Source organism: Puma concolor, chromosome E4, assembly GCF_028749965.1.
Source record: "Puma concolor isolate L17-30 chromosome E4, mPumCon1.1.hap2, whole genome shotgun sequence".
Classification (NCBI taxonomy): Eukaryota; Metazoa; Chordata; class Mammalia; order Carnivora; family Felidae; genus Puma; species Puma concolor.
Genome location: NC_141683.1, coordinates 3,204,500 through 3,262,172, shown reverse-complemented (window position 1 = coordinate 3,262,172; position 57,673 = coordinate 3,204,500). Strand labels below are relative to the sequence as shown.

Here is a 57,673-nt window from a genome sequence, read left to right as displayed (position 1 = left end):
GAATACTTTATCTAGCAAGGCTGTGGTTCAGAATAGAAGGAGACATAAAGAGTTTCCCAGACAAACAAAGACTCAAAGATTCATGATCACTAAACCAGCCCTGCTAGAAATACTAAAGGAGACACTTAGAGTGGGGTGAAAGAGCAAGCAACAAAGACTAGAAAGGAACAGAGAACATCATCAGAAACACCAACTTTATAGATAACACAATGGCACTAAATTCATACCTATCAATAATTACTATGAATGTAAATAGAATAATGTTCCAATCAAAAGACATAGGTTATCAGAATGGATACAAAACAAGACCCATTTATATGCTGCCTATAAGAGACTCATTTAAGACCTAAAGACACCTGCAGATTTGTCGCAGACTTTGAGTCTGGAGTTCTCTCTTGTCCAGCAGGAGAGCAGATACAGATTTGAATATGAGAGAGGCTAATGTCCAGGAGGAGAAAAGAGCCCCAAGTAAGGGTCCTTGCTCCATAGTTAGTAGGATCAGAAGACTTACATACATCATGGATGTGCAGAAAGAGACAATAAAACACTGATCATTAACTCATGTGTGTGAGAGAAAGGGGGTCTCAAAGCTATGCAGTGTTAGGGGTTAGGGTCAATACAAATCAAAGTCCCAGCGCCAAGCACATAGCCATTTACCGCAGGCACCAGACACTGTGTCTACTTATCTTAACTTTTCTAAGGGCGAAGACATATAGAGCATGCTACCTCAGGTTTAACAAGGCATTTTTCTTGCTAACTGGTTCTGGGTGTTTTTGCCCTGCTGCGGTGGCTTTCTGCCTCTACCTGCTCTCGGTCACTTTTGTCCTGTGGAGGGGCTTTCCTCTCTATGCTTTGTTCTACACTAGGGTGCTTTTGCCCTGTGGCAGCTTTCTGCCTAAGCACATTAATGGAAAAAAGGATAAGAACCATACAACCATCTCAATAGATGCAGTAAAAGCATTTGACAAATTGCAACATCCATTCATGATAACAACCTTCAAAAAAGTAGTGATAGAGGGAACATACCTCAACATCATAAAGGCCGTATATCAAAGACCCATAGCTAATATCATCCACAGTGGGGGAAAACTAAGAGCTTTTCCTCTACGGTCAGGTTCAAGATAGGGATATCCACCCTCACCATTACAATTTAATCTAGTAGTGGAAGTCTTATCCTCAGCAATCAGACAACAACAAAAAAATAATAATAAAAGGCATCTAAATCATCCAGAAAAAAGTCCAACTGTCACTATTTGCAGACTACATGATACTCTATGTAAAAAAAAAAAAAAAAAAAAAACCAAAGACTCCACCAAAAATTTGCTAGAACTGATACATGAATTCAGCAAAGTTCCAGGATATAAAGTCAATGTACAGAAATATGATGCATTTCTATATTCCAATAACAAAGCACAGAAATAGAAATCAAGGAATTGATCCCATTTACAATTGCACCAAAACCCATAAGATACCTAAGAATAAACCTAACAAAAGAGGTAAACAATCTGTTCTCTAAAAACAATAGAACACTTATAAAAGATATTGAACAGGGCACAAATAAATAGGAAAATATTTCATACTCATGCATTAGAAGAACATTTTTTAAATGTCTATACCACCCAAAGCAATCTACATATTTCATGCAATCCCTATCAAAATACCACCAGCATTTTTCACAGAGATAGAACAATCAATCTTAACATGTGTGTGGAACCACAAAAGACCCTGAATAGCCAAAATACTTTTGAAAAAGAAAAGCAAACTGGAGGCATCATGACACTGAACTTCAAACTATATTTACAAATCTGTAGTCATCAAGACAGGAAGCTACTGGCACGAAAACAGACACATAGATCAATGGAACAATTAGAAAACCCACAACTATACGGTCAACTAAAGTTCAACAGAGCAAGAAGGAATATCCAATGGAAAAATGTCTCTTCAACACACACTGTTGGGAAAACAGGACAGCAACATGTAGAACAATGATACTGAACCACTTTCTTACACCATACATAAAAATAAATTTGAAATGGATGAAACACCCAAATTTAGGAGAAGAAACTATCACATACTAGAGGAGAACACAGGCAGCAACCTCTTTGACATTGGTTATAGCAACTTCTTACTAGACATGTTGCTGGAGGCAAGGGAAACAAAAGCTAACATAAACTATTGGGACTTGATCAAGATAAGAAGTTTCTGTACACTCAAGGAAACTATCAACTAAAACTGAGAGCAGCCTAAGGAATGGTGCTGAGGTCCAGCCCCAGCAGGTCCAGGGGTTCCCGAAGGATGAACTGCATTGGCAAAAATAACAAATGGACACAGACAACAGCAGTGTGTTAGACTGGCCACTTTATTGTGGCAAACGTGGCATCATATTTGTTAGCAATTTCCTTGTAGCGTGCGTCATCTGTGTTTCTCGACATTACCTAATTCTAAAAGTGTTCCTTTTTTTTCAACGTTTATTTATTTTTGGGACAGAGAGAGACAGAGCATGAACGGGCGAGGGGCAGAGAGAGAGAGGGAGACACAGAACTGGAAACAGGCTCCAGGCTCTGAGCCATCAGCCCAGAGCCCGACACGGGGCTCGAACTCACGGACCGCGAGATCGTGACCTGGCTGAAGTCGGACGCTTAACCGACTGCGCCACCCAGGCGCCCCCTAAAAGTGTTCCTTTATATAATCACCCATTAAGGGATAACGTAGTTATTTTCTTGAAACATTCCCTCCCGCCCTTTGCTTATTGATTGATTTCTTCATACTACTTTCATTATGTATCTATGTTTATTTATAGTTTATAAAGCATTTGCTTCGCTATTTTCATGAAAGGTCATCTAGCTCTCAACACCTCAAGTGGAACATTTACAGGGACATGACTTCTTAATTGTTCCTTTGAACCATTTGCGGTACAAGGAACAAAAGTATTCGCTTTGGTCTGGGGTGCCGGAGGAAACCAAGAGGGCCCTGGGAACCCACATTTCATGTGCTCCCAGAGAGACAATGTATATCTAGGAACTAATGAACCATTCTGTACCTTAACCCACCAGGTCCAGTTATGCTCTGGAATGCCTCCGGGGGGCCAAGTGGGCCTAGGGGTTGGAGTAACTTGTATCCATAGATACATTCCTTTGTTGCCAGATTGGGGTTTCAAACCCATTTGCCCCCCTCCTTGGCTGGGAAATATATGGCTCTATCCTTCCTTTAGATAGGGGACGGGCAGGGGGGGTGGCACTGACTGGATATAAGGTTTCATTATCCATTTTCGGATTCTCATGGTTTTTCCCTCATCCCCAGAAAATATCCCCGAGTTTGCCCCCAAGGCTTTATTTTGAATCATCAATGCCAATTGGACCATGGGGATGGCCATGATGAGTAACAGGAGGGATACCAGTAGCTTCCCGTTTGGAGGGTCGCTGTGCATTGCCCTTCCACCAACCACCCGGGTTGTGCCATCAGGAAAGCTGGATGGGTTGGCTCGTGGCAGAATGGGAGAAGATATTTGCAAATGACATAACTGATAAAGGGTTAGTATCCAAAATCTATAAAGAACTTATCAAACTAAACACCCAAGAAACAAATAATTCAGTTAAGAAATGGAAAAGGCATGAATAGTCATTTTTCCAAAGAAGACATCCAGATATCTAACAGACACATGAAAAGGTGCTCAAAGTCACTCATCATCAGGGAAATATGAATCAAAATACCTCACAGCTATCAGAATGACCAAAATTAATAACACAGGAAACAACAGATGTTGGCAAGGATGAAGAGAAAGGGGAACCCTCTGACACTGTTGATGGGAACGCAAACTGGCCCACACTATGGAAAACAGTGTGGAGGTTTCTCAAAAAGTTAACAATGGAACTATGCTATGATCCAGCAATTGTGCAACTAGGTATTTACCCAAAGGATACAAAAATACAGATTCAAAGGGGTACATGCACCCCGATATTTATAGCAGCATTTTCAACAATAGCCAAACTGAGGAAAGAGCCCAAATGTCCATTGACTGATGAATGGATAAAGAAGACGTGGTGTGTGTGTGTGTGTGTGTGTGTGTGTGTGTGTGTGTGTGTGTGATGGAGTATTACTCAGCCATCAAAAAGAATGAAATTTTGCCATTTACAGTGACATGGGTGGAGCTAGGGCGTATTATGCTAAGCGAATAAGTCAGGCAGAGAAAGACAAATACCATCTGATTTCACTCATATGTGGAATGTAGGAAACAAAACAGAATAACTTATGGGAGGGAGACAAAGGAGAGAGAGAAGGAGGCAAACCGTAAGAGCCTCTTAACAAGAGAACAAACTGAGGGATGGTGGAGGGCGGTGGATGGGGGGATGGGCTAAATGGGTGATGAGTATTAAGGAGGGCACTTGTTGTGATGAGCACTGGGTATTGTGTATAAGGATGCATCACTAAATTCTACTACTGAAACCAATGTGACACCATATGTTAACTACAATTTAAATAAAAATTTGGAGAAAAAAATAAAGAAATAAAATCTCTATCAGGCATATCATTTCTCTCCTTTTCACTTACCGCTCTTGCTGTTATGTTGTACTGTTCTTTCATTTGGGGACATATACCTCTGTCCCCTCATTTTCTCCAAGTCCCTGGGTCTGTCTCTGTGTGATAGGAAAGTTAACTATGTCTCCTGCTCCTGAAAGGAGTGGCCTTATGAAGAAAAGTTCCTGTCATGACCCGCAGCATAGTGTCCCTGTTCACCAGGACCTGGTACTTCAGGGGTGTCTCTCTCGTGTGTGTGCGTGTGCCCTGTTGTGGTGGATGATCTATTTGTCCTTCAGTCAGTCATCTGCAATGACTGTCCTTGCCTGTTGTGGGCAGGGTTTGGTCCCTGTGTTGTTAGCCATTCTGGGGCTGCCTTGGGCTCATGTGGCGCATGCAGCATTTTGGAAGGAAAATGCAGAATTGATCAAGAACACATGAATTGAAACAGATTATGAAAATTAATATTTTATTTACATTGATCCATGTTTAAATACTTTTAATTGTTGTCCAATATATTCTGGGTTTTTTTTAATGTTTATTATTTTTGAGAGAGAGGGACAGAGCGTGAGAGGAAGAGGACCAGAGAGAGAGGGAGACACAGAATATGAAGCAGGCTCCAGGCAATGAGTGAGGTCAGCACAGAGTCCAATGCAGGGTTCAAACCCACAAACCATGAGATCATGACCTGAGCCAAAGTCCAATATGCAACTGACTGAGCCACCCAGGCGTCCCGCTCCGTTTCTTTTAAAAACATAAAATGAAGTACCATTTGATGTTCGGTGTGTGTGTTCATGATGACATGAGGCCCACAATCCCACTAGTTAGCACAGCCACCACCTCATGTCTGGATCCTCTGCTCTTTCTATTCTTTTCTTTTTCACTCTTGTGTTGAGAACACTTTAGATCCTACTTTCCAGGAAAATTTCATGTATACAATTTCTCTGCCTTCTTGCATGAAGGTGTTATCCTCAGCCTTTCTTCTCGTATGCTGAAAAATGGATCATAGTTTCACACTTCATACCCCAACCTTCTTATCCAGGACAAGAGAGACCATCTCATTGCCTGCCATTGACCACAAGAATCAGAACACCTGTAACCTGAGCCACCTGGAGCCAGTGCCCATCACTCTGGGCAAGGATAAGTGGCTTCTGTCTGATGATTGGCCAAACTGGAAGTTACATGTCCATCTTTCATCCCATCACATTGTCAAGGATGCTTTCTCCTGATGGACTCGGGCTGATAAGAGTCCAGGGCTACACATGAGAGTGGAGTCAACCAACCAAAAGCCACAAGGTGGCCATGAGAGGGTGACAAAGTAGACTGGACCCTAGAGAAGTAGGCCAACAGTCCAATCTAGAAGAGAAGTTTGGAGAAGTCCCATGATTTTCTCTCTCCCTACCGATGTTTTTCACCTTTGCCACCTCTCCCATCTTAACATTATTATTCCAGAAATGTCCACATGTGCAACAGTGGGAGCCTGCACTTGGGTCCCTCTGAATGTTCTTCTGCCCTGAGCCTCTCCTCTCAGACCCTGAACAAATTGCAGCTAAGTCCCTTTCCCCTAATTAAACCCAGAAAATTCCTGTACTAAGAAACTATTTAGAAACAACAATTAAAATCTTAAAAAATCAAGAAAGAAAAATTTTCAAACCCCAAAGACTATAATGACCTTTTCCTCCCCACTACCTTATACTCCAAATGTCCCTGCTGCATGGGCAGGGCTTGAGAAAGGTTTATTGAGTAAATTAATGAAATCTACAGTAACTGAAGTCTGTCCATGGATGTTTCCACTGCCTTTGGGGTCATAAGTCACAAAGAGTCCATGTTCATTATTCACGGAGTCTGTCTGTGCAGATTGGTCTTCCTACTGGCATTGATTGGTAACCCCAGACACATGTGCTCATTGATGTTCATGGACACACAGAGTGGCCGACATGTGTCACACACCCCACATGTTCCCCGGTGAGGATGAACCAGGTACCGCTCTGCCTTCCTGTGTGAATTCCCACACTGCAAACACGTGCCCTATTCATGATCCATTTGGTGCCACACTTTCCTCACTTACATGCTCTTTCTTGGTGATTTTGTATTTAAAATGACCCTGAAGCCAAGGAGCATGGGTGGTCCTAAGCACAGAAGGCGGGATGGGCCTCACAGACAAAAACACCTGTGCGGGTAAGGCTCGCTCAGGCTCACAAGGCAGAGTTGTGGGCCATGAGGTCAGTGGCAATGAATCAACAATGCAAAAATCCAGGAAAATGAACAGGAAATTTGTGACGTCCATGTGGAGCCACTCCAGAAATTGCTAAAGTCATATTTAGGACACGATGATGACATAACAGTAAAGGAGCTATATTCATGGAGGCATGAGATGGTGACCATTTCTTGTTTCTAAGAGGATCATGGGCAGCAGAGCTGTGAGACTGAAAGCCAAAGACACTGGTGACCACAGTACCCAAGGCTGGAAATGTGAAACACTTCTGAGCTGGCATTTCAGTATAGGTAAATAAAGCATAAATATATATATGCTGTCCTTAAACAAAAACAACAAAAACACACATGAAACAAGGCTGTGTATTCATCAAGGGGCAAAAGCTCCAAGATCTGTAACCCTGTATTTCCCCCAGGAATAACAGCTCATGTGGCTGACTCCGTGCCCTCAGCGACTGTAACACAGCAGCCACGAATGTGAGGATGCTCTGTATGCCCTCTCCCTGCCAGAACCCCGTTCTTTTCTGAGCACAACACTCTTGTTCTCTTTTCTGGACCCACTCGTTTCCCTCCAAGGACACACTCACAGCGCTACCTCTCGGGCATCGTATTTTATGCACCTGTAAATCCCCTGCTGATTTTCTTAAAAAGAAAATTGTGATGCAGTGAGCCCCAAGCCCCTATATTGCCAACAAACCCCAAGGTGACGTCTCTGCTGCTGTCCTGAGGGCCTCAAACACCCAGGAACTGCATCTGCCCTCCTCCTTTCATCCACAACAGGTCCACTCCAACAGGTGTCTGGTTTAAATAATAGAAATATCCACAGACAAAACTATGTTCTCCTCAGGGGTTCAGAGATGTTACCAAGGAACCATGAAGGTATCAAGTCTCGAGGAAAAATGAGAAGACCTTTCACAAAAAGAGCATCAAACATCTCAACTACCACAAACATGACAGGAATCACGAGAAAAAGAAAAAAGTATAAAATTGGCATAAATTCAACACAGGTATTTGTTGAGGACATATTGCATGCAGGTGAGACTCTTTGCCAAGGATACAAATATTAAAAAGACATGGACTTTGCTCACAAAATGTCTACGAATTAGAAGGGAAAATGGACCTAACTGCATGGTCACAAAGGATGGGAAGGGAGGCATACATTTCCAAAAAGAAACTAAAGGTGGTGTGAAACTCTCACAAAGCACAGACTCCTTCCACTTGTGAATCGGGGAGGGCTCCCAGGAGGAAATGACATCTGTTGCCTGTGACCCAGGGAGGTACTCAGACTTCATTTTACTTTGAGAGAATTTTGAGATTTAAGTCCCAGAAAGAGGTGAGAACAACACATCCCACTAAATGACACTCAGCTGATATTGACAACTGATCATTGAGCAGAAAGGAAAGACAAAAGTTGCACACAGAGACTTGCAAATCCGTCACCACTGAGCTGGGTTTAGGTAAGTGCTGGAACCGGGGCTGCAGGGATCTTACTCCAAAGGAAGGCCAGTGCACTGATGTCTCCAGTGTGATTTCCTGGGAGGAACAGATTGGAAATGATCTGCAGCAGGTGGAGGTGAGGACTCCAGGGGGAGGGGCATGGATTTGGAGGAGGGCTGAGGACAGACAGGAAGGTGGGGACACAGTTGGGAAAGAGCAGGAAGGTGGTTCCAGACTTACCAGCACTTCCAGAGCCAGAACGCAAGACCTGCCAGAAGCACCAGGGGCACGACCACCGCCAGGAAGACCAAGCCCACGGGGCGGTGCTGCTCTGTGGGTTCGGTGCACAGAGGGTGTCATTTCCCATCCACCCTGGGTTGACCTGCACCTACCTGGTCCTTTTTGCTCCCGTCACCCTCTGCCTCACCAACCACCCTTCCTCTTTCTCCTCTCCCATCCCTGCTCACAGATGGACCCTTCAACCCACCCTCTGCTTCCTGCTACATCTACAGGACCCTCACACCCAGCTCTCCATTTCTTAGGTCACTAAATTTTAGTCCTTTATGATCTGGAGTCCCTAGAATCCCAACTTTGTATCTATCTCTCCTGCACTGCTGGAGGACCACCCTTTCCCAGCTGGGCACCAGCCTTTTTCTCACCCCAGTAGAGGATAATATCCTGGCCTCCTAGACTGCTGTGTCTCACTCGGCAAGACAGGCCGGCTGCCTCCCTGGCTTCCACATCCAAGGACGTCTGAAGATACCATGTCCCATCAGCATGGGGCAAGACGTCGCCTCGTCGGGTGCCCTGGTGGTCCTGGTCACCCCGCATCCACGTCACCCACACTGGCTTTGGGTAGAAACCAGAGACGTGGCACACAAGGAGCAGATGGCCAGGACCAGGACTTGGGCCAGTGGACAGCCAGGCCTCGGGCCTCACTGCAGAGACAGGACAGGAATTCTCAGACTGAGAGGGAAGATCTTCACGGCAGTTGAGATACATACATCACTCCACCTCTAGAAACCTGTCAGCATCATCCCCTCTCCTTGGCACCTTCTCACCCTGAATTTGAGGAAATGTGGCAAATTCCTGAGTGCAGAGAGAGAATGGTTGGAGAGAGGGAGCAGGACTGACCTTGTCGCTGCAGATCTGTCTTTCCTGCGTCAAGAAGACCCAAGAGGAAATGGGGGCAGATGTCATCGATTTGTGCCTGTGTTCTTACATTGACCACATGGTACTGATTGAAGACTGTGCAGACTTGCTGAGCCCTCCTTCCTCCCTTTGGAGATGGCCACCATGACGTGTTCTGGAAGCTCGTGAGATCTGATCCTTGATATGCAACCCTCACAAATCCTACTGATGCTTCTCCAAGGTGCAGCTCACAGCCTCCTTCCAGCTGGACCTGAAAGGGATCTGGGGAAAGGGGGTATGAGATACAAAAAAGGGGGAGATGTGGTAAATGGAAGCCAGGGACAGTGGAAGCAGAAAGAGAAACTGAGGGTATTAGAAGGAACGGGAGAGTTTGGTTTGAGTGAAGGCTTAGAGAGAGGGGAAATGGTGGTCGCTGGAGACAGAGGAAAAGGTGAATGAGGAAGGAACAAATGTTGGAAGAGAGATGGGAAGGTGTGGGCAGAGGACAGGGAGGGGGTAGCTCTTCCTCAGAAGAGCTGGGGTAAAACCGTCTGGGTTGAAAGGAGGGCAGGGGGTACTGAAACACACAGACAGAGGTCACTGAGGGGATTGAATGGAGAAAAAAGCACACTTCAAGGATCAGTAACAGAGTAAGGGAGAGGAGGATGTCTGGCTGCAGGCCAGGGAATGGGGTGGTCACTGCAGACATTACTGGAGGCCTCAGAGCACAGCCTGAGGTCAACGAGAGGAGGGGAAGGAGCAGAAGACATAAAGCTTTTCGAGAATCAGGGTCTGGCTTCTGCCCCGTGAACAGAGGGGTGTGATTCAGTTTTACGATGGGGAGTCGAGAGGTTCAGTAGCCAGTGGAGGGTCTACCCAGGAGGAAGAAGGAACTCAAGGTTACACACACACCGACCACCTCCATCCCACCTGCCCTGAGGGACCTGAACTCACATTCAAGCTGCCATTGACTGACATGGTCCTGAAATACCTGAAGAAATCTAATGGAGTATGAATGGAATAACTTTTCCAGTTCAATGAGCCTCTCTTTGCTGAAGTTGCCCCTGGACCAAGGCCGCAGGAAAATGAAAGCTCCGGTCTTGCTGTCCCAGCCATGAGTCTGCAGCTGTCCCAGCCAAGCTGAACCCTGATTTTGTGTCCGGGCACGGTTGTAAAAAGATGCGGTCAGGATGATTCGAAAAGTTTTTGGCTCCTGGAAGTCTGTGCCAGAAGAACAGACAGACTGAGGAAGAGGAGGGCAGAGGGAAGGAGAGAGAATCAGCAAAAGGGGCCAGGGAGGGGCACTGAAATCTGGAGGACAGGGAGCCATAGTTCCCTCTGGAGACGCGTGCTGCCCCAGAGCCCCGAGCTTGGCACCCATCATTCAGAGGAGCACAAGGCCCTGGGGTCGGGGATGCTCAGGGAGGAACCAGGTGGACATGCCTCACTCCCCAGGGATGTGCTGGGGAACCCACACCATGTGTGCACACGCGCACAGACACCGATGCACACACGTACACACACACTCAGAGTTACACGTGATATGCACACACATAGACACAGACGCAAACACAGACATACAGACACCCACCCACACACGTGCACACACGGCAGAAACACACAGAGGTACACACACAGGCACCTATACACACATACTCATACACATATACACACATGCACACATGTACACAACAACATATGTGCACACATGACACACATCACACAAATGTAGATAAACACTCTTGCACCGACCAGGCAGGGCCACATCCTCACCATCGTCACTGTCACCGCCTGGGACGAGAACCGTGAGCAAGACCAGTTGCAACAACAGCATCTTTTTGCAGATGTTCTTTCTTTCTCTCGGAAAGTGGGTCTTTGGCGTCTGTTCTCACAAACCTCCCCACACGCAGCCCCTCTCTTCTGACTTCCTTTTCAACACAGCCACCTTCCCTGAGTCTCTGCGACAATGCAAATGGGCTCCACCCTCAACCCTGGACACCTACTCAGACTCTCACTTCCCCTCCGGGTCTGACCCTCCTCTCCAGCTTCCAGCCTCCATCGTGCTCCCTGAGGCCCTGATTCAGGCCCTGTTCAGGCTGGGGAACAAGTTTCGTGTGGCATGGAAAAGGGACCCTACCTCTCATGCCTTTTCTCCTCATCCAGACAGTAACCCATGAAGACACACAGCTCCCCAGCACCCAACCCTGGACCCTGCTGTCACCCTGTCTCTCCAGTCCTTGGGACACTGCCCAAGAACTTCCTTCATGTCTCACCCTCACCCCAGCCCGTTCATATCTCTGATATGTCACTGCTTGTGTTAAAAAATAAAATCAACCAGGGGCGCCTGGGTGGCGCAGTCGGTTAAGCGTCCGACTTCACCCAGGTCACGATCTCGCGGTCCGGGAGTTCGAGCCCCGCGTCAGGCTCTGGGCTGATGGCTCAGAGCCTGGAGCCTGTTTCCGATTCTGTGTCTCCCTCTCTCTCTGCCCCTCGCCCGTTCATGCTCTGTCTCTCTCTGTCCCAAAAATAAATAAACATTGAAAAAAAAATTTTTTTTTAAAATAAAATCAACCAGATAAATTTAAAGGTCACCCTCCAGTAATTGGGAAGAAGAGGGGGTCTGATCATGCAGATGACTTCCCCTCCTTGGGGGAGGGAGAGGGCTCATGTGACAGAGGACCTCATTTGTAAATTCCTCACTGATGCATGAAGACTTACATTTCTGGGGGAGGCTGGAACTGCACTTAGGTTAGGTATTAAACAAGGTTTGAGGAGTTGGCCTGGCCCAAACCGTCATTTTGAGCCCGTGGTCCTTTCCTTCCTTCCTTCCTTCCTTCCTTCCTTCCTTCCTTCCTTCCTTCCTTCCTTCCTTCCTTCCTTCTTTCTTTTTTAATTTACATTCAAGTTAGTTAGCATATAGTGCAATAATGATTTCAGGAGTAGAATCCAGTGATTCATCCCCTACATATAACACCCAGTGCTCATCCCAACAAGTGTCTTCCTTAATGTACCCATTTAGCCCATCTCCCCACTCACAACCCTTCCAGAAATCCTCAGTTTGTTCTCCATATTTAAGAGTCTCTTATGTTTTGTCTCCCTCCTTGTTTTTATGTTATTTTTGCTTCCCTTCCCTTATGTCCATCTATTTTGTATCTTAAAGTCCTCATATCAGTGAAGTCATATGATATTTGTCTTTCTCTGACTAATTTTACTTAGCCTAATACCCTCTAGTTCCATCCACATAGTTGCAAATGGCAAGATTTCATTCTTTTTGATTGCTAAGTAATACTCCAGTGTGTGTGTGTGTGTGTGTGTGTGTGTGTGTGTGTGTGTGTATCTCACATCTTCTATCCATTCACCCATTGATGGACATTTGGGCTCTTTCCATACTTTGGCTATTGCTGATAATGCTGCTATAAACATTAGGGTGCATGTGCCCCTTTGAAACAGCACACCTGTATCCCTTGGATAAATACCTAGTAGTGCCATTGCTGGGTCGTAGGGTAGTTCTATTTTTAGTTTTCTGAGGAAACTCCATACTGTTTGCCAGAGTGGCTGCACCAGCCTGCATGCTCACCAACAATGCAGAAAAGATCCTCTTTCTCCACATCCTCACCAACAACTGTTGTTGCCTGAGTTGTCAATTTTAGCCATTCTGACAGGTGTGAGGTGGTATCTCATTGTGGTTTTGATTTATATTTCCCTGATGATGAGTGATGTTGAGCATTTTTTCATGTATGGGTTGGCCATCTGGATGTCTTCCTTGGAGAAGTGTCTATTCATGTCTATTGCCCATTTCTTCACTGGATTATTTGTTTTTTGGGTGTTGAGTTTGATAAGTTCTTTATAGATTTTGGATCCTAACCCTTTATCTGATATGTCATTCACAAGTACCTTCTCCCATTCTGTCGGTTGCCTTTTAGTTTTGATGATTGTTTCCTTCACTATAGAGAAACTTTTTATTTTGATGAGGTCCCATAGTTCATTTTTTGCTTTTGTTTCCATTGCCTTCATAGACATGTTGAGTAAGAAGTTGCTGTAGCCGAGGCCAAAGAGGTTGCTGCCTGTTTTCTCCTTAGGATTTTGATGGTTTCCTGTCTTACGTTTAGCTCTTTCATCAATTTTGGGTTTATTTTTGTGTATGGTGTAAGAGTGGTCCAGGTTCATTTTTCTGCATGTCTCTGTCCAGTATTCCCAGCACCATTTGCTGAAGAGACTGTCTTTATTCCATTGGATATTCTTTCCTGCTTTGTCAGAGATTAGTTGGCTGTATGTTTGTGGGTCCATTTCTGGGTTCTCTGTTCTGTTCCATTGCTCTGAGTGTCCTTTCTTGTGCCAGTACCATGCTGTCTTGATGATTATAGCTTTGTAATATTGAAGCTTGAAGTGTGGGATTGTGATGCCTCCTGCTTTGGTTTTCTTTTTCAAGATTGCTTTGGCTATTAGGGGTCTTTTCTGGTTTCATACAAATTTTAGAATTGTTTGTTCTAGCTCTGTGAAGAATGCTGATGTTATTTTGATAGGGTTTGCATTAAATATGTAGATTGTTTGGGTAGTATCCACATTTTAACAATATTTGTTCTTCCAATCCATGAGCATGGAATATTTTTTCATTTTTTCTGTGTCTTCTTCAATTTCCTTCATAAGCTTTCTATAGTTTTCAGTGTACAGATTTTTCACCTCTTTGGTTAGGTTTATTCTTAGGTATTTTACGGTTTTTGGTGCAATTGTAAATGGGATCGATTCCTTCATTTCTCCTTCTGTTGCTTCATTATTGGTATATAGGAATGCAACCAATTTCTGAGCATTGATTTTTGTATCCTGAGACTTTGCTGAATTCATGGATCAGTTCTAGCAGTTTTTGGTGGAATCTTTTGGGTTTTCCATATAGAGTATCATGTGAAGAGTGAACGTTTGACTTTCTCCTTGCTAATTTGGATGCCTTTTATTCCTTTGTGTTGCTGATTGTTGAGGCTAGGACTTCCAATATATGTTGAATAACAGTGTGCCCTTGTTTTTTGTTTTTTTTTAAACACTTGCTCTATTTTCTTTTCAGGATTTCCCCATGATTGCCTGTATAAGCGTATCAGCAACAACCAGTTCACCATTATTTTTAGGGGAGAATCAGTTGCCATCAGAGACACCACAGGACATTGAAACATCTGAAGAATACCCCCTCTGTGTCTCTTGCAGTAATATATATTCACTTACCAAACAGTCACTTAGCACCAACCTGGAACCAAGCACCTTGCTCCATGCAGGACAATACAGTGTTCACAATGCAATTGCTTTATTCAAGGAGCTTTTAGTCTACTTGGGAAGAAGAACACATCAGTCATGAACTATATATTTTGGTGTGCTGTCTTCTTTTAATGTGCAGACTCTAGACTAAAACAAGCCTGCTTGAAACAGTATTTACTCAAGCGGTGACCCTTCCTGGTGTTTGCCCTCTCAGAATCTTGACTCAGTGGTTGGCTCAGGTGTTTCTATCCCCACTGGAACTGGATCCCAAATCCAACAGGACCTGGCAAGTGGTAGGCACTCGATGATTATTTCTGAAAGATTGAATAATTCAACTCAGACATCAAATTATTCTTAAAGGTTATGGATTATTACTGTGACATAAAGTGTATTAAGTATCAAAAAGTAGTAGTTGTAATCCTACTTGATAAAATGAGAAGATTACACAGTTTTCTGTAGGATACAAGTTTATGTTAATAATCATGAAGTTCACACAGGATCCTAAAGCAAGTCTCCCATTATTTGTAATATGAAACTGAAAGGGCGGGCCCACACCGGCCGACTCCATCTTGTTCTGTGTCCTCCACCTTGACCACGCCTCCTCCCCTTGAGTAACCTCCCGCTTACCCATTCAAACTTCCCGATCAAAACACACCCGGCGACCTGCCTAAGGGGACCCCGACCCTTCCCCAGCCAATCGGCCGAGGCCACAACCCTTCCCCAGCCAATCGGCTGAGGCCGCAGCCATTACTCACCAACTGCCCCTAGACCCCTATAAAACCTTTGTGCTTTTGAAACTCGCTCTCTCTCCCCAGCATTTCACCGCTGCGTCGGTGCAGGTAGGTGATTGAGCTCGAGCTAGCTCGAATAAAGGCTCTTTGCTTTTGCATCAGACTCAGCTCCCTGGTGGTCTTTGGGGATCACGAATTCTGGGCATAACAAAACCATGAGAATTTGTAGCACATGGAGTTAATAGACTGTTCTGGAATCATGTATCCAGATTCCCTTCTTACTCTTCCTGCTTGAATGAGCTGGCCTTCTGGGACATGCTGACCTTCTACTTCCAGGGTGTTCTTAAGTGTTTAAAGACTCGTAAGTATTTGTTTGTGCTTTATATCATCTGGATAATGTGTTTGGGCTTGTCTTGTGATTTCTTGGTTGACCAGTAAAGAGAAAGAATCTCAAGCTAATGAGAGAAAGATCATCTTTTTTGGAAAGTTCTGACAAGAACATAGAAAATTAGAAAGAGCTCACTCCCATACTTCAGATTTTGAAAAGCTGGATGATCAAGATCACTTCTCCTGAATCCATCAGAGCTAAAGGATCAGATCAACTGGTTAACCCAATATCTAGGGAAATACAGACTCACCCAAGAAAATAGAGTATGCAAACCCTCGCTTACTAAAGACAGGTGCCAGAGGCTCCATAAGCCAGAAAGAATAATTCAGCGCCAACTGTTAACAAATGACTGAAGGCTCGTTGAGTACTGGGAGGCCCTGAGAGTCACAGACTTGGGAAATTCACTGTATCTCTAGGCTTTTGTCCATCAAATTCCCAGCGCTCCTGACAGGCTGGAGTCCAGGATACAGACCAAGGAAATGCCTTCCTCTGGCACAAGCTTGAGGCCTGACAACAGCGGCAGCAGGAGAAGGTCAGAAAGGAGCTTTAACCTGGTGTGGGAAGGGCAGAGAGCCCCACTACTTCAGGGCACAGTGAGCCACTCTGCAGCTGGAGGAAGAGCCAGTGGGGGAAGGGACAGGAACACAACTTGTCCCAGACTAAGACGCTCCACCAGTTGAGGCAAAATCAGGAACACTCAAAAGGCCCAGTCCCCAAACTGAAACACAAAGCACCTGGCTGAGGAGAAGACTGGGCCAAAGCAGAGGTAGTGTCCCCTTCTCTGTCCCAAGCAGGCCAGCCAGCAGGGAACCAAAGGCAGCTCCTGCTGGTGGGGGGACGAGAGGATGAAGATATCAGAGAGAAAGAATTTCCTTTGCCCTTCAAGTTCCTTCTAGCTGCACTAAAACTCAGGTTGACACGGGGTAGATTAAGAGGAGAAAATCAAATTTAATTGCAAATGTATGGGGAATCCACACTGACAGTGTGGTGACACGAAGCATATGTGAGTTCAGGAGGTGTAGGAGCCTGAAGATACAAAGGAAAGGAAGACCACTGGCAGGACGGTGAGAGGAGAGGTTTGGGAAACAAATAGGTGCCCTATTATGCAGATACGTTTCTTAGGAAAAGAGGAATCTCTCTTAATAGCTCTCTTCCTGCTACAGGCAGGCAGGTGAGGGAGAGGTAAAGACCTTTTCTGGAATTTGCTGGGTTTTGGCTGCTTTTAACTCAAAATAATGCTAGGGGCAAAGTAGCCCATCTGGGGAAGGCCTGCTCTTGGCTCCTATAAAGATAAATCATCCTGAAGCATATCCCAAAGAGAATACTCACAGTGAATAGGAACAAAGCCCTCAGGCCAACACCCCTACCTACAAAGAAAGAAAGGAGAGAGGGGAGAGGGCTGTGAAAGCAGCAGCAGACACAAACCCAGGCCCCTAGATGAGACAGACTGAACCCCCTCCACCACACTGAACAAAAGAACAGGCACACACATTTCCATTCCAAAAAATATATATCCTAATTACCTCAGTGTCTTAGCCTACTGACATGTCTGCATTTTGATCAAAAATTATTAAACCCATGCAAATAAGAATGAGGGGGCGGTGCCCCCAGGCCCCTAAAACAGTCCACACTTGCCCTCTGAGTCCCTGTGCCCACAGGAGAGCGAGCAACAGTTAGTACATTCAACAACAACAAAAAACCACAACGGTGACAAGAAACTCCGTGACAGGTTGAGTGATAAAGACTTCAAAGAAAGGAGAAGTTTTCTATTTTAAGGCCTTGGAAAGCACTTTTCTTCCTGCTGTTTAAGTAGGAGGCCTCCCATTTGCCTTTTGCACTGGACCCTGTAAATTATAAGCCTCCAAAAATTTACAGCCATGAGTGTAGTGTGGGGAGAGTGGAGGGGCTGGGGTCTGGTGTGGGTTTGGGCAGGAAGGAGAACGAAGAATGATAAGGAAACGAGGAATGTCATTTTGGGACCAAAGTGTTGGGACCTGGGCAGAGACACCAATGGTCATAACAGATGCAGAAGGAGAAGGGGGCCAGAAGACAGACTGTCAGCAAAAAGATTTAGGGGTCCCAGTGGGCAAAAAGACAAAACATAGCTTTCCTGACACAAGAAAAGTCATTTTAGGCCCCCAGCCATCCTGTAAAAGAAGGTAAGAACAGCCACTATCAGGCCAGGAGATAGCCTAATCCTATCACAAGAAATCAGTGGTAAATTTCCCAGACCTTCAAAAGTCAAGACTGACCTGACACACGCTCTTGAGTTATCTTCATAGGATATGAACTCCTCAGAGCACCCAGATGCTGGAAGCTACTGGAGCCAGGGAATCGGTAATGCCCACTCCTGCTGGCCTCATGACTGACCTGAACTCTGTCACCTTCAGATGACTTTTGCCCCAGTACCATGCTGAATTCCCCATTGCACAACCCCCTTCATGAGAATGTGTGCATCACCCTCATTTAGAACTTCCTCAATTTTGTTGTTCGGGGAAGCACTGCTTTGGGAAATCTCCCCAGCGTTCTCCTTACTTGTTGCAAGTAAAACCCTTCCTTGTCCTATTCTTTGGCTCAATTGTGTCTTTTGGCTCAACACCCACCAACAGGCAAGTACAGTTTTGGGTAATAGAAGGAGGAGGAAGAGAATGTGGAGGAGGAGAAGGGAACAGAAGAGGGTTGGAAGTTGAAGTGGAGCAGAGCCGCTCAATCTTCAGCTCAGCTCCTGTGGGCAGAGGTGAGACACAACCAGGGGTGCAGGAAACAGCTGGCACATGAGTCATGGTTCCAATGAGGATCTGTGACTTTCTCAGCATAGGGATTGATGGCAGGCCACGCCCAAGATGGGCCACTTTGGCATGAATATTACTGTGAGTTAAAAGTAATTAGGGGCGCCTGGGTGGCGCAGTCGGTTGAGCATCCGACTTCAGCCAGGTCATGATCTCACGGTCCGTGAGTTCGAGCCCCGCGTCAGGCTCTGGGCTGATGGCTCGGAGCCTGGAGCCTGTTTCCGATTCTGTGTCTCCCTCTCTCTCTGCCCCTCCCCCGTTCATGCTCTGTCTCTCTCTGTCCCAAAAATAAATAAAAAACGTTGAAAAAAAAATTAAAAAAAAAAAAAAAGTAATAAAAACCCAGCAGATCCAAGAAAAGTTCTTGCCTCCCCTTGAACTGTCTAAATTTACACTGGAAAAAGAGACTGTACCAGGAAGAGAACTATTAAGAGAGATTCCTCTTTACCTAAGAAACTTATCTGCATCTGCATAATAGGGCACCTTTGTTCTCCAAAGCTCTCTTCTCACCTTCTCACCAACGGTCTTCCTCCCCTTTGTATCCTCAGACCTCTACCCCTTTCCTGAGCTCACATAAACTTCATGTTGCCTCACTGTCTTTGAAATCCTATGTCTGTGTGGAACCCCTGTATATACAAAACTAAATTTGATTTTATCCTGTTAATCTGTCTCCTGTTAAATGAGACAGTTTAGTCCAGCTAGAAGAATCTTGAAGGGCAGAGGGAATTCTTCCTCCCCAACACTAGCCAGCTCCACTTCTGCACGAATGCTCACCTTCAGTGGACAGAAGACAAGTTCTGAAGGAGGAGAAAGGAGGGGGGCTTCTCAAGAAAGACAGCAAACTGGGGACAAGACGGAGTGGCTGTCGGGTCACTGACAGTCGTGTGCTCCCTGGACACAGGAGCCCCAAAGGAGAAACAGGGGAGGTGTTTGGAGCTCAGCTAGAAGGGTGCCCACCCTCAGGGAGCAGGGCATCTTCCATGTCCCCAGACCTCCCTGAGGCCCTCCTTGTGGCTCATTGGTGTTCAGGCCTTGAGCACCCTCATGTTTCTCTAACAGCCTTTGCTGGGTGCCCCCCAAATACCATCACAGCTCTTGAATTTCTCCCTCCTCAGGACCCAGATGTGAGCGCCGTCCCCACACAGCCCCACACACTCATCTGATGTGCCCTCCCCCACAGAAACCTCAGCTTCCCTGCGGTAGAAATCCACTGTCCCTGATGACCACGTGCCTTTTACTGAGCTTCTCATTCCTCCACCACACTCTGCCTCCTGTTTCTCTTCTGTCTGGCTGACCTCCAGCAACATTTCCTGCATCTACTCTGTGTGCTTCTCGCCTTTCACACCAAATCTCTTGTACTAAGAGAGCTTTGGACTGAGCATCAAGATAATTCCAGGCTGGGACACCCACTGGATGCAGTGAGTTGGTGAAATCATATCAGTATCTGGCCTCTGTTTCCTCATCAGCAACATAGCTGTGCTGAAAGAACTGAATATTTTCTAACAGCACTTTGGGACCTGAAATTCTTCCTGTGTTCCTGTCTTCCTGTGTCTTCCTGTGCTCCTGTCTCCTTCCATCCACGTGTTCTGCTCCTCCCCGCTCGGTAGCCATGGTTCACCTCACCTTCATCTCAGCTCCCTGGACCTCCCCTCCCTGTCCTCCTACTCCCCACCCATTCAATCCAACTTCAGTCCTTCCTTCCACTTTCACACCTAAGGCATTGTTTTCTCATATGACCCTTGGATTCCTGTGTGCAAATATACCAAACGGTTATGGATTCTATTTCTGGCAAGAAGGCATGCTCCACAGCTTGCAAAGGGGATATAATAAAAACCCTCAGAAATGCAAGATTTTTAAAAGTCTTTTAGTTCTTTTTAAAATTTTTTTTTCAACGTTTTTATTTTTTATTTTTGGGACAGAGAGAGACAGAGCATGAACGGGGGAGGGGCAGAGAGAGAGGCAGACACAGAATCGGAAACAGGCTCCAGGCTCTGAGCCATCAGCCCAGAGCCCGACGCGGGGCTCGAACTCACGGACCGCGAGATCGTGACCTGGCTGAAGTCGGACGCTTAACCGACTGCGCCACCCAGGCGCCCCCTTTTAGTTCTTTTTTAATGCAGAGCTGCATTCATAATGAAATAAGGGAAACACCAGAGAATAAAACAAGAAGAAATGGGAAACTGGCAAGACCAACATGGCACATGAGCATATAAGACGCTGTGTGGGTTGCCTGAAGGTTAGCTGTTCTGGCCGCTTTGCTTGAATCAGGTGACAAGGCCTGAGACCAGGCAAATAGGTGAAAGTTGCCACGGAGGCTTCTGCTGTCTCCTTCAGTGACAGGAGGGACCAGGAAAAACACACCCAATTGTACAGAAGAGGAAGTTGTCCATCTGTGTATTCCCTGAATGTTGGCTTCTTTGCTTGTTTCTCATTGTAAGAATTACTAATCACAAGTGTGATATTGGAGTTCACAATATTCTACTTGTGTACACAATGCAGTAAATTAAAATAACAGATGATTCCTTGTGACACTTGGTGAATTTTAACACAAAGTTAATCTCAAAAGAGCTGCCCTCATCAACAAGCTGCAAAGGATTCCCACACATAAAGCCTTTCCTAATATAAGGGCACAACCCAAAATTAAAGAACACGGAGAAAAATAATTCATCACGAAGTTAAGTTAGCAGACAGATAAGTAATACGTTAGCTCCCTCAAGAAATCACACATAGGGGAAATTATATTTTAAAAGCTGAAAGATATAAAAAGAAATAATACCAGAAAAGAAAAAGCCATTATCAAAACCTACGAGAAAGATTTTTTAATAGCAAATTAAAGGTTCTAGAAATAAAAATTCTAACCACTGTAATTAAAAGCTCAGTGGATGGGGGAGCCTGGGTGGCTCAGTCGGTTAGGCATCCAAATTCAGCTCAGGTCACGTTCTCACAGCTCATGGTTCGAGCCCCACGTCCGGCTCTGTGCTGACAGCTCAGACCCTGGAGCCTGCTTCTGATTTGGTGTCTCCCTCGCTCTAGCCCTCCCCCGCTCACGCTCTGTCTCACTCTGTCTCTCAAAAATAAATAAACATTTAAAAGAATTTAAAAACAACAAGCTCAGTGGATGGAGTAAGTAACAACTAGGGATGTACTGATCACTTTTTTTTTTTTTTTTTTTTTTTTGGATCTGGTTTATTTTGCCAGGACCCTTGTTATCAGATAGAAAGTAGGTAAGGATACGCTTTTGCTGTGTGTTGTTTACTCAAAGTTCTACCTAGAGCATCCTCTACAAAAACTATTTTAAGAAGGTTTTGCTTTTCCGTAATATGTTCTGAAAATGCTATGTAATGTTCATTTATTATCCTGCAAGGACTGTTGTATGCTTGTTTACTTTGCTATCTTGCCCACTGCCCAATTCACTAGAACAAAACTTTGTATTGGTCTGCTGGGGCAGCCATGACAAAGTACCACAGACTGCGTGGCTCAGACATGGATTTCTACTGGTTCTAGAGACCAGAAGTCCGGGACCAAGATGTCAACAGGTTTGGTTCCGAGGCCTCTCTCTTTGGCTTATAGGTGGACAGCCATCTTACCTCTGTGTCTGCACCTCATATTTCCTCTGTGCATCCCTGCTGTCTCTTTGGGTCCAAATTTCCTCTTCTTTTAAGGACACCACTCATAGTGGACTAGGGCCCACCCTATGGCCTCATTTTAACTACTCTTTAAGGGCCTATTTCCAAATACAGTAACATTCTGAGATACTAAGGGTTAGGGCTTTAGCATATGAATTCCAGGGAGACACAGCTCAGCCCATAACACTGGATATTTTCACTTTTCAAAACCTTCTTCACTTTCAAATGTGGTTTTTTTAAACAGGGATGTTGTTGATTTCTAGACTTCAGAGACTATTGCTCTGGCTTATGAAAGTAACCTTTAACCTCCCCAAAGCCTATAACTCTGTATTGTTGTCTTATTAATAACTATTGCCCTGATAGGTATGTTTAAGTCAACATCTGTTTTCTAAAATGTACAAGTAATTTTGGTTTTTCTTTATGGAGCCCCCCCAAAAAACTCATTTTTCCTCCTCTTCCACGAGGTGCACTTGAAGGTGAAGAGTTACTCTTAGGAGTATTAAGATTTCTTATAAATCTAAAATAATTAGGGGCGCCTGGGTGGCGCAGTCGGTTAAGCGTCCGACTTCAGCCAGGTCACGATCTCGCGGTCCGTGAGTTCGAGCCCCGCGTCGGGCTCTGGGCTGATGGCTCAGAGCCTGGAGCCTGTTTCTGATTCTGTGTCTCCCTCTCTCTCTGCCCCTCCCCCGTTCATGCTCTGTCTCTCTCTGTCCCAAAAAAATAAATAAACGTTAAAAAATAAATAAATAAAAAAAATAAATCTAAAATAATTAATGGCACAGGGATAGACTTCCAGAAGATAGAACCAGAATAACGAGTTCAGGAACAGATACATATAAGGGTGCCTGGATGGCTCAGTCGGTTAAGCATTCAACTTCGGCTCAGATCATGAGCTCATGGTTCGTGGCTTGCATTGGGCTCTGTGCTGACAGCTCAGAGCCTGGAGCCTGCTTCAGATTCTGTCTCCTTCTGTCTCTCTGCCCCTCCCCCACTCACACTCTGTCTCTGTTTCTCTCTCTCTCTCTCTTCCTCTCCCTCTCTCTCAAAATGAATAAACATTAAAAAAAAAAAAAGAAACAAAAACAGATGAACATAAGGGAAGGGAAACAAAAATAATATAAAAACAGGGAGGGGGACAAAACAAAACAGACTCATAAATATGGAGAACAAACTGAGGGTTGCTGGAGGGGTTGTGGGAGGGGGGATGGGCTAAATGGGGAAGGGGCATTAAATCATTGCTTCACTATATACTAACTAATTTGGATGTAAACTTTAAAAAATAAAAAATTAAGTTAAAAAAATTTTTTTTAATGTTAAGTCACTCGTAAAAAAAAAACAGATCCATCTATATGGACACAATGTAATTGGTATTGCATATCGCTGGTATTAATCAAGTGACTAACATTGAAAAAAATAAGATGCTACTCCTATTTTACACCATGCACAAAAATCAGGTCCAGGTATATTGTAGATCTAAATGTAAAAGGTAAAATAATTAAGCTTCTCAAAAGTAAAATACTACGGTCGTTTTCACAGTGTGATCCCCAGACCAACAGAATCAGCATCATCTGGAAATTGTAAGAAATGCAACTTCTTGGACCTCTTTCCTGACCTAAAGAATGAGAAACTCTGGAGAAAACGTGAGAAACATGAGAAAATTCTTAGCACAAAAACACAGGAGACAGGCAGAGTGGCTGCAGCTAGATTCTCTAACCAGTTGCCTTTGCAACAGCTGGGCTGAGGACGCGTGAGGCAGGACACAGGAGGTGCCTGAAACCAAGTTTGTATAAGCAAACAAACAAAAGATATAATATATACACAAAGTCAATGAATTCTTTCATAGGGAGACTTCAAGACCGCCGGTCTGTTCAGTAACTAACTCCCAGTGACGTCTAGTGGTGAAATACAGACATTCACCACCGTCAAGTTCCCACACTTCAATAGTGTCTAAAGAGAGTCCCCACCGAGAATTCTATGCTGTTCAGACTCACCGGTTCTGAATTAAAACCTCAGTGCCTGATGTGGACAGTCACCTGCAGTGACATCTGTTCATCTGCTGGGATCCTTATCTGAACCCATCACTTTAAGGAGAGAAGGCAAACATGACCTGGTACCTTGGAAGTGAACTACATTGATGTGGGGAGCTTTGTAGTAAGACTTTGCCGTAAGCAGAGGATTTTATCTAACTGTGGCTACTTCCCCCATATTTTTTCCCACAGTTACAGTTAGCCTTAAATGAGATCTCTTTTTCACATTTGTAATCTAAAAGTCCTAATTTCTCTGGCTTTGGAGAGGCATTCTGCTTAAATCTCCGAATTAAAGTATCTATGAAAAAGTATACCACGTAAATTCCATTAGGCCAGTTTAATTCCCTTATTTTAAAACCACAATGAAATGATTTCTTTTTTTTCCCCAATTTTATTTATATTTTATTTAAACAAAATATTATATTTATATTTTATTAAATATAAATATATTTATATTCACTGGATCAACTCTTTTTCATATGAAAAAAATATATGTACATGGTAAAAGGTAACTGGCAATTCAGAGGTTGAATTTTACCTGTAAAGGATTTGCTTCTGTGGTTTTTCTTTTATAGCCATTATTCACACCAAAATGGAACTTTTCCGGGGCGCCTGGGTGGCTCAGTCGGTTAAGCGGCCGACTTCGGCTCAGGTCACGATCTCGCGGTCCGTGAGTTCGAGCCCCGCATCGGGCTCTGGGCTGATGGCTCAGAGCCTGGAGCCTGCTTCCGATTCTGTGTCTCCCTCTCTCTCTGCCCCTCCCCCGTTCGTGCTCTGTCTCTCTCTGTCTCAAAAATAAATAAAAAACGTTAAAAAAAATTATTTAAAAAAAAATTAAAAAAATTAAAAAAACAAAATGGAACTTTCCCAACTGGAATTGTACAGATCTAAATATTATTATATACAGTTTTAGCCACTATAAATTTTCTTTTGTGTTGGTTTTGCTGCTGTTTACGTTTATTTTAAAATTTAGATGAAGCAAAAATAGTTGAGCTCATTGATTTCCATTTTAATGAGATAATCCATGATCTTCCTTTGTCCCAGATTAGTTTATTATGTTGCTAATTGGGCTGTGTACTTTGCAGACTGTATACTACCTGGGCAGGTTCTGGGCTGAGAAAAGAGCCCGCAACAGGAGTAAATGTTCTCCATTATATAAATTATCATGTCACCTACAAACAAAGAGAGCTAAGCTTCTGGTTTGACAGTTTGTGGCTGTAATTTCTTTCTTTGCCTTATTAGCTCTTAGTTAATAAGGATGGGACAACCAGTGCAATGCTGAATACAGTCAGCATTTCCTGGCTCCGATCTTAGAGGAAAAGCATACAATGTCCCCATTTAGTCTGGTGTTAGCTGGTGACGCCCTTCATCAAATTGAGAAAGTTCTCCTTTATTCCTAGATTACTGGAAGTTTTTATCATGAGGAGGTGGTGGGTGTTTCAAATGTTTTACCTGTATCTGTTGAAATAATATGATCACCCTCCTATATTCTGCCAACATGGCGAATTCAAATGTTCGATTTTCAAATATCAAGCTGATCGTCCTCATCTGGGGTAAACCCCACCTGTTCAATACACTGCTAGATTTTATTAAATTGTGTTAAGGGTTTTTGTGCCTGAGTTTATAAGAAATATTGGTGTTAATTTTTCTTTTCTTATCATTTCTTTGTAAGTTTTTCTTATTAGGGATACACAGAGATCATAAATAGGGAACTTTTTGCTTTTAATCCACATTTTCAAATATATTGGCATAAAGTTTTCCTACAAGTCCCACTATATTCCTTTAATAAGGATGTGTGGTAATATCTTTTTATACTTAATACGGATCATTTGTTTTTTCTCTCTCTTGTCTTGATCATGTTGGATAAGTATCAATTGAATTAATCTGTTGGGTTTACTTTGTTCTGTTCTTGCCTCTTTTCTTTTCTTTTTTTTTTTTAACGTTTATTCATTTTTTTGAGAGACAGAGAGAGAGCGAGTTGGGGAAGGGCAGAGAGAGAGGGAGACACAGAATCCAGAGCAGGCTCCAGGCTCTGAGCTGTCCCCACAGGGCCTGACGCGGGGCTTGAACTCACGAACCGTGAGATTATGACCTGAACCGAAGTCGGATGCTTAACTGACTGAGCCACCCAAGCACCTCTGTTCTTGCTTCTTAAGAGGCACGCCTAGATCACTGATTTTAAATTTTCTTTACTGTTGTTTTAATACAAGTATTTGAACTCTGTGGCTCCTTGCTTTGCACCACTTTTGAAGAATCTCATGCATTCTGATATGCTATGTCTTTATCACCCTTCAGTTACAAGTATTTTCTAATCTCCCTTTTGAATCCTTCATTAACCCATGAATTATTTGGAATTTTGCTGCTTAACTTTCAAATATTTGAATTTTTTTAGATGTCTTATTATTATTGATTCCCAATTCAATTCCATGGTAATCAGAGAATACACTCAGAGTGATTTCAATTCTCTCATATTACTGAGACTACTTTATGGCCTCGCATGTGGTCTCCAATGATTAGCGTTTCGTGTGTGGTGGGAAAAAACATATATTCGGAATTTGTAAGATGTAATTAATGCTCAGTAGGTCATGTTGGTGATAGTGTTGTTTGAATCTTCTATACCCTTATTGATTTTTGTTCATTTATTCTATCAGTTACTGAAAACAGGTGTGTCAAAATCTCCAATCATGATTTTTATTTATTTGTCCCTTTGATTCTACCAATCTTCCCATCATGAATTATGGAATTCTGTTACTAGGTGCATTGACAGTTAGGATTTGTTTGCCTTCTTTATGAATTGATCATTTTACCATTATGAAGTATTCCTGTGACTTACCATGCCCAGATCTCTCCAGTCCCTCTTTTATATCCGAGTTACAGTTGGTATTGTTTCTTTTTATCCTGAAAGACTGCCAGGTGCATTTCTTAGTCTACTGGCAACAAATCCTCTCAGCTCTCATTTATCAGAAAATATCTTTACTTGACCTTTAGTTCAGAAGGATAGTTTTGCTGGGTATTTCCAGCATTCTGTAGAATTTTAAGTCTACAGTTTTGTGTCTCAACACTGGAAAGATACCATTCCATTGACCTCTAGCTTACCTTTCTAGTGGGAAGGCAATACTCTTCTTACCTTTGTCCTCTACATACTGGCTTTTTGTCGTGACTGCTTTTAGGATTTTCTCTTTATTTTTGGTTTTCTGCATACTCGCTATGACATACGTGGGTGTGGTTTCCTTGGAAGGTATCCTGCTTGGGATTTACTAGGATTTTTGAATTTTGTGAACTCATATTCTTCCATCCACACTGGGGAAAATTTGACCATTATTCCTAAAAGCAGTGTTCTGCCTCTATCCAATTCTTATAACCCAAGTCAAAGATATTGTTCAGTTATTTTAGCTTTTCAGCCTTTTCCCCCAGTGTTTTCTTTCAGAAAATTTTATGACCCTTTCTTCCAGATCACTGACTCTTTCTTCTGCAGTGTTTATTCTGTTGGTAAGGTCCTCCAATATGCTTTTCTTTTTCCAGAACACATTCTGTGCATTATTAAAATTTTCATACATTCTATGAGATTCCCCATATGTTCACCCATTCTTTTTAGCTTGACTTATAAATTTCTAAATGCATATATGTATTTTGAATGGAAAAAGGCTTCATTTGGAAAAAGGCTTCATGTATTTTGAATGGAAAAAGGCAGTGACACAAGCCAAACATATTAATAATACTAATTTTAAGCTTCTTTTCTTCTGGTTTCAACATCTGGGTTATCAGTTGATCTGTTTCTTCTTATTATTATTTTTATGCATCTCAATTTCCTCACATACCTCATGATGTTTTATGACGTGCTAGACATTGTCCATAGACAATGTGGAGACTGAATTACTCAGTTCCTCTACTTTGTTTCTATTTCTTTTTCTAAATTTTTTTTAATGTTTATTTATTTTTGACAGAGAGACAGAGCATGAGCGGTGGAGGGACAGAGAGAGAGGGAGACACAGAATCTGAAGCAGGCTCCAGGCTCTGAGCTGTCAACATAGAGTCCGACGTGGGGCTCAAACTCACGAACTGTGAGATCCTGACCTGAGCGGAAGTTGGACGCTCAACCAACTGAACCACCCAGGCACCCCTCTGTTGCTTTTTTTAAATAACTTTTTAAATAACTCTGTTTTAACATTTATTTATTATTTTTGAGAGAGTGTGTGAGCAGGGGAGGGATAGAGAGAGAGGGAGACACAGAATCCAAAGCAGGCTCCAGGCTCTGAGCCATCAGCACAGAGCCCGATGCGGGGCTCAGATCCATGAACCGAGAGATCATGACCTAAGCCGAAGTCATATGTTTAACAAACTGAGCCACCCAGGCACACTTCTCCATTTTTATTTCCAAGACTGTGCAATCTCTTTCCAATACATGACTGCTAAAGCAAGGAGGTGATTACTCAGATTGCCCCAAGTATGAAATTAATCTTGGCTTAGGTGGCAGTTTTTAAAATTGACCTCATCTCTTAGTCTACCTCCTAGAGTCACAGCAGTTTCTGCCACGTCTGACTACTTTGGTCTCATCAGTGTTTGATCCTGGAACCTGGTGGGAGTTGAACGTGTTTCATTTTTTGAGTCCGTGGTAGAAAAGCCATCTGTTTCTAGAAATCGCAAGGACACATGAGGCCAGAGTCTTTTCTGCTTTACGGCCCCACCCACACTGTCCTTTTCTCAGCACAACATGAGTGGGAAGCCAGGGAGAATTGTTTAGTCAAGTAAATTATTGCTGCATTTCAGGGTCTCTGAAACCACTGACCCCAGCTCACCTCCACCACTCCCGGCTCATCTCTCTGAGGGCTGGCAGGCTTTCTCTTCCAATGTTGCCTCCATAGCTGTGTGTAAAGGGGGTTGGCAGGCTTTCTCCTCCAACGTTGCCTCCATAACTGTGCCTCTCTCTGGAAATCAGTCTGTTGGGGGTTTCCTTGTTTCTATCAATAGTTTCATAGATAAGTACAATTTTTATAATATCTGAAATTATTGGTGTTACTATGGAAACAAAGATCTTCCACATCCTTTCATATCCCAGCCAGAAAATTGCTTATTGTGTATAGATTATAGCCACTGCAAGGAAAACTATAGTTTCATCATTTTTTTCTCTAACTGATCTGGTTCTCCCCATACTTATCTCCTGCTTGGTGAAAAGAAAGGAAGAAAGAAAAGAACACAGTTATGTTTAAATCTCAGTGTGAGATCAAGGACTCCATTTTTCTTTCATGAGGCTAGTTGGTCCTACTGTGCAAACAGAACACAGACAGGACATATTCTTAGAGGCTGTGACACACAAAGGTCAGGATCTCTCTAACTCTACTTCTTCCAAAGCAAACAGACAGAGAAAATGTATGACAGATGAAAAGCCAACACAAGCAGAGCCTGGAGTTGTTGCAGCAGAAGAGGCAGAAACTGGGCTTCCAGGATGCCGAGGGGATGCCAGAGAAGTATATGGCTGACACCAGAAAAGCGGGAAATGGGGCAGTGGGGAACCAAGGGTGACAGGGTCCAGACTAGGGGTGCAGAAGCAGAGCAGGGCGTGGTATCCCTGGGATGAGCTCCAGAGGAAGTGTGCTGCAAGGAAGTGAAAACTGGGTCTGAAACACCCAATCTGAGGCCAGATCTCAATAGCGGTCCGGGCAAAGGCAAAGTGTCTTTGGAGAAAAGATTTCTTCAATTATGCTGGCCAAATTCACATAGATTAAAAACAATTATGACCTCAAAGAATACCAAGCCCTTATGCCAGTAGAAACACAAAACAATATAAGTCAATTGCCTAGGACTAAAATATTATGGTTGTTGGAATTGGAATGTGGAATTCTGAAAGACAACTGAGAATGTAATTACAAAGACAACTGTACATAAAAACCTATCAGAAGTGACCATGGGGGAGGGGAAGGAAAAAAAATAAGAGAGGGAGGGAGTCAAACCATAAGAGACTCTTAAAAACTGAGAACAAACTGAGGGTTGATGGGGGGTGGGAGGGAGGGTAGGGTGGGTGATGGGCATTGAGGAGGTCACCTGTTGGGATGAGCACTGGGTGTTGTATGGAAACCAATTTGACAACAAATCTCATATTTAAAAAAAAAGAAGCGACTATCTAGAAATTAAAGGTAAACTGATGATGTAATGAACTCCATGGATGTGTCAAAGAGCATAATAGATATAGCTGAGGAATGATTTAGAGGGAAGGAAGATACTTCTGAGGCACTTGTCCTGAATGCAGTAAAAAGATAAGGAATGGAAAAATACAAAAGAGAGGGTAAGAGATACAGAGGAGAAAAGATGAAAAAGAGAGAAGACAGCTTACAGGATTTATGGAACATGATCAAGCAGACTCATATACACGTTATGACGCGGGTCTCAGAAAGAGAGGAGAGAAAGGGGCGCCTGGGTGGCACAGTCGGTTAAGCGTCCGACTTCAGCCAGGTCACGATCTCACGGTCCGTGAGTTCAAGCCCCGCGTCGGGCTCTGGGCTGATGGCTCAGAGCCTGGAGCCTGTTTCCGATTCTGTGTCTCCCTCTCTCTCTGCCCCTCCCCCGTTCATGCTCTGTCTCTCTATGTCCCAAAAATAAATAAACGTTGAAAAGAAAAAAAAATTAAAAAAAAAAAAAAAAGAAAGAGAGGAGAGAGAAAAGGGGGCAAAAAACTTGTTCATAGAAATGACCAGCAACGTGCATGGCATGGAGGAAGAAACGAACATCCAGATCCAGGAAGCCCAAAGCAATCACCAGATAAGATAAATCCAAAGTGACCCACACCAAGATGCATAATAATTATATTGTCAAAAGGCAAAGACAAAGACGTTAATGAAAGGAGATAAAAAGCAACAAAAGAAAAAAGCGATTCGTTACACACCCAGAAAGCTCCGAAAGATCACGGGCAGATCATCCAACACAGACTGTTGAGCTTTCTGTGAGCTTCACGGAGCCGGCAAAGCCAAGCCACTAGTAGGTACCAGAAAGATAGAGAGAGAGGAATCAAAGCATACCAGTATCCGCAGAAAAAGGTAAGTGTTTATAGCTGCACGTATACTTGGTATAAAAACATACTTCTGGGGAACTCATTGATCCAAGGAGAAATCATGCTAAAAATGTACAAGAATTTAGGGCTAAAGTACAATAAAAACACAACATATCAGTACCTGTGAGACGCACGGCCCAGTTTCAGACAAGAGTCTACCCATCAGCGGCTCGATTCATATCTTTACTTTGTTGCTCAAACCTTGCAAAGCTGTGATGTGTTTGCTGCTCTACTTTCTAAATTTCTTTTTTAATGTTTATTTACTTTTGAGGGAGAGAGAGAGAGAGAGAGGCAGAGACAGAGCATAAGCGGGGGGAAGGGGAGGGGAGGGGCAGAGAGAGAGGGAGACACAGAATCCCAAGCAGGGTCCAGGTTCCGAGCTGTCAGCACAGAACCCAATGTGGGGCTTGAACCCACAAACTGAGACCGTGACCTGAGCTGAAGTCAGCGGCTTAACTGACTGAGCCACCCAGGTGCCCCTGGCTACTCTACTTTCTAAGAATAGTGAGAACTGTATTGAAATCACCCCTGAAGCTCCCTCCATTTTTGCCTAGACTTGAAAACGCTTCTGTTTTCAGAATGAAACGCTGAAAATCAATGAGCTAAATGGCTAATTTAAGAGATCACTGAATGGCCTGGGTGTGCTTTGGTGGCAGTGGCTGGGGACCAGAACAGCCTGCAGGCTTGCAGACCCAGTGTGGGTGACTGGGAGGGGGTCTAGCCAAGCAGGTTTAGCATTAAATGGGGTTTTCTGCACGAAAGGGGCAACTATGCGGGATGGGCTGAGTATTTCATGGCAGTGGCCTTTTTTTTTTTATAATTTTTTAAAATGTTTATTTATTTTTGACAGAGAGAGAGAGAGAGAGACAGAGCATGAGCGGGGGAGGGGCAAAGAGAGAGGGAGACACAGAATCCAAAGCAGGCTCCAGGCTCTGAGCTGTCAGCACAGAGCCCGACGCGGGGCTCGAACTCACAGACTGCGAGATCATGACCTGAGCCGAAGTCGGACACTCAACCGACTGAGTCACCCAGGCGCCCCTTGGCAGTGGCCTTCTTATCGACACCAAGAAGCAAAGATCCCAGCTGCCAGGTCAGAGCGTGATTCATGAGTGCAGAAAACATGATTATGGGGACAGGATACAGTGGGATGCCAAGCAGGTTCCGTGACGACCAGATCCCTTGGGGGGAAATGGCAGACAGCAAGCTAAATACCAAACACCCTGACGTGTGCCACGCAGAGCTGAATGCCATCATGAACACAGATTGCACACCACAGGTGTGAAAGGTACGTTTCCTTGTTCCTATGTAACGAATGTGCTAAGCTTATCATCCAGGCAGGTATAAAAGGAGTTATTTTGATGTCTGATGATTTACACCATGACAGTGATGAGACAGTAGCTACGAGGCTCCCATTTGATTTGGCTGGGGTTACATTTGGGAAGCATAGGCAAGACTTTCATTGATTTTGATTCAGTGAACAGCAGACCTAGGCAGAAGCTTCGGTGAGTCACTTCTCATTAAAGCTCTGGGAGACTGGAATTATCACCTGCTAAGAAGATGCTGATGCCTTCATCTTGAGGTTACAGTAACTTTTTAATAGTCAATACGGCAAAAGTAGACATCTAAACAATAGGAAGCCACACATCTTCCTGTCTCTTCTGTCACATGGAATCTACATTTGTTTAAACTATTGATTTAGGGCTTAAAATGAAGGAGGCTATAGATGGCCTGCCATGTAGGTGTGGGATGCCTCCCCCCTTTTTCTCCTGGTTTGCTGGGGGGCCATACTTCCGCAGAAAGGCACCTGCTCTCTGTCATCACCTGCTCTTTACCTGCTACATTGCTGGAAAGACCAATAAATACTCGTGTGTTCTTAGTGGGCATGAGCAGACACATTGATTTGAACATCTGGCCCCAATGAGGCACATGGTGTCCTTGGGCAAAAAAAGTGAAACCCGAATGACTGTAGACTTAAAGTCTTTGCTTTCGAGGGTCAAGGAGAACACCCACGCACCTACCCACCCAAAATCCCAGATAAGAAGGCGCATCTGCCCTTACAGATGATGAGCATAACTGAGCCAAGGACCCCTTCTCTGCTCCTGCTATCCTGCCACACACAGGGTCACGGCCCCTTGTCCCTCTAGGGGTGGGGACCCCTGTTGTCCAGCTGCTTGTTTTGGTTTGTTGGTCACAGAGGTCCTCCCTTTATGAATTCCTCCTGTTGCGGAGAGGCTGTACAGATGGAAAGAGCAGAGCACCCCCCCCCTTCCCTATGAGTGTGGTCTTCCATGTGCCAGAACACCTACTCTCCAGGACCCTCCACGACAGGAGAGTGTGAGTGAAGAGTGAGAAACCGGGGCCACGGGAGCAGCTTATTCCGGATCGGTAGGTGGAGGGAGCTCACGGGTGCTCCTGGAGCTGCGCCTTCATCAACATCAATTCCAGTTCCTGACCACTGTGTGCTGGGGAATCCGTGCCATGCCCTCCTCTATAATCTCACTTAATCTTTCATTAAACACACCCAGTACCTTTGCTGAGACAATGTTTCTGTATCCTAAAGATTACGACCTTCTTATAGTGCCCATGTGTTCATGTCCATGAAGGAATAAGCATGAGTCTACGCTCTGGGGTATCAAAGGTGACTTGGGTCCCGCAAGGGGAGTGACGGATGCTGTGTGGTGGACATGTCACATCGTACAGCAACTGTAAACAGCAGGTTAGCTGCACACCTGGCAGAGTCTTCGAGCAGGTGTTTGGGGGAAAAGAGCAAGAAGATGCTGACATACCCTGAGCTGAGGAACCTGATTCCCTCGACCCTCTGTAACTGAGGTCCAACACATCAATAACTGAATCCCTGGGGCGACCGGGTGACTCTGTCGGTGAAGCGTTCGACTCTTGGTCTCAGCTCAGGTCATGATCTCACGGTTCGTGGGTTCGAGCCCTGCGTCCGGCTCTGTGCCGACAGCTCGGAGCCTGGAGCCTGCTTTGGATTCCGTGTCTCCCTCTCTCTCTCTCTGCCCCTCCCCCACCCGCGTTCTGTCTCCCTCTGTCTCAAAAGTAAATAAACATCAAAAAAAATTAGAATAGTTGTCTAGGTATGAAATTGGGAATGGAAGTGATTAATGAGGATAAACACAATAAATGAATACGCGGAAGAAAGTGTCCTTGCCCCAACCAGAGATGCTGACATACCCTGAGGTGAGGAACCTGATTCCCTCGACCCTCTGTAACTGAGGTCCAACACATCAATAACTGAATCCCTGGGGTGCCTGGGTGACTCCGTCAGTGAAGCGTCCGACTCTTGGTCTCAGCTCAGGTCACGATCTCACGGTTCGTGGGTTCAAGCCTCACGTCAGGTTCTCTGCTGACAATGCAGAGCCTCCTTGGGATTGTCTCACCTTCCCTCTCTGCCCCTACCCCACTCGTGCTCCCTCTCTCTCTCCAAATAAAGAAATAAACTTTTAAAAATGAATTAATAAAATAAAGCAAATGAATCCCTTATAAAATAGTAAGAAAAGAATATTCTATTCACAGAGCCGTGAATGACAGCTGCCGTGTGTGGGGCTTACAACTTGTGTTGATGTGGATACTGTGAAATACGGGAGAGTAGGAGCCACAAAGGGAGTGCAGGCTGGGCACAGCATCGTACTCTCACCCTTAACGGCAAAGACGTGACTAGAGAAAGGAAATATTACAAGTAAGTGTAAGGACGATCCAGTCAGCTGTCTTAATTAAACTGCTCAAAACGGTCCCCTTAATATGCGTAACATTAGCAGTTGTCCTACACAGACCATTTTTGTGTTTCAATTACATTCTTCCGTAAAGCATGGTTTATCTTGGCAATGCTGTTCTGAAAAACTGGTAAATCTGCTGATTTGACGGAGTCTGCTTTCCTGTGAAATCAGGCAAATATGAATTCCGATCTCATCACAACTTCCACGTCAGGAGAGATACGAGAGGCTCACAGTCTATCTGCCTCCCCGGGACCACCATCCGACGGCCACGCCCAAAGCAGCCGTAAATCTTGAGGAGTTTCTACCAAAACGGGTGTAACGAGGAGTGGTCTTCATTCCCTTCGTGTTTCAGATCATCTGTACCCTGGAAAGCTACAGCTGCCAGACGGGCGCCGCGACCAGGGCTCAGCAAACCCCTGCCAGGGCTCCGCACCTGGCCCACACGTCTCTCTGAATGGCCAGTGGTTAACGATGGCTGTGGCCCCTCGGCCAGCAGTGTCTCCCGGCCACCGCGGCCAGCCTGGGAAGGACGGTGCTGTCCAGACCGGAAGGTGAGGCCAGCCCGCAGGGGCCTCTGGGTTCCCTCCACATGCCCAAGGTGTTGAGTCCACAGCCTTCCAGCCTTTCTGAGGTTAAATGATGCTCCTGGGAGATGGGGGCTCTCGAAGGTTGAGGCTATTTGCCAAAAGGATGCTGTTCCCTGCTTGTTAGGCGGCATTCCAGGGAATTTACACACACGCGGAAGTGGGCAGAATAGCCTGGGGAATCTTACTGGCCCACCTCCCTCTGGCCTGGCCTTCCCCTCCACACCCCTACCCTCACCCACACCCCCTCCACACCCACACCCATCCCCTCACCCACACCCCCTCCACACCCCTCCCCTCACCCACATCCCCTCCACACCCCTCCCCTCACCCACATCCCCTCCACACCCACACCCCTACCCTCACCCACACCCCCTCCACACCCCTACCCTCACTCACACCCCCTCCACACTCCCTCCCACACCCACATCCTCTCCACACCCCCTCCACACCCCTCCCCTCACCCACACCCCCTCCACACCCCTCCCCTCACCCACACCCCCTCCACACCCCTCCCCTCACCCACATCCCCTCCACACCCCTCCCCTCACCCACACCCCCTCCACACCCACACCCCTCCCCTCAACCACACCCCCTCCACACCCCTCCACTCACCCACACCCCTTCCACACCCACACCCCTACCCTCACCCACACCCCCTCCACACCCACACCCCTACCCTCACTCACACCCCCTCCACACTCCCTACCACACCCACATCCTCTCCACACCCCCTCCACACCCCTCCCCTCACCCACACCCCCTCCACAGCCCTCCCCTCACCCACACCCCCTCCACACCCCATCCACACACCCCTCACCCCCTCCACACCCCCTCCACACCCCTCCCCTCACCCACACCCCCTCCACACCCCTCCCCTCACCCACACCCCCTCCACACCCCTCCCCTCACCCACACCCCCTCCACAGCCCTCCCCTCACCCACACCCCCTCCACACCCCCTCCACACCCCCTTCCACACCCCCTCCCACAGCCTCACACCCACACTTACCCACACCGCCACCAAATTCCAGCTGTCCTATTCTTTTATGTACACGCATTGGGAGTGCATCACAATACTAGAACCGCACCCAAAACAACCAATGATTCTCTAATCCCATCAGAGGTTCGGTGTATTTTTTAAATGATTTTTACATTTTCAGAGGGTTGGAAAAAAATCAAAAGAACGATAATTCATGACACGGGAGAATTACATGAAATTCAAACGTCGGTGTCCATAAATAAAGTTTTATTGGAACACAGACATACTCGTTCAGTGCGGCCCACAGAGCCTCAATTATTTACTCTCTGGCCCCCATCAGAACACAATTGCTGACCCCAGCGTCCTCTTCCATGGTCTCCACCGCCCCCAACCTGGAAGGAACTCTGAGCCGCAGCCCTGCCTAAAATTGTGTGACGTCACCAGAGGACGAGCCCACCACCTTCCGGGCCACAAAGGCACCAGCTCGGGGAGGGGGCCCCGGATGAGGGTGTTCATGGTGACCAGCGGAACGGGGTGCTGCCACCAGAGGGAGCCGCTGCCTAGGGCACACCATTCGCGACTGAGTTTTTATTTTGGACTCAGGCTCACCTTTTGCACCCACGTCCTGAGTCCCAAGATGGCCCCAGGGCCATTTTGGCTGCCTGTGGCATTATGTCGTCAAGGATTTCTTCAATCTATCAAAGAATATTACAGCGGTATCTCTATTTCCAAAATGTTTGAGTATCACATCGGCCCGAATATCCACGTAATGACCAATTCCATAACATCAAATACTTTCAAGATCTGTGGATTTTATCCCATGAACTGACCCAACTCCCTGTCCTGTTGAACATTAAGGAACTCTGGTCATCCTAAGCTTTTTAAAAGACTCCAGGGTGGAGGCTTAGTGCCTCTAGGTTAACTCAGAAAAGCGAAGCTTTGTCTGGAGCCCTAAGACCCAAGCCCCCTCACGGCGAGCACTGTTCTCAATGTTCCCTGACCAGGCAGGACTTCCACCAAAGTGCTCCTGTATGTTCCCCACTCTCCAGCAAGACTTGGTTGCCTTCACCCGTGACTTTTTTTTTTTTTTAATTTTTAACATTTATTTATTTTTGAGACAGACAGAGAGAGCATGAACAGGGGAGGGTCAGAGAAAGAGGGAGACACAGGATCCGAAACAGGCTCCAGGCTCTGAGCCGTCAGCACAGAGCCCGACACGGGGCACGAACCCACGGACAGCGAGATCATGACCTGAGCCGAAGTCAGACGCCCAACCGACTGAGCCACCCAGGCGCCCCCACCCGTGACTTTTAATAGCACTATGACAATTTGTCTTACAGAGCCTCCCTCGTGTGGCTGCAGGAACAGGCCGGTAAGAAAGAGAAAACAGCCGGGGTGTTTGGTGCAGTAAGAGGTGTAACACAGGCAAGAGGGTGTTGTGACATTGCTGGATAAGAAAGAAGCACGTGCGGGCCGAGAGCGGCAGAAGTGACTCCCCGGACTTGGGAACTCGTCCCAGGCTTTCCTGAGATCAGGTGCGGAAGGTGACAGACACAGACATCTGTCTTCGAAAGAAGAGTTTTATTACCTACAGACTCCAAGGAAAGAGTCCGCGTGGGAGAGCGCAAAGTTCAGCCAGGAGGCAGGAGTGAGGGAAAGCGGGGCCCAAGCCTCGACTGTGGTTTCCAGGGCAAAGGTGAGGCAGGGCCAGCTCAGCGGCTCAGGGGAGGCAGGTGGGCTGCAGCCGGCAAGAGGGTCTCCAGTCGCTGGTACCTGGCCCTGGGTCAGTGAAGGATGGGCGAGATCTTGGCTTGGCGTTGAGTCAGAGAACGGGGGTGGCTGGGGACATGGGATGTGGGCTGGCTGGTGTGCCACATGAAAGGTGAGCGCCTAGGGGAGTCATTTGCTAGTTTCAGAATCAGCCCGCCCTAGAGGGACAGTCTCTCCTGGCCAGCAAGATCCTCAAGATGTGAAACGTCATAAAATACAGAAAATTAAAAAATGAGGGGCGCCTGGGTGGCTCAGTCTGTTAGGCGGCCGACTACAGTTCAGGTCATGATCTCGTGGTCTGTGAGTTCGAGTCCCACGTCAGGCTCTGTCCTGAGCGCTCAGAGCCTGGAGCCTGCTTCAGATTCTGTCTCTCTCTCTGTCTCTCTCTGCCCCTCCCCTGCTTGCTCTCTCTCTCTCAAAAATAATAAACAATGAAAAAGATTTTTTTAGTTAAAAAAAAAAGAAAATTAGGGGCGCATGGGTGGCTCAGTCGGTTAAGCGCCGACTTCGGCTCAGGCCATGATCTCACGTTTGTGAGTTCGAGCCCCGCGTCAGGCTCTGTGCTGACAGCTCAGAGCCTGGAACCTGCTTCAGATTCTGTCTCTCTCTCTCTCTCTCTCCCCCTCCCCTGCTCATGCTCTGCCTCTCTCTGCCTCTCAAAAATAAATAAATGTTAAAAAAAAATTTTTTTTGAAGAAAATTAAAAAGTGATTAGTACAACTGAGTCACAGTGGTGACTGGGGGACGGAGGGATCATTAGTCTGTCGAATTCAAGACCAGGTCACGGTGATGTACCCCAGGGCCCAGGACACCGGGGTCAGGAAGCGTCTGCGAGCACACAGACATGCACAGAATGGAGACTGAAGTGCAGGTGCAGAAACCCTGACGTATCTATCTGCTTGTGGGGAATATACAGTAGGAGAAGTTCACTTCCTTCTGCCTTCCACAGGTCACGTGAGTGGACCCCCTCCCCCAGGCAGGACTTACCCGGTGGCCCGACGCAGGGACAGACGCTGGATGCCTGTCCAGGTCAGCCGGTGGTCTCTGAGACAGGGGTCATACGCAGGTGAGTCACTCACCCTGGCCCAGGCCTTGCGGAGAATTTCTAAGCGCAGCCAGGAGGGGGCAACTTGGGGAGCCTGGCGGTGTCCCTGAGTTGAGAAGACACTGGGAGTTCGGAGGCCCCACAGGAGGGTCTGTTTTATGGGCAGCGTGGCAGCCGGGAGAATCGGACAGCTCGGGAGACGTGCCCCAGGCCCCCGGGCCTCGGGCAGAGCCCTCTGGCGGGTTACTTCAGCAGGGTCACACAATTCACTCAGACCAAGGGCCGCCCTCACCCTGCCTACAACTTAAAGACCAGCCTTGAAAGGGCCACAGAGTTTCCCAAGTAGCAAAGGAAGCCCCCGTGTTAGGGCCGTAGCTCTCGTTTGGGGGTGATGACCCAGAGTGAAGGCCGTGCGCCGTCTCTGGAAAGGACGCGGAGGTCTCCTCAGAGTCCCGGGCCACCTGCTGTCTTCGTGATGCTTCAGCCCGCGTTAAGTTAAGCTATTATCCTATCTCCTCACTCGAGGATGTCCTCAAGCCCAAGTACAATGTGGTCTATCCCCTGTAGGGAGGGGAAAGCTGACCAGTGAACTGCCACACAACACTTAGGACCTCGTGTTTTAACTTTCACTTGTAAAAGTTCTCTTCAACCGCACACACGTGTTTATCGCATCGTTCTGGCGGAGAAAGGAAAGATATATTTAAGAGAAATGGGTTGGCTATGGATTCCGAAAACGTCGTAAAGCTGCCGTGACCCCTCCAAGGCGACTTTAAGAGACATCATTCACCCCCACCACGGCAGCCTCCGTTCTGGTCCTCGGGGTGCAGGAGCCCGGGGCAGGCTGAGGGCCCGGCAGGAGCCAGCACACCCTTGCCCCCAGGTGGGATGTGTGACATTCCTCAGACACTCCCGGCTGCCCAAGAGCAAAGGAAAGGACAGAAAACAAGTGGCTACCTGATAGAGATCACAGTCATGCCGGGTCTGAGTCTCCATCAGTCTCCGTTTACAAATGTCGCAGTAAGTTACGCGAAGAAGGCAATCTCATCAACAGCCCAATCTCCAGAAACCTACAGACTCAGATTCCTGGAGCCCCAACATCACCCTCCCCTGCACAGTGATGTGGGAACAAAGGCAGAAGGAAATGGCAGGCAAAATTAAATTTCTTTAGGACCTGCATGCAGCCCATTGACAAATACTTGAGGCAAATGCAGAGGGTAACATTTCTCCAGGAACCCCCTCTGGTCTTAATGTTAATGCCTCACTAGAGGGAAACAAACCTTTGCTTGACCACAGCAAGGCCCCTGGCGTCCTAAGAGTCCTCTTTAGCAGATGAAAGTCCTTCTGGAGGCTTCCCTTTGGCCTTTCCTTCCCCCAACTCCATAGTATATAAATAATGAGTCACTCCTCGCAACCCCAGTGCAGCCCTTCCCGCCCAGGGGTCCTGTCCCCATGCTTTAGTAAAATCACCTTTTTGCACCAAAGAACGTCTCAAGAATTCTTTCTTGGCTGTCGGCTGCAGACCCCCACCACCACGCCAAAACCCCATCACAGCCACCACTCCCGCCTCCCCAGATCCACCTGACACGTAGTGGGCGCCTTACCACCAGCAAACTGCCACCTGTCCCACCTCCCTGGCACGTGGCCGTGAGCCCCGGGAACACGTACCCAGAACGGCTGTGTCGGTTGTGTCTTTCTTCCGTGAAGTCACCGGGAGGTGGGGAGAAGGGAGGTATCCCCTTCCTCCATCCGGCTCCCCCGAAACTCTCACGATGGAAAAACCATGGCATTCCACACAGAAGCGTGACAGCAAGTGACAGCGATGAGCTGGAGGGAACGGAGGTCCCTGTTCACTTCATGGGACTCCCTTTGGGCGCCTGACGCTGGACGTCTAGCGTGTGAGAGAAATCAACTCTTAGTCTGCTCCAACTGTGTTCTTTGGGCTGTTTCTGCCTCTAGCAGCCATGGCTGGTCCCGAGGGCCGCCTGTTGGCAGGTTTTTGTCACCGAAATACAAGCATTCCTACATCCTTACCGGGAGAACCACCTTCTTGTGCGCACAGCCTCACCTTCTGGCACTTTTATTTTCGTAAAATGCCGTCGCTAGAGTAGGATTTCTGAGTCGAGAGGCCTGTGGATGTTTCACGTGAAGAGATTTTGTCAAATAGCTTTCTGAAAGGTTGTTTTGAAAAAAATCATGGGCTGTGCTCCCTTATTGTTGCGAATCTGGTGAGCATGGTATCTCGTTTTTTTTTGTTTTTTTTTTTTACTATAATTTGCATTGCCATGAATACTAATGAGGATGATTATCTTTTCTTATGTTTATGAGCCACTTCTTTAGGAGCTATCTGTTCAATCTTAGCCCACTTACTGTTTGAGTGTGGAGCTTTTCTTTCTTTTTTTTTTTTTTAATGTTTTTATTTATTTTTGAGACAGAGCACGAGTGGAGGAGGGGCAGAGAGAGAGAGGGAGACACAGAATCAGAAGCAGGCTCCAGGCTCCGAGCTGTCAGCACAGAGCCCGTCGTGGGGCTCGCACTCGCGGACCGTGAGATCATGACCTGAGCTGAAGTCGGACGCTCAACCCAATGAGCCACCCAGGCCCCCCGAGCTTTTTCTTATAAATGAGCAAGAGACTTTTTCTCATTACTATCATATTAGCTAGTGCTGTACGTAAATGCAATATAGGTATGTTCCCCAATCTAGGGTCAATTTATGCTGTCTGTTGCCATACAAAATATTAATTTTTTTAAGATGCGTATTTTTTTAAATATTTATTTATTTTTGAGAGGGGGGAGGGGCAGAGAGAGAAGGGGACAGAGGATACAAAGGGGACTCCGCACTGATAGCACAGAACCTGACGCGAGGCTCAAACCCACGAACTGTGAGAGCATAACCTGAGCTGAAGTCCGATGCTTAACCGACTGAGCCACCCAGGCGCCCCTTAACATGTGTATATTTTATTTTATAGTTTCCCAGTTCCTATTTTGGTAAAACAAAAAAACAAAAAAAACCTTCAAACTTCAGTCTTTAATACGTCTGGAACTTACTGATGCCGTCAGGTGGGGCTCCAATATTATCTTCTTTTCTAGATGGAGAGATGAGCCCTCACTGATCATTCTTCTGCAGTGACATGAGATCACACGCTATTCCTCGTCTTCCTGTTTTACTCCTCGATCCAACTGTTGGTCAGTGTTATTAACAGAGTAGTCTCTTATTAGCTTTTCATTTTTTATTTTATTTTGATTCAGATATGTTTGACATGTAACATTGTATACTTTAAGGCATGCATGTGAATTTGAAACGTTTACATATTGTAATATGATTGCCACTGTAGCAATAATTGGCGCCTCTATCAGGTCACATAATTATTGCTTTTTAGTGGTTGGAATATATTTTTTTTAATGTTCATTTATTTTTGAGAGAGAGACAGAGCCAGAGAGAGACAGAGTGCAAGCGGGAGAGGGGCAGAGAGAGAGGGAGACACAGAATTGGAAGCAGGCTCCAGGCTCTGAGCTGTCAGCACAGAGCCCCATGCAGGGCTCGAACTCAGGAACGGAGGGATCACGACCTGAGCCAAAGTCTGCTGCTCAACCGACTAAGCCACCAGGCACCCCTAGTGTCTGGAGTAATTGAAACTTAGTCTCTCAGCCAGTTTGATGACTCTGTGTGTATTCACTGCACGGCGCATCAGAATCTCTATGACTTATTTTCCACCTGATGCAACTTTGTCCCCTAAACATCTGTCCCCTCCCCCCCCCCGCCCATTACCACAGTATTTTGGTGACAGTGTCTCTGAGTTTTAATATTCAGTATGGCAGATCCTATACCCGCACCATTTTTTCCCCACATTTTTGGCGGTTTTAATACTAAGAATTTCATTTAATTCACATGAACCCCCTTGGGGGGTTGATATTTGATCATATCAAAGAATAGAGTACATCTTTCCATTAATTCAGAACACATCTCTTGTCCTTCAGAGGACCCTCTGCTTTTCCTTATTTGGGGCATGTGCCATTCTTGTGAACTACATTCCTAAGAATCATATACTTCTCTCGCTTTTTGGAATGTGCATTATTTGTTCTCATTTGCATTTCTAGCTGGTTCTTGCTAATAGAGAGATTAGCTTTGATTTTCATACACTTACCTTGTCTGCACGACGAAACTCCCCTCCCAGTTCAAGTCCTTCTTTGCTTTGTCAAATATGGATGCTTGAGCTTTCCAGGTATGTGGTCATATCATCTGTGGAAAGAGCGAAGCTTAGCTCTTCTTGTCACATCTGCAAGGGACACATGGGTCACTCTGCCATGGCACCTGGCTCTGAGGCCCGACAGAAGGGGACTTTGGCTTGGTTTTCCGAAGGCTGCAAAGCCATCAGGACATCTCAACCCTCTTGGTTCTGTGTGCTCGCTCCCCTGGCCTGGCCCAGACCTCGGAGCACAAGCACATTCTCCGTGTCGGCGCCCTTTGATCACACGGCGAGAACCCTTCGAGACACCAGCTACGCTTCCTGTCTCTCCTTCGCCCGAGCCAGGACATTAAAAGTCTAAAGTGCAGCACAGAACGTGTGACTTCACGCCTTTCAAAAAGTGTTCCCTGGGAGTCAGATTTACATTTCCGAGCCCCAGGAAGATGTTGGGCTCTCGTTGCTATGGTAGCTGTGGTTAGTGTTGTTGAAATTTAAAATCCAAGATACAGGCCATGCGTGTGATTTTCCACTTTCTCCCATTTCGAGCTATTTTTCTGGAACGAACAGAAACGATCTTCTCAGGAAGTCCTCACAAGGCTCTTACCCTTGGTTTCTTCTATCAGCCAACCGCCGTGTGGCCACTTACAGGCTACACATCCCTCCGCGGCCGAATTTCACAGGGAGCTCATCGTAACCCGGGGGCATTTCAGGACTCAGTATTAAATCCTGTGTCCATCTCCAGACTTCAGACGAATGTTCCAATACCATCACAGAGAGTGTCTCAAAATGCCTTGGCTCCAGTGCCAAGCGTTATAATTTATCCAGGATGCAGACAATTCTTGGCCACCCACAGGTAGCAGGTGCGAATCTTCGACTGTAAGCTCAGTGTGCAGGAAATACCACTTTCTTTGGTTTCTACTGGTTAACCTGTCACTTCTCAGTCCGAGCATCGTCCCAGTCTGTGGTGGGGGAGACGTAACCTTAGTTGTCCCTGGTGTCTTCCCGCCCACCCCATCCCTGGAGTCCTGACTCTAACACAACAGCCCCTGGTAGTCATTCACAGAACCGCACAGATCACTGCTCAGATAGTCACCTCACTTCCTGTTCAGCCTCTCGGATCCAGTGTCCTCTCTGCCATTTCTGCACCACAATCAGGAGCGTGAGACGTTTGTCAGTTTCCCCCACTCTGCTGCCCCGTACTGCCACCTAGTCCTTGTCTCGGGGACCCTGCCGCCTCCCTGGGACAGGTGCTTTCTGCAGTTAGAGCCCCCCCCCCCCCACGCCTCCCCACCAGGGAGAACATCCCGTTCTAGTTTGGGAAGATCTTCCTGTTTTGTCAGGATGTTCTGTTCAAGCACTGACATCCTATCCTGTCTGCAATCACTAAACATTTGGAAACATAACCTAGCATGACCCGGAAGGCATTTCTGTTTTCTACTCTGCCGCATTCTCCCTCTGCGTTCAGGGAAACGAGTGGGTATCTGACACGGATAAGGAGAACGGAAGAGAAGATTTCAAGGAAAGGAATAGAGACATATGTTAAAGTGTCAAACAGCATCCAGACACATAACTGCAGGATTTTTCAACGCGAGAATTTTTTGCCCACAGGCCAGGTTTTTTGTTGCTGTTTTTAACCTTCACAGGCTGTGTGTGGACACTGGGGTGCTAAAGGTGGGGAGCCTGTGGGTGGCGGACACTGGGCGGGAGCCCGGAGGCTGTGCCAGGAAAGCCCCGATGCGAGGGTCCGGCTTAGCAAAGACAGACATTTCTCTGCAGACGGGGTTGAGTGGAAAATCACTCACCCTGCGAGCCAGGAAGGAGGAAAGATGTAGGAACCGTTCCCGGATAATCCTGACTTTCGCCAGAAGATAGGAAAGGTGGTAATATGCAGGGTGAAAAGCTGGGGGGGTGGGGGGTAAAAATGTGGAAGAATCCCTATAGGGATGGTTCAATAAAATCAGCAAGAGAATGCAAACCGTGCAAAAACCCAGCGCGAGTTCAGAAAAAGAAGTTGAAGAGGGTACAGCCTCTCCCGGGCTGTATCGCACAGCAGGAGCCAAGCTGAGCCACGATAGTGCACACGATAGTGAGCTCAGCAGCCACGGGACCAAAGTGACGGGAGAGCCTGGGGAGCGCGTGCTGGTGTGGGAAGGTGCGGTGGCCTTGGAACAGAGGCCACGCCAAGAGGAGGAACCGAGGAGGGGAGTCAGGGCTACAACTGGGCACAGCACACACAGGAGGCAGTAAATGCCAGAAAGTTGGTCCCCGTTTACACCTGTCCTGGCTTCTTAACAGCACGCCTCGAAGCCTGGCACAGAGGATGGCCTGGCACAGAACATCAGATCGAAGCCCCAGGACGAAAAGTTAACGCCAAGTGGCTCGTCGCTGTGCCATAGACCCAAGAGCAAGAGTGAATTCGAGTGACAGCCTCGGAGAGCTGGCCGATTCCTCTCTCTGGTCGCAGATACACCCACGTGCGTCCACCTGAGTCCAATGAGGAAATAGAAACCAATCAGTGAGCCAAACGGGAGTCCAGTCGAATTAATAAACTATAAGAAAATAACTATAAGATAAAAGGAAACTCTACACAGGACCCCAGGGCCGGGGAGAATATCCAAAGAAGAAGAATACACCCGGAGAGGTGAGCCTCCTCCGCAGAGGCTGGAGTGCAGACCTCATCGGAGAAGGTGCAGTTCAGCCCCGTGGGTGGCAGAGAAGTTCGCTGGCTTCTTCGGGCCAGAGCTGGCCTGCAGTCACTGGACAAGTTGGAAGCAGCTCTCCAGACCTCGGCCCGGGGCTTGGCGACAGTGCGGCTCAGTGGGGACCTCCAGGCGGCAGGGGGACTAAGCACATACAAGTGTCTGCGGTGGGTATGGGGACGCCAGGAGACGCAGGGAGTCCCAGTGGCACCTGGGAGTGTCCACATCAAGAGGGTATGGGAAGGTCATCCCCAGGCTGAGGCTGCGAGGTCCCCCAGTGCCCGTGAGCTCTGGGCAGGCGGCTGGGGCAGCGGCACGCGGGGTGCCTTTGCGCCCGTTCTGCAGACCCACCAGGCCACACAGTAGCTCGAACCTGCAGAGGGCCCCTTCCTCCAGCAGCGTCTCTCCAGGGCCCTCTACTGAAAACTCTGCCGCTCACTTCAAAGAAGTGATCGGAGGGATTCCACCCATCATCCCCCAGCACAGACGAAGGATGGTTCTGGAGCCCAGCGACAAGAAAGTGACGAACAGCACCGCACTCAGCCAGGAGCACGATATTCACAGAGAGAACATCAACCCCGTGGGAGAATGAATCCTTCCGCGTTTCTGGAGATGTTTTAAACTGAGGATCGGAGGGGCGCCTGGTGGCTCAGTGGGTTAAGTGTCTGACTTCAGCTCAGGTCATGATCTCACGGCTCATGAGTTCGAGCTGCGCATCGGGCTCTGTGCCAACAGCTCGGAGCCTGGAGCCCGCTTCGGATTCGGCGTCTCCCTCTCTCTCTCTTCCTCCCCCGCTCGCGCTCTGTCTCTCTCTCAAAAATAAATAAACATTAAAAAAATAAAAATAACCATAATAAATAAACTGAGGATTGGAAAGCAGGACAGATTTTCTCAAAGACAGGCCTTTATTTCCACAATAATAAATCAGTCGCTTAAAAACAAACCAGGGTTACCGTAAATTCACACTGAAGCATTTCAGAGGGGCTTGATTTCAGAAGGGGCTTGAACACTCAGGCCCCAAGAAGGAGGAAGGCCAGTGCGAGGCGTTGGCGGCCTAACATGGCTGAAAGTTAAGCTGAACCAAATGGGCTGAGGCCACTGTCACACCAAAGGCAGTAGTAACACGGCCAAGGTTTGAAGGCACCATAATACCACCGCACATTTGCACACATTTGCTCCTTACCCTGTGGCATAATCTGTCTCCACTCACTCGAGCTGTTGTAACAAAAGGCCACAGAAGGGGTGGCTTAGAAACAGCAGAAATGTATCTCTCACGGGCTGGAGGCTGGCGGTCCAAGACCAAGGCCCTGGCACATTCGGGGCCCGACTGAGGTTCTGCCTCCTGGTTCTGTCTGACACAGGAGGAAACTGAGTCTGAGGCTAGAACCCTGGTCTCCCGACCCAGGGCATCTGCTGGTTCACCTCATTGCCTCTACGAGTCCTGCGCCAAACTCCCCTTCCAGGAAGCCCTCCCTGACTAACCCCAGGCCGATATTTTCACTTGGCATTTCTGAGAAATGTTACCCACAGCGTTACCCAAAACGTTAGCCAGCTTTACCCAAAGCCTGAGCACAGCGTTACCCAAAGCCTGAGCACAGCGGCTCTCTAACCTTCGCTGAACATCAGAATCATCTGAGGGCTTGTTAAAACACAGCTTCCGGGGTTGGGAGAGCACCCCATTTCTCATTCTGTAGGTCTGGGGTGAGGTCTAGAATAACGTGCAAGTTCCCAGTGGTGCCAAGGCCGCTGGTCAGGAGACCACAACTGAGAACCACGGCTTCAGGAGCAAGAGCTAAACCCACATCCTGGCTCAACCAGAGAGTTCAGCACACAAGACGCCAAATCTTCATTTTCTCAGGCAAAGACTCTCCAGCAACCGTGTTGTCCCACTTCCTCTGGACGCTCAAGGGTCAGACCAGGAACAGAGCAGCCAGCTGGGCGGTGATCAGTGCAGCTCACACCTGCGCAGTGGGCTCACCCCTTCCTGAGCACCGTCTCATCTAATGGCCGTAAGCAGAAGAGGCTATTTGGGGAGACACCCTCGTGACCCTCTTCCAATGTGAAAAAAGCAACTGGCCCCTTGAGACAAATATCCCTACCCAGAGTAACTTTTTATCTACGCAACACACATCCACTACGATTTCTCCTTTATAAGCCAGTTGCGGCAAATAAAAGCTTGGCAAACTTCTGCTTTTCCCATCAGCTAACTTTCTTTTAAAGAGAAAACATCCCCCTTTATAAATCCAAATTCACATACGAGACCACACCCTAAAACTACCCATACGACATTCAGGACAAACTTCTTTCCAAAAGAGACACAAACGAGGAGCCCCCCACATTGCCAGCAACCAGCAAAGACGTGTCTGGGGTGTCCCGAATATCTTGCCACAGTTTGAGCGCACATTTGAACATCAGGTAGGCTCACACAAAAATCCCCTTTCAAGAAAGGTGCCCTTTTCTTGAAAAGTGTGGGCTATAGCCAAGCCCAGGGTCTTCATTCATTCCTTCATTCCTTCATTCGTTTTCTGGTCCGTCTTCCTTTATTCTTGACAACAAGAAGCTGGACCAAGCACTTCCTGATTCACTCCCGATCCCACCGTGCAAACAACCAACGAGCACCCACTCCCTCCCGCCCCGGCCCGCAACGGCTTGTGCCTGGAAGTCTGCACTTCTCTTTTTGTAGAACCACTTGGGCTTAGAAACTTGCAGGACAGTGGAAAAGAACTTAAATCTTCTTAGATGAAATGTCGAAAGGATGTGATGAGAGCAGCCTTGTGACAACCGCCTGCTTCTTCAGGGCACCTCTCTTTCACCCTCAGCGGCTGACCTGCCGTCCTGGGAACTTGGGGTCCTGAGTCCCAGGCCAACAGGTGCTGTAAGCACAGTCACAGGATGTTTTGATAGGAGCTGCGAGAGCATAGGAAGGGAGAGCGCGTTAAGGAAAAGGGGAGAGGGGCTGGAGGAGAGAAGAAATGGGCAGAGGCTGAGGGAAGGAGGGGTCGGGAAGGGGAGACCTACCAGCGCCTCTTGAAGGTTAAGTATCCAACGCACCCAGTGATCACAAGGGACACCAGCACGGCCACGGCGATCAGCCCCGTGGGGGACCCTGCGTGGGGAACACAGGCTCTCAGCACAGGACCCCTCTCTATCCCAAGGCCTGCGGTCTAAGCCCGTGTGAAGGTGCCAGGTGGCCCACACGGGCGCCCATGTCCCTTCCTCTGCAGTCTGGAGACCCCATGTCATCTCAGGGACTGGGCGCCCCGACCCCTTCGCTCCAGCGCACGGCGGGACGGCACACAGGGGAAGGGCGACCGCTCTGTAGCCGGGACCTCAGTCTAGATCCGGTCTTCCACCTCCCACCATGAGACAATGAACCTGACCCAGCTCAGTCTCCACGTCTTCAACTATGAAATTACAAGAAGGGCACCCGTTTCAAAGGAGCCGGGGACAAGTGGACACCACGCTGTGCACAGTCAGGAAGCTCTCAGGACCTGCCGCTCCCTTGTGCCCCCCCCCACCCCCCACCCCGCAGTGGTCTCCTGGGGATGACTCCTCTGAGACTCTTTATTTACCACCTACTTCTGGACCTTCCGGTCTTTGGTCTCTCTTTCTTCCTGTATGTGGAACATTGGTCTCAATCCTTTTTGAGTTCCGACTTTGTTCCCCTCCTTCCTATATCTGGAATCCCCTCCTTCAGACCCTCCTGGTGGGCGGGGGCTCATCTTGGAAACTCCTCTATCCTTGTGTGTGTCCAAACCCACCCCCCTCCAGTGCCTCCCTCTATGCCTGAGGACCCTCTTCTCCGTGCCCTGCGGGGCACCAGCCCTTTCTCACCCCAGTGGAGGACCATGTCCTGGCCTCCTAGACTGCTGTGTCTCACTCGGCAAGACAGGCCGGCCGCCTCCCCGGCCGCCACGTCCAGGGTCACCCGAAGATACCACGTCTCGTCGGCGTGGGGCAGGACGTCGCCGCGCCGGGTGCCCGGCTGCTCCTGCTCACCCCGCATCCACGTCACCCACACTGGCTTTGGGTAGAAGCCGGAAACATGGCACACAAGGAGCAGACGGCCAGGACCGGGACTGGGGCCAGTGGACAGCCAGGCCTCGGGCTTCACTGTGTCCAACAAGGAAACGGGAGTGGGGGGGTCTCAAGGCAGGAACTCCGCATCCCACGTTTCCACCTCTGGAGGTGAAGTCGGTCATGACCTATCCATTTGTGTTGGCTTCTCCAGGAAAGCCGCTGGACCCGACTCCCTCCCCCATCTCAGGCTCCCATGAGGGCCCTGCATTCGGCTGTCACACGGGTCCCACTGCCTTAATTGTTCACCTGCCTTCTCCCCCTCCCCTCAGGTAGATTGCCTGTTTGACCCTCAGTGTGTATTTAATTCGGATCGCGGAACCCAAAGGGCGCTCAGAGAAGGTCTGTGTGATGAATAAATACCCTCACACCTTCTCCCCGCCTTCCTGAGCCTCCCCACTCCCACTCCCACCCCGAGGATGATCTAAGGGCTGTGAGCTCCGGGAAGGAAGACCCGGGTGGAGCCCTGGAGAGGAGGGCAGGGGGGAGAGGGGGCGGGCTCACCTTGCTTCTCCAGCTCCGACTTCCCTGCCTGGAGGATGTCCCTGACAAACAGGGGGCAGGTGTCATTGAGAAGCAACTGTAGCGTTTTCCGGGTCCCCTGGTCCTCGTTGAGCTTCCTGGAGGCCCTGTCTGCCCAGACCGGCGCACTTGAGGAGGGCACCCAAGAAGTGCCTTGGAAACGGAGGATCTCCTGTCCTTGGAAGGCCGCGTGGAAGAAGCTTTGCGAGGTGTTCCCGGGGAGAACCTCACAGCCAGCGGACACTTGGATCTCAAAGGGATCTGGGAAGACGCGGAGAAGGAGGGCCGAAAGGGTTAGAGGGAAGCGGGGGAGGCGTGCGGGGTCTCTCCGGGGACCCGGAGTCTGGGGCAGCGCGCGCCCTGTGAGGGTCAGAGGCAGGGAGCGCGCAGGATCCCGGGAACCCGGACCGGGAGGCGCAAGCGGGGAGCCCCGGGGGTAGGGGGGGACGCCGGGCCCGGGGTAGGGGGTACGGGGGGGCACGCCGTGCCCGGGGGGGGGGGGGGAGGGGGGAGGGTAAGGGGGACGCCGGGCCTCGGGGGGGAGGGGGGAGGGGGGGGGACGCCGGGCCCCGGGGGGAGGGGGGAGGGGGGCACGCCGGGCCCCGGGGAAAGGGGTAAGGGGGACGCCGGGCCCCGGGGGGAGGGAGGAGGGGGCGACGGCGGCCCCGTGGGGGAGGGAGGGGGATGGGGGTCCGGCCCCGGGGGGCCGTCGTCCAGCTCACAGTCCAAGCGCAGCATTTTGACGAACTCCTGCACGTCGCGGGTGAAGCTCCTGCGGTACACGCGGAACAGGCGCTGCAGGTCGTCCCACTGCCGCTGGCCCCACGAGCCCCGGGCCCAGGGCTTGAGGAAGCGCACGGCGTCCGAGGCGCCGCCCCAGCGGTAGGCGCGCAGCCCCTCGACCAGCCCCAGGCCGTCGGAGCGCGCCCAGCTGCCGTTGGCGAAGGCCGACATCTGCAGGCACCGCAGCTCGCCGGCGCCGGGGGAGCGGCCGGGGCAGCGCGCGGGCAGCCAGAGCCAGCAAGCCAACAACAGCCACCCGCCGGGGCGGCGGAAGGGCGGCCTCCCCCCGCGCGCGGGGCCCCGGGACCCGCGGTCTCCGGCGCCCCGCGCGCGCTCCGCTCCGCGCGCCCCCAGGGCTTCCACGGACCCGAGGGAAGCCCCCAGGGCAGCGAGAGGCCACGGCCGCCTGTGGGCGCCGGGCTCCGACTCCAGACTTCCCTGCAGGCCCCGAGGCCCGCCCCGCGTCCCGCCCCGCGTCCCGCCCACCTCCGATTGCCCCTCCTCTCGCATCTCCCCTCCCCTTCCCCCCTAACCCTGCCCCCCGGGCCCCCCCCCCCCCCGACCCCTTCCCTGGCTCCCCGATCTCTGATCCCCCGCCCTCCCCCATCCTCCTTCCTCCAGTCTCTGATTCCCCAGCCCCCCATCCTGTCCCCCAGTCCCTGATCACCCTTTCCCTATTCCCCATCTTCCCCCATCTCTGACCCCCCACCCCCATCCTCTCCCCTCCAGTCTCTGATCCCCCTTCCCCATCCTACCCCCTCCAGTCTCTGATCCCCCATCCCCCCATCTGACTCCCCTTCCCCCACCCTCTCCCCTCCAGTCTCTGATCTCCCCATCCCCCATCTCTGACCCCCCCCGCCCCCATCCTCCCCCCTCCAGTCTTTGATCCCCCCATCCCCCCCGTCTCTGACTCCCCCCACGCCCATCCTCCCCGCTCCAGTCTCTGATCCTCCCTCCTCTATCCTCCCCCTCCCATCTCTGATTCCCCTCCCCCATCCTCCCTCCTGCATCTCTGACTCTTCCATGCCCCCATCCTCCCCCCTCCAGTCTCTGATCCCCCGTCCCCCATCCTCCCCCCTCCAGTCTCTGATCCCCCCTCCCCCATCCTCCCCCCTCCAGTCTCTGATCCCCCCTCCCCCATCTCTGATCCCCCTTCCCCCATCCTTCCCCCTCCAGTCTCTGACCCCCCCATCTCTGATTCCCCTCCCCCATCCTCCTCCCTCCCCCACCGCCCCTTCCCTCCTCCAATCTCTGATCAATATCCAGAGTCTTCCACCTCAGTGTCCTTAGTCCCTCTTTCCTCCATCCGTGTCCTTGCTCTCCTCCTCCCCTCACCCAGGCCTTCTAGGTGCACCTCTCCGCAGGCGTCCTCTCGGGGCCCCCACTGCCTAAACACTCTCTCCTCCAGCTCTCACTCATGCTCTCCCTAGACATGCCTCTGTGTTCAGAAAGAGACCACATGAAGGTGTGCAGCTGCACAGCACGGCACCCAGGGCTCATACTGGCGATGAGCCACCACGCAGACGGCAGCCAGCGAGGGCAGCCCCTCTCTGGAAGGTCAGAACCTGGACAGCACCCTGACACCTCCTCCCCACACCCCTTCTACCCAAAGGGCAACTCCCTCTTGTAGTTCACCCTGCTGGAAACATCTTCCAAGTGTGTCCCCTTCTCCACATTTCTACCTCTGCCACCACCCTAACCTTCCGCTGCGTCTCCTGAAATAGGTTTTTTAGGAGAGAGACCACAGAGGTGGGTGGGGCCTACAGGGTGATGCCAAGCCTGACCTGGGTCGCCCTGCTGACCCCCTTCCACCCTATCCTTGCTTGCTCTGCGCCTCAGCCTAGCCAGGAGGCCTTCAGTTCTCCCACGTGCAATGCTTCTTCACGCCCAGAGTCTTTGCACAGAGTTCCCTCTGCTTAGAGAGCTCTAGGCCCTCTCTTGCCCCCATCCGCTTCTGATGCCTAGTAATTTCTACTCAGATCTCAGCTCAAAGGTCACTTTCTCAAGGGGTCTTCCCAGACCTCCCTGACCGTGTGAGCAAAGGCAGCCTTCCTGGGCCGCCAGCTTTGTCCCCCTCCCCTCCCTGCACGCAGCAGCTGGTGATGACAATGGGATGCTCTCTGTCCCAGCCCTCTCCAGTCCCCTGCCCTGCTGAGCCGCCGTGAGCGCCCTGGGTAGAGGGGGCTGCATCTGGGAGGTGGCCTCAGCCTGCTCCGTGGAGCCCCATAATAGTTTGAGACCACACAGGAAAATTATTCTTGCTACAAGTAAGGGGCTAGTGATTAAATTAAGATATGAAATTGCCCAAGCAGTGGGGGGGGGTGGGGGTGGGGGGGGAGGGGCAGACGTAGAAAGAAAAACGGTTTACGAGTCACTGCACAGAGTCTCTCTTGGTCTCCTCCAAATGTCCAGCCTCTTGCAAAACTCGAACCCTTGTTTAGTCCGTCTCTTCCCTCATGCCTCCATTCTGCTCCCACCCTCTGCCCAGATGGAAACGCACCTGTGATGTTCCAGGTGTTCCAAGCTCTGCCCCGGGGGAGGGGGAGCATAAAAATGGGGTTTATTGAAACAAAACGGGGCTTGCACCGCGACTACTCTAGCAGAACTCTGGCCCTGACCCTTTGGTCGGTTTCTCTTTTACCCACAGCCAACACCCATCGCAGGAGACGACGTGTCAACCAAAGTTCACACCAGCCAGGGAAACAAGCTTGAGGAAGTGAGAATGTAGCTGGGTCACCGCTAGTGTCTGCTGAGCAGTTTCTTGCCCAGGACCACGAGAGGCTCTTGACATTTATCTTTCTCTTTTGCCTCTCACAACAGCCTGATCAGGTACGTGCCCTCATCGCCCAGATTCACAGAGGAGGAAACCAGGACGTGGGGATGCGCGCGAACCTCCTCGAGGCTACACAGCCCTGAGTGTGAAAGGCTCGCCAGATTTCAAAAGCTTCAACATGCAGAAGGCAAGATGGCGCATTAATAATATTTAAAATACTGATTGCGTGCTAAAACGTCCGTATTTGGGGTATGTAGGGCTGAATATATTGCAGGCAATTGAACCTGGCTCTTTCCACCTCTTTTAACATGACTACCCGGCACTTTTCAACCACATATGTGGTTTCCATTCTGTTGTTAGCAGTGATGTTCTGGGCTAATTTACAGGCTTGGGGTTACTCCCCCTGTGCACAGCCTCGCTCAACCCCCCGGCCCGACACAGGGTGCCGCCTGCTTCCTTGTGGTCCGCCTTCTGTCCTGCGACCGACGACATTTAGGCACCGCTGACCCTGCCACGCGCCGAGCAGCGCCAGGCCCAGAAGACATGGCCGTGGTGACAGCGGGGCGCGTGGTGACGCTCGGCCTACCCAAGCTCTCCTCCGTGAATCCCACCTGCTATTCTCCAAGAATCGGGCGAGGGGAAAGTTGCTCAAAAGATTTGCTCGGTTGTCAGCTATTACAGACACTTTGTTCCTCCTCCGTTGCTGGAAGCCGAGCTATCCCAGCCTGAGTGGCAGGGCCCGGGCTGTGGACGGATTGGCGACTGCAGGGCGGCCCGCCGACAGTGAAGCTTCTGGGACTCCCGCTTCTAGGTAATTTGGCCTTAAAACTACCCGGGGTATTGTCTGTCGGGGAATTGCCTCGGCAGGCCCCCTGGGAAAAGAACCATTAGGGAAGAAAAGGTTCCGCAAGAAATTGTGCGGCCTTACGTTTAGCCCTTGCCATCCCGTATGGAGACTCCTTTACTTACGGGAAGGATGGCCTCATGCATTTGCCAGCAAAGAGGGCCTGTAAAGGAGAGACATGGATTTGAAAGCCCCACTCCGGCAACTAAGGAGTGTGTCTCTGGGCACAGGTGACTTCAGCCCCTAGGCCCACCCGGCCCCCGGAGGCATTCCAGATGATGACTGAACCTAGTCGCTTAAGCTACAGAATGGTTCATTGGTTCCTAGGTGCATTGTCTCTCTGAGAATGTATGGGGCATGGGTTTCTAAGGCCTTTTCGGCCCCTTCCTGGCACCTCGGACCGAGGCAGACACATTGTTCTTCTGGCCTCATGTGGTTAGGAGGTCATGTCCCTGTCACTGTTCCACTTGAGGTGTTGAGAAACGGAGGGCCTCTCACGAGAACAGAAAAGCAAATGCTTTCTGGATTATAGATAAACGCAGATGCATAATGGGATAATGTAAGAAATTAATCAATAATCAAAGGGTATACAGGAAAGTTAGGGGAAAATCACCATGTTATTTCTTTTTTTTTTTTTTTTTTTTTTTTTTTATTTTTTTAAAATTTTTTTTTTCAATGTTTATTTATTTTTGGGACAGAGAGAGACAGAGCATGAACGGGGGAGGGGCAGAGAGAGAGGGAGACACAGAATCGGAAACAGGCTCCAGGCTCCGAGCCATCAGCCCAGAGCCTGACGCGGGGCTCGAACTCACGGACCGCGAGATCGTGACCTGGCTGAAGTCGGACGCTTAACCGACTGCGCCACCCAGGCGCCCCTCCCACCATGTTATTTCTTAAAGGTTGTTTACGCATAGGACCATTTTCAAAATTAGGTAATGTTAGAAAAACATAGATGACGTATGCTACGAGGAAATCACTAGCAAAGAAAATGCCACGTTTGCTACAATAAACCGGCCAGTTCAACACACTGCTGTTGTCTGTGTCCATTTTTATTTTTTGTTTTTATTTTGTTTTTTTTTTTAATTTTTTTTTTCAACATTTATTTATTTTTGGGACAGAGAGAGACAGAGCATGAACGGGGGAGGGGCAGAGAGAGAGGGAGATACAGAAACGGAAACAGGCTCCAGGCTCTGAGCCATCAGCCCAGAGCCTGACGCAGGGCTCGAACTCACGGACCGCGAGATCGTGACCTGGCTGAAGTCGGACGCTCAACCGACTGCGCCACCCAGGCGCCCCTATTTTGGTTTTTTATTTTAGTTTTTTATTTTCTAGTTTTTTATTTTAGTTTTGTTTTATTTTCACCGACGCCGTTCTTCCTTCGGGAACCCCTGGTTGCTGGAGCTGGTCTCCGGCACTCCATAGCTTTTATTTTTTAGTTTATCATTAAAAATATATTGAAAATCGGGGCACCTGGGTGGCTCAGCCGGTTAAGCATCCGATCTTGGCTCAGGTCATGATCTCGGGGTTTGTGAGTTCAAGCCCTGCACCGGGCTCTGTTGCTGTCAGCACAGAGCCCGCTTCGGACCCTCTGTCCCCCTCTCTCTGCCTCTGCCCCGCTTCCTCTCTCTCTCTCTCTCAAATAAACAAACACAGGAAAAAAAATCTTTATTATTTAAAATAGCTGTGCGGATTAAGTTTTTATACACGTGCAGATAAAACTATGGGAAGGGGAAAGCTCTAAAAGTTCGCAAGGCTTTCTCTGAATAAAGACAGAAACAGGCGACTTGTGTTCTGTTTCAGTTTTAGGACTCCTGAAATGTGCACAGTGCACGTGTGTTGTTTTCCTAATACAACACGGGAGGGAGGAAAACTTCCATTCCTTCTCCAACAGCCAAGCCCGCTGAAGCACAGGAAGCAACGTCTGTCTCCCGTGCCTCTGCAGAGAAGGGCGTGTGGGTTTTCTCTGAGTTCTGCTAACCCGAGAACATGATGCAACAAGCTGCTGGCTGATTCTCTAGAAGCATCTCGAGGAGGCCCGTCTGCAGAGGCCAGAGGAGGTGGCCCGGGAGCCTGGGGATGGCAACAGGTATTCTGCAGAGGAGGTGGGGAGGGTTTCCCCGGTGGGTCTGCCCGTAGCAAGGACCCCATGAGGTCACAGAGCCCAGAAGGTACGTCCCTTCCTCTTGAGGCACCAGCCACCCCACCCCAGCAGACACATGCATGACCAGACCAAAGAAATGGGGCGTTCGAGGAAAAGCAGAGGCCCCACAGGCACCTAAGGACCAACACGGCCTCCTGTTCTGCCCCAAACACGCCTCCCTTGCCTTCATGACTCTGTGCGGTCAAGCTGCTTGCGAGTGAATCGCCACTGGGTGCCTCTGAGGAGTCGAGGTCCTCTGCATACGGAAGGGCGGCAGGAGACAGCGGTGGGAGCGCCCATCACTCCGCAGACGCCTCCTGCCGTGTCCACATGCCCGTCCCAGCAGGCCTTCCCTACGGACGGACGGACGAGGAACTGGGGGGACACGCCAGACAT

At 48.5% G+C, this 57,673-nt stretch overlaps 2 protein-coding genes, 2 long non-coding RNA genes and 1 pseudogene across 4 annotated transcripts; 2 read left to right on the top strand and 3 right to left on the bottom strand.

Moving 5' to 3' along the window:
- Positions 1–7,689: 7,689 nt before the first annotated feature.
- LOC112851671 (T-cell surface glycoprotein CD1a-like) lies at positions 7,690–11,221 on the bottom strand. The gene is made up of 6 exons (XM_086693839.1): positions 11,071–11,221; positions 10,252–10,518; positions 9,301–9,579; positions 8,826–9,104; positions 8,407–8,497; positions 7,690–8,262 (listed from the first exon to the last, which is right to left on the bottom strand). The coding sequence occupies exons 1-6, from the start codon at positions 11,129–11,131 to the stop codon at positions 8,217–8,219; spliced, it is 1,023 nt and encodes a 340-aa protein (XP_086549965.1). The 5' UTR covers positions 11,132–11,221; the 3' UTR covers positions 7,690–8,216.
- A 14,376-nt stretch (positions 11,222–25,597) lies between these two features.
- On the top strand, positions 25,598–32,647 carry LOC112851672 (deoxycytidylate deaminase pseudogene; annotated as a pseudogene).
- A 9,547-nt stretch (positions 32,648–42,194) lies between these two features.
- On the bottom strand, positions 42,195–47,651 carry LOC147572241 (uncharacterized). The gene is made up of 2 exons (XR_015246419.1): positions 43,398–47,651; positions 42,195–42,432 (listed from the first exon to the last, which is right to left on the bottom strand). It is a non-coding gene; the product is annotated as an uncharacterized LOC147572241 (long non-coding RNA).
- A 579-nt stretch (positions 47,652–48,230) lies between these two features.
- Positions 48,231–51,827, bottom strand: CD1D (CD1d molecule). The gene is made up of 5 exons (XM_086694711.1): positions 51,460–51,827; positions 50,720–50,998; positions 49,973–50,251; positions 49,157–49,244; positions 48,231–49,045 (listed from the first exon to the last, which is right to left on the bottom strand). The coding sequence occupies exons 1-5, from the start codon at positions 51,689–51,691 to the stop codon at positions 49,024–49,026; spliced, it is 900 nt and encodes a 299-aa protein (XP_086550837.1). The 5' UTR covers positions 51,692–51,827; the 3' UTR covers positions 48,231–49,023.
- A 900-nt stretch (positions 51,828–52,727) lies between these two features.
- Positions 52,728–55,303, top strand: LOC147572239 (uncharacterized). Its single transcript, XR_015246163.1, has 3 exons — positions 52,728–53,077; positions 54,168–54,236; positions 54,341–55,303. It is a non-coding gene; the product is annotated as an uncharacterized LOC147572239 (long non-coding RNA).
- The last annotated feature ends 2,370 nt before the right edge of the window (positions 55,304–57,673 follow it).

Coding starts and splice junctions, on each gene's coding strand:
- LOC112851671 (XM_086693839.1), bottom strand. CDS start 11,131: ATGCTGTTGTTGCAACTGGTCTTGCTCACGGTTCTCGTCCCAGGCGGT. Junction 9,580..10,251: donor CAGTCAATGGCAGCTTGAAT/GTGAGTTCAGGT, acceptor CCCTTTCCCCAG/ATCCCTTTCAGGTCCAGCTG. Junction 8,263..8,406: donor TTCTGGCTCTGGAAGTGCTG/GTAAGTCTGGAA, acceptor TGTTCCTCCCAG/GAAATCACACTGGAGACATC.
- CD1D (XM_086694711.1), bottom strand. CDS start 51,691: ATGTCGGCCTTCGCCAACGGCAGCTGGGCGCGCTCCGACGGCCTGGGG. Junction 50,252..50,719: donor GTCGGAGCTGGAGAAGCAAG/GTGAGCCCGCCC, acceptor TGTTGGACACAG/TGAAGCCCGAGGCCTGGCTG. Junction 49,245..49,972: donor GGACATGGTCCTCCACTGGG/GTGAGAAAGGGC, acceptor TTCCCCACGCAG/GGTCCCCCACGGGGCTGATC.